The 72,089-nt window shown below is 41.2% G+C and overlaps 2 protein-coding genes across 8 annotated transcripts; one reads left to right on the top strand and one right to left on the bottom strand.

Moving 5' to 3' along the window:
• Positions 1–20,437: 20,437 nt before the first annotated feature.
• LOC143302195 (vacuole membrane protein 1-like) lies at positions 20,438–48,108 on the bottom strand. 7 transcript variants are annotated; one of them, XR_013057906.1, is made up of 13 exons: positions 47,915–48,108; positions 41,698–41,957; positions 39,518–39,608; positions 38,353–38,463; positions 37,216–37,295; positions 36,292–36,373; positions 34,280–34,420; positions 32,740–32,820; positions 31,339–31,455; positions 30,435–30,496; positions 29,350–29,455; positions 22,538–26,563; positions 20,438–22,304 (listed from the first exon to the last, which is right to left on the bottom strand). XR_013057906.1 is itself a non-coding variant. In XM_076616753.1 (13 exons), exons 3-13 carry the CDS (start codon positions 41,922–41,924, stop codon positions 26,381–26,383), a joined length of 1,281 nt encoding a protein of 426 aa, XP_076472868.1. In that variant the 5' UTR covers positions 41,925–41,957; positions 44,392–44,440; positions 47,915–48,000; the 3' UTR covers positions 20,438–26,380. The 7 variants fall into 7 exon arrangements, 2 of the variants coding, with proteins under 2 accessions (XP_076472868.1, XP_076472867.1); XR_013057905.1 differs by having other exon boundaries at positions 20,438–23,806; positions 23,898–26,563; XR_013057908.1 differs by having other exon boundaries at positions 20,438–23,761; positions 23,898–26,563.
• Positions 48,109–50,019: 1,911 nt separating this feature from the next.
• LOC143274683 (uncharacterized) lies at positions 50,020–70,072 on the top strand. Its single transcript, XM_076578566.1, has 8 exons — positions 50,020–51,461; positions 54,186–54,437; positions 56,271–57,929; positions 60,524–60,649; positions 61,092–61,290; positions 64,813–64,958; positions 66,503–66,712; positions 68,977–70,072. Exons 2-7 carry the CDS (start codon positions 54,213–54,215, stop codon positions 66,644–66,646), a joined length of 2,499 nt encoding a protein of 832 aa, XP_076434681.1. The 5' UTR covers positions 50,020–51,461; positions 54,186–54,212; the 3' UTR covers positions 66,647–66,712; positions 68,977–70,072.
• Positions 70,073–72,089: the final 2,017 nt, after the last annotated feature.

Genomic DNA, 72,089 nt, shown 5'->3' with positions numbered 1-72,089 from the left:
GTTGATTATAAGGCTACCTGCCATGCCCTGTTAAACTCTTTCATAAGTCCACAAAGATGTGGTATACATCTTGTGTCAGAGGTACTTCAGAAAGAGTATCTGGAGATTGAAAACTGCGTCCTGTTTTGAAGCCTGCCTGTTCCTCAGCAATGGTCGTTTCTGTTCGTGGCTTCGGTCTGTATAGCATGATCTTTAGTATGACCTCACTGAATCGGAGATTAAACTGATCATACAGTATGCAGAGTTGTAAGTTTCCTTTCTTGAAGATGGTGATAACCAGTTACTGTGACCATGGTGCGGATCATTCCGTTGTCTGTCAGACCTTTTTGCAGATCATTATCATGGCTTCTCCTTCTCGGGGATAGAGCTAGTTCTGCTATGGTATTCCCTACACCCACTGTCTTTTCCTTTTCATTGATTTCACTGCTGCTTCCACCTCGTCTCACAGGATTGGATAGTTTGTCACTGGAGGAACATTCAGCACTTCTGGATTCCTTGTAGCTCCATGGTTGTACAGATCTGAGTGACATTGTCCACCCCATTAGAATTTCCTGGTCCTCTATCAGGCAGTTTCCATATATGGCCTGGTTTGTGTTGGTCAGGTCTTCCACCAGCTGGTATAGAGAATAAAGAATGATATGTTATTATCTCCATAGAGAAATTACTTTGTGGTGTAGAACACATAAACAATCAACGAAAATCAAAGTTATAACAGCTTGAATGTATACTAAAAGTAAATCCAACATGGAAAGACCAAAGTCACATACATGCAATAATCACTGTAGAAATGCAAAATAATAAAATGCTAACTAAGAGTAAACTACACATATGGATGCTTGCCCTTCTTGATGATTTCTTCAATACACTGGCACTTCTTTTCAAAACAGGTCTTTTTTGTCTCTCCTTTTGTTTTAATTCCCTGGTTGACTGTCTTATTCTGTGTTGCCCCTTCTGCCTCGTTCTTCGACTGATTCAACACTCTTCGTTTGTTGCATGGATGAAGGATGCCAGCTGTGACACAAGGCTTCTTGACTGGACGGTGTTGGTCAAGGATCCCACTGGCTGTTTCGGTGATTGCTTTGTTCAGGTTTGTCAGTCAGCGTGTCCCTTTCTGTGTCGTTCACGTCGAGCATGGTAAGTGGTGCAAATTTCCATCTATCTTTTTTAAAAAAAATTTTATATACGCTTCTGATACCTTAGGGTCCTTCAACTTGTCAAGAACCAATATGATCCTCATGTGGCCTTGTTTCTTGACCTCCCTCAGATGCACCTGGAAGGCCATCATCAGCAACTCATGGTCGCTTCCAGTGTTGGTTCCTGGAAATCTTCGTGCTTTGGTTCTGTTCACACTGGTCCAGAAGCACCTCTTTACCATGATGTAGTCATGTTGGTTGTGGCGTGCATCCTCTGGGGATGCTTTGTGTGGGCTAAGCTCCAGCTTTTGTCTTTAAATTGCAGTAGTGCCCATACGCTCCTTCCCATTTTTTGCAATGTTGTTTTTCTATCATGGTGTTCCAATAGTCCTGTGCAACCAAGATTTCTTTCTTTTGTTTAATCAAGGACTTATTGCAGTTGGTCGTAGAAGTCTTTTATGTCGTCATCATCGTAGTTCATAGTTGGGGAGTATGCCCACATCTGGACAAGAGTGATGATGAAAGGTGTTGCTCTTGGACATATGGTGATAAGCTGGCTGGATACTGGCCGGCAGCCCATGACAATGTTCACTACGTTCCTGTGAACAAGTCACCCAATGTTTTGAACATGTCTGTCCTCCTTGATACTGAAATACAGCTTGTGGCCTTCGCGGGTACACATTTCTCCGATGTTAACCCATCTTATTTCAGAGTTCTAGGATGCCCTAGTGGTCTCTGTTCATTTCGTGTCCTAGTTCTTCCAGGTCCCCAACCTGCATCCTGGGTATTTCGCGCACAAATTCTGTGAGCAGAAAGACTTTTTGCGCATCATGGGCGCTCAGCGACAGGCCACTGCAGCATCCCTCCAGGCCAGGAGAGCAAGGAGGAGGCAGAGACTTGCTTTGGATGAGCAGCGGGAGGAAGCAGAGGGTTTTCCCTACCAGGAAGGGGGCCACTGAGGAGATATGGGGTACGATTGCTTTACCTGTGCCTTATTTGAGCTCTCAAATCTGCCAAAAATAGTTTTCGATTTTTTGTCGAAAATTGCGGTACGCTGTTCATTTTTTGGTCATAACTTCCACATTTTCAAGCAATCATCACCAAAATTTGTGTACTGACTTTTAACATTATTTCTTTTGGTATGATCTATCAAAATTGACCTGACTATCACAGTTTTTGAATTATCATTTTGTAATTGATGGAAAATACTCACTTAAAATTGATGATTTTTGGAGCGCGATAAGTAGTGAACGCCAAAGAATACAAAACTTGTGGTAGAACACACCATAGGGACACCTTTCAAAAAGGTTTTGTACAAATATAAACTGATTCTAACAATTTGGTGTGAAGATATGGTTTAAAAAATGCACCTGTGTTTCCGTATTGGAAAATTTCCTGTCTGTTACTAAAAATAGATTTGTGACCTACATATTCGTAATTGAACAAAATCAATCACAGTTTATAAAACTATGATGTGTTTAAAAGGCTCTGACAAAATTTAAGCAAATTTCATTGATATTTACTTAGTAGGTGCTAATGGTGATGTTTCTGACACGGATCCTGCAGCTTAGAACACCAGTCACATACACAGACACTGTCGATCTCTGCCGTGGTGTACTGCAGAAGACATAGTTCATGGTGACCCGGGAGATGACTGATTTGGTATGAGTCGAGAAATGCCTGTGATCACTGTGTGGTATGTCAAGGGCAGACGAAGCCTGGCGGAGCCCATCTCTCTCCAGGCTTGAACACAGCCAACGTTCTCCAGCTGGGTTGTTCGGTTTGGTCATGAACTCATAGCTGTTTAAGTTCATCTGGGAACCGTTCCACCCTGGTCGGTGACTCGCCACAGGAAGGTCCTTCACCCAGTGGTGCCGTGTTAACGTCACCTCCTCACGTGGTTTAGTCCGCCAGCTGAAGCAGTGTACCGGGGCGCAGTCATCATGTGAGAGATTTAGGAGATGGGTCAGGAGTTAAACTATTGCATCACTTATTAGGTAGCACGTCCGCCTGGGAAGCGAAAGAATCTGAGCGTGCTGGTTCGAATCACGGCTCAGCCGCCGATATTTTCTCCCCCTCAACTAGACCTTGAGTGGTGGTCTGGACGCTTGTTATTCGAATGAGACGATAAACCGTGGTCCCGCGTGCAGCATGCACTTAGCGCACGCAAAAGAGCCCACGGCAACAAAAGTCTTGTTCCTGACAAAATTCTGTCGAAAAATCCACTTCGATGTGAAAAACAAATAAAACTGCATTCAAGAAACAAAAAGGTGCCGCTGTAGTGTAGCGACACGCTCTCCCTAAGAAGAGCAGCCCGAATTTCACACGGAGAAATCTAAAAAGAAATACAAATACAAATATTGTAGCACACACACACACACGCACACACACACACACACAAGCACCCACGCAACAAAAACGTTCTACCAGCTGACCAGTTCATACCAAGCAGTACACAGTCATTCTTCCTTGTGACTTCAGCAGTGCAGGGTTCACGTGGGACAGCGGTGAAATCACTGGTGTCAGTCCGCTGTGATGTCCTGCTGTGCTGGTCGGAACACTGTCTGTAAAGGCCATCGGCAAAGTCAATCCGGGTCTGTTCCTTTTATGTTACCATGGTTGCTGCTCTCTTTGTGAGGTCTACGCTGAGGCATGACTAATATTTCAGTGAATTGGTAAGCTTGTGTCAGATGTGTGTGTGTGTGTGTGTGTGTGTGTGTGTGTGTGTGTGTGTGTGTGTGTGTGTGTGTGTGTGTGTGTGTGTGTGTGTATGTGTGTGTGTGTGTGTGTGTGTGACAACAAATATGATAACTACATCTGGTCTCCTTTTCGCGCTCCATGAACGAGGGTATAGCATTGTCAGGATACCTCACGTCAGAAGTAAGACCTATGGACACAGATCGTTTTCTTTTCAATCGCCAAAGACGTGGAACAAGCTCCCTGATAACCTCCGTCATTCTGATTCCCTCGCATCTTTTAAATCTCGTCTCAAAACTCACATTTTCCCTCAGCAATAAGTTCAATTGTGGCAGGTCCACTTCCTTTGGGTTAGCTGTGCTTGACTATGTGTGTATACATATGTATGCGTACATAACTACATGCATGTATATGAATGCGTATTATGTGTGCGTGTGTTTATGTAAGTTTGTGCCTTCCTATGTGTGTGTATGTGTTAGGGTAGCTGTTAGATACACATGTATGTTAAAATGTATGTATGCAGTGTGTGTGTGTGTGTGTGTGTGTGTGTGTGTGTGTAGTCACATTTTGGTGTGTGTATGTAACATAGATGTAATGTTTTATGTCAACAAAAGCGTTTTTGTAAAGCACCTAGAGCAGATTTCTGGATAGTGTGCTATATAAGTATCCATTATCATTATGAAGCACCTGTTTAGGTCACAAATTTGTAGAACGTTGAATCATTTCGATGTTATTCCCAACATCCCCCGGGAAAGATACTGGCCAAGCATTTGTACGAGTATATATTATATTGTATTGTATTTGTATTCTATTTCTCTCCTTTTTTTCACAACTGATTTCTCTGTGTGAAATTCGGGTTGTTCTCCCCAGGGAGAGCGTGTCACTACACTGAGAGGGCCACCCATTTTGGGGTTGTTTTTTTCATGCGTGGAGTTTCATTTGTTTTTCCTATCGATGTGAATTTTTGTACAGAATGTTGCCAGGGACAACCATTTTGTTGCTGTGGTTTCTTTTACGTGCGCTAAGTACATGCTGCACACGGGACCTCGGTTTATCGTCTAATCCGAATGACTAGCATCCAGACTACTACTGAAGGTCTAGTAGAGGGGGAGAAAATATTGGCGACTGTACCGTGATTCGAACCAGTGCGCTCAGATTCTTTCGCTTCCTAGGCGGACGCGTTACCTCTAGGCCATCACTGTTTGGGTCGGACACAATGCCTTAATTTTGATGTTTTCTATCGATTCTGTATTGATTGTCAGGTTGGTGTATGTGAAATACAATAAACAAATGTCAGTTCCAGTGCCATCACTGTCGACGTCTTCGTTAACGCCATTACCGTTATCATGACCGACATTGTTGTCCAACCTGTCTTTCTCTCTTGTCTCTCATTTTCGTCTAAGACTGGTGTTGAGAAAAGACAACAAACCAGCCCCGATGACAAAGAAAATGTCTCGTTGTTATTTTCTTTAATGATAAAACAATGGGGGCTTCCCACGCTTTCTGATACACTGGGAGAAGGCTCAGGGGTGCCCCCCCCCCTCCCGCCCCCCAACTCCCCCCGCCGCCCCCCCCCCCCCTCCCACACACACACAAAGTCTGTGGCCTTTCATGCCTTGCTTTCATGGTGACCTCAGTTACGATGCACCCCCACCCCAACCCCCACTTCTTTGCTCGGGACGAGTCCTGTCGGCAGATTCATGGGGGGCTGTTGTTTGAGGGACGTGGTGACGGTTTCCACTCTGGGAGGGACGCTCACTCAGTCTGGCTCCGCGACTAAGTCATTATTGTCGTTAGTAGGGGGCTTAGTAGGTGGTGTCCTAAGTACGTTGAATCAGAACAGGCACCACCGAACACCACCGAAGTGACTCAGCAGCAGTGCAGGGTCTCCTCTGATGTGTGGCCTCCTGGCGACCTAACATCGATAGTTCCCTGCGGACTGACGACGATAGAACTGTGACGGATGAACCCGGGTGTGGTCGTGTATGGGGGAATCTAAATGAGCGGCGTGGGAGTAATGCCGCTGAAATGGCGCAGATAATGGGGCAGCAAAAAAAAAAGAAAGAAAAAAAAAAAAAAAGCTCCGTTGACACACTGAAAACAGCAGGATTTTCAAAAAAACAGTATGACACTGAAACCAGTGACTATCTGTCATGGCATTTAAATACTGTTTGGAATGCAAATTTGATCTTATAAATCACATGGCTGGCGTAAACTTTCAACAAAGACAACACAAAACTATTTGCATTGTGCTCGCACAATTCATTTATTTTGCTACTGGTTTCCAGGATTCAAGATCAAATCGCGTTATGATCCAATCAGTTCTACAAGAATCTGAAACATTCTTCAGGACTTCGACAAGTGGACTACTCGACCTTACTGCAACTAAATGATTGCTTAATGGTGGCCACTTTAGATATTCTCTGTTGCATGGTAGTTTGTCGGTATGAAACGTCGGTATTGCAGGTTTGAACGTGCGGCTCTGCAGCTTCCAACGCTCTCTCTCTTCCTTGTTACACTTGCTCACATGGCCGTGTTTTGGTGGAGGTTTCTTCTTTGTTTTTGTTTGAGGGTTTCTTTTTTGTTTTGTTTTTTTGTTTTGTTTTTTGTTAGTTTTTGCTCTTGTTGTTGTTTGTTTGTTTTCGCCGTTTTTCACGCTGTTTCATTTCAATAAGATTACTTTCATACCACTCAGTCAGATCCACACATCCCAACGCTCTCCCCTAAACACAGCCAGACCTGAACTCCTTCTGTACCTCCGAAAACGGAGTATGGCTGCCTATATAGCGGGGTAAAAACGGTCATACACGTAAAAGCCCACTCTTGTACATGCAAGTGAACGTGGGAGTTACAGCCCACGAACGAAGAAGAAGAAGAAAAAGAAGAAGAAGAACTCCATCTGTCTCAGTCCCTGTGACACAAGTCCACAAGGCGATTTCACTGCCATGCCATAACTCTTTGGGGTTTGGCTACAGACTGATTTTGCCCAACCAACCTTCAAGGCCAAACGCCCAGGATCGCCCATCCATGTCTCAACTTCCATTGACGAAGACTTATCCACATTTTCGAGGCCGGTTGGGGCGATTCAGGGCGATTGGCCTGCACCATAGAATAGCGCGATGGTCTTATCTGTGGTGGAGTGATATGAAGGAGGACAGCCTTTTCGACACTGGGCGTCAGTTGGTTGCGTCTTAAAACATAGGTCTAATACTGAGCGGCGGCTGTTTGATTGGTATGGAACTAAAATAGTTTAGGCTTTACAGATACTTTGTAAGGCTTGTATATGTGTGTGTGTGGGTGGGTGGGTAGGTGGGTGGGTGCGTGTGTGGGTGTGTGTGTGTGTGTGTTCCACAAGCACTTGGCGTACTGAAAAAGAACCCCTGGCATCGAGTGTTGTCCTGTGGCAAAAATATTCATGCATGCACTCAAGGCCTGGCTAAGCGAGGTGGGTTGTGCTGCTGGTCAGGCATCTGCCTAGTAGATGTGGTATAGCTTATATGGATTTGTCCGAACCCGGTGACACCTCCTTGAGAAACTGTAAACTGAAACTTGAGCTGGTTGTGTGACTTGTCTGTTTATTCAGAGAGAAAAAAATTCTGCCTGAGGTAGGTATCCCTTGACACAAACACCAAATAATAACAGACGACACATGTCCAGCAGGGCACTCCCTCTGAGCTGGAGAACACAGAACATAGAAGCATGGACATCCAGAGGAAAAGCCATCCTCACGTGAGGGTGACAAGCCCCGAACCACAAACAGGCACTACCATCCTCCAAGAATGTCATGGGCGCATAGCCTTCAGAAGTGTCTAAGACAGAACAGAGACTAGAACCTCTGCTCAGCGGTGACAGGAACGCAAAACCTGACTCCACGATTGCATGTGAAGAAAGTACAACCGGGAGCTACACATACAAAAATGACATGCAAGTTGGGGAGAGTAAGTGGGGAAGGGCATGCACAAAACAGAACTTTACACGTGATTGTCATGAGTTGTGATAGTTACATTTGTAAAATATCACAGCATGAAGCTGTGTATTCCTTGCAACAGGTTGTCTCTAAAACTGTCATTTGATGTGACTGTTCTGCATTTGGTTTCTGACATAACCTGTGATCCAAGTGCACTTTTTTGTTTGTTTGTTTTGTTTTGTTTTTTGTTTTTTTATTTTGTGAAGTGTCACCATTTGTTATCAGTTTGATTATATGATACCGTCTGTAACATGTCCTCTTGATGATATGCATGTGATCTGTAACATGTCATGTGATTCCAGTGTTCTCCATGTTGTCAGCAACATCACTTGATCACAGTGTCGTATCGCATTGTATTGTACTACTCTTTCGTCACAACAGATTTCTCTGTGATAGATTAGTTTTGCTCTCCATTGGGAGAGCACATCACTAACCCGGAATGCCACCGGTTTTATTTCTTTCTTCTGCTTGCCAGAGTATTTGGTTTCCTATCATCGTGTACGTTTTCGACAACCCTTTTGTTGCCGTGGGTTCTTTTATGTGTGCTAAAGGAATGCTGTAAACGAAACCTCGGTTTATTGTCTCATGATGATTGAGATATGAATATTTATACAGTGCCTATATTCGGTCAGAGACCAAACGCAAAGCGCTTTGTTCAAATGACTCGCATCCAGACCGCAACTGAAGGTCTAGTGGATGGAGAGCAAATGCAGGCCAGTGTGGGATTCGATCCTATAACCTCAGATTCTCTCGCTTCCTAAGTGGCCACCATTCCACCACGTGGTCAACATGTGTTCTGTAACGTGTGATCCCAATTCTCCGCATGTGGCCTGTAAATCATACAGCCGTGACAGCGCACTAAAGAGGGTCTGTAACATTCCCCGTGATCCCAGTGATCTTCAGTTTGTAAAGGTTCTGTAATTGCACTGTTGCGCATATGGTGTGATACATGTTACATAATGCATCTGATCCACATCTGATCTGCAACTTGTTCAGACAGAGGGGAATTAGGAGATGAGATCTGTAGTGAGCTACAGAGTAATAATCCCGACCCGACTTCAACCTCATTGACCAGGTTCAACTCCTCAACCATTCTGCCTAGACACGAATTCCTTCCTTTGTGGAGGGGAAATGTTCAGTGGACTGAAGAAAACAGCATGACCAATAGAACGTGGACTTTACTAGTGCCTCCTGATCATGGTACTGTGGTACATGTGCAACGAATTTACATGAGAGAGTTATGTTACTTAACACTGAATGGCTTGATACATACCGATGATGATAAAATGAAAATGTGGATCATTCACGTTTGGGGAAAAGATGACGATACTCATCGCATAGTAATAAGTAAGGGCGGGATACGTTTAAATGTCGAAATCCCCCAAAATAAAACGTCTCCAATGTCAGCGTTTAATATCAGTTATACAGTCTATCCAGTGAGCAAACTACCTCAGCGAATCAGAATAAAAAACCAAATTGCACCCAGCAACATGATGTTCAACTGTTCAACAAGCACTCCGGTGCCTGAGGCAATTGCCTGTGATGGTGTGAAGCACTGCATTGACGACGAAGACGAAGAAGAATGTGAATACAGGCAGCAGGGGTGTGGAGACTGGTTCCCTTACCGTGACTGGTGTCTTAAGATACATGTTCTTATATGGTTCAGATTTCTTCCTGGGGTTTCTGAAACCACGTCACATTCAAGTGTGCACAAGACGTGCCAGGACAAATATGACGCAACGCTGCCTGCCCTGCCTGATGAAGAAGGTATCAACCTTGTAGCAAAGATGATCTTCCAGAGTGGGGCTGATTCCATTCCAGTAAATCTCCAAAAGGTTAAACCAGTGTCAAAGAAGCATCAGCAACTCTACCGTTTTATGTGGCAGTGGGGGGCTGAGGGGAGTGCTATTGCATATGAACAGACAGAAATCCAGACAAGTGGAATGATGCTTGACTGTGCAGTCATGCATATCTTCCCAAAGGTTCACATCAGTCCGATCAGATGTCACATTTCAGGTAAGCCTGCACTTCAATATGTCTGCATGCGACCGAAACAAAGGACAGTGGTTACAGACACAAAACAAACTCTTGGTGTTCACCTGGCAGAAACAAACCACAGTGTAATTCAGTTCCCAACCAAACAATGTGAGGACGGATCCGTCGTGCAGATCTTCCATCAGTGTCAGTGGGAGGACAAGGTCCTGTCCACAGAGTGGTCCCCCAACCATTTCCCTCTGTTCCACTGTCGGTATGGACCACCTGTACACTACACCTTGGTCTGTGATGGACTCCGGGACTGTGCTGATGGCAGTGATGAAGCAGGATGTTTGTTCCCACAACGATTGAGCAAAAATAATAACTTTTTTATTTGTAAAAATCATCAGGTGGTCTCAAATGGAAGTAGGTGTGACGGAAAAATACAGTGTCTTGATGATACAGACGAACAGTTCTGCACCAGTTGTAGCGACATTATGTGTTCTGGAGTAGGATGTCTTCCAAATAGTTACTATTGTTACTTTCAGGGGTGCAGTTTGATGAGATCATATCGTTTTCAAATGCCCATGTATTATCATCCACTTTATCATGTTTTAGCTGTTCTCCTGGATGGTTATGGCATGTCTGACATTGCTCCCATCAACAAGTTATTTGCCATATCAAAAGGTCATTTCCGATGCAGTAATGGAGTATATATTCCTTCCTTTTTGATACGCAATGGAGAACTGGACTGTCCTCGAGGTGAAGATGAGAATATTCTACAGGAAAATTTCACTTGCCCTGGGTATTACAGGTGTCAATACGATGGTAACTGTGTACATCCCGATTATGTATGTGATGGTATACCTCACTGCCCCAACAAGGATGACGAGAAATACTGCAGTGTGTCTCACCCCTCCAACTGCACCTGTGAAGGCTTTGTTTGTTCATGCCACGCCCTGCCTTGGCCCCTGTCTGATTTCTGGTATCTGAGGTATTTGGATCTCAGTGGTGTGGACAAGCCAGTGGTTGATGAATTTGTTGAACTTGAATTTCTGCAATTTCTGAACATATCATTTTGTCAGCTGTACAACGCAACTCTTGTGGGTATGCCACAACTCAAAATTTTGGATATGAGTTACAATGCATTGCGAGGACTTAAATCTATAGTGATGAAAAACTTGAAAGGTCTGACACATCTGAACCTTTCTGGCAACCCGTTGGTCAGCAAGATGGAATCTTCGTTCTCGTATTTCATTAAACAATCTGAATTGATTCACATACAGCATCTGGTTATGGTTAACACACACATTGATGAAATTGAGGACAGTGCCCTTTCTGTTTTGCTTCACATGCAGAGTCTTGACATAAGGAACAACAAGCTGGTAAATTATGAAGAGACTGTGTTTAGGGGCTTGGATTCTCTAAAACTCTTGCAAACTGATGATTCAAGATTGTGCTGCCCATATTTCTTACCCCAAATTGCGGAATGCCATGCACCCATTAATGAGCTTTCTTCTTGTGATGACCTACTAAAGCTTGATGTATTCAGAATTTTTCTCTGGTTGTTTTCCATACTAACAACGATTGGAAACACTGGCGTGTTTGTTTACAAATCAGTTACCAGAAAACGAAAGACTGTCACATCCTTTCACATACTGGTTAGCCATTTGTGTATTGCAGACCTGCTGATGGGTATCAATATGATAATAATTGGCGGCGCTGACATATACTTCAGAGGTCGTTATGTAGCAAACGAACGATCATGGAGGCGAAGTTATGTGTGCATTGTAGCAGGTTTTTCCGCTTTTTTATCCAGTGAAGTTTCAGCATTTATTATCACTTTAATCACGTTAGATCGTGTGCTGGTGCTTTGCTTTCCGTTCAATTCTCACCTGCACCTGAGTGCCAGATCCACCATGACGCTGTGCTGTGTGGTATGGGGACTGGGTCTGTTCCTGGCTGCTGTGCCTTTCATTGGTCAGCTTGAATTCTATGGCGAGAGTAGTGTTTGTCTCCCTTTACCTATTACCCGTCATGACTTCTCAGGACAGATGTATGCATTCGTTATTTTCATCGTCATGAACTTTGTTCTCTTCTTATTCATTGGAACAGGACAGCTTGCCATCTACTGGGCAGTACGCAGGGCAAAGAAAGCTGTAAAAACCAAAGAGCAAGAAGAGCAAAGCACTATTGCTCAGCGTCTGTTCCTGGTTGCCTTCACTGACTTCTGCTGCTGGTTTCCTGTTGGGCTGATGGGCATCCTGGCTTCTTGTGGTGTCCCCATCCATGGAAGCGTCAGTGTCTGGGTTGCAGTTTTTGTTTTACCCCTCAACTCAGTGTTAAACCCCTTCCTTTACACACTTAATAGTTTGAAGGAGAGGTGGAATATTAATAAAATGAATCAGAAGTCAAAACGAATCTTGTGCAACCTCAAGGGAGAAATTCCTAAGCTTTCGCCACACATTGTGGAGGAAATAATAATGATATATCTACGCTCCAATAAAGCTGTTAAGTTAAGGAAGGTTTTGGAACTAATGCACTGTAAACAGGAAAAAGAAAGTGATATAGAAGAAGGTGTAAACATATTGGCGATGACCGAGGAACCATAGATACAGTGAATCGTAATGAAGGCAAGACATAAATACAAGTAGAATGGTTGAAATACATCTTTACTCTTTCTATAGCATTTTTCATCATAGATAAATAAATATTTAAAATAATAAATTGTTGTCTTATTTATTTTTTATTTTTTCCATCATTTTATTAGTATTACTATTATTATTACTACTACCTTTTTCTATATTATAATTATTATTCATTTATTTATTTATTTATGTAAGCTTATCTATTATTTATTCCCCCGGTTTTTTTTTTTTTTTTTGTTGTTGTTTTTTGTTTTTTTGTTTTTTGTTTTTGTTTTTTTTGTTTTTTCTCAAGGCCTGACTAAGCGCGTTGGGCTACGCTGCTGGTCATGCATCTGCTTGGCAGATGTGGTGTAGCGTATATGGTTTGTCCGAACGCAGTGACGCCTCCTTGAGCAACTGAAACTGAAACTCATCATAGAGATTAATATGTTACATCATAGACTATCTTATTCAAAGTCGCTGGCACTTTTTTGAATGAGCAATTGCTCAGTTTGAGTGAGGTTGGTTTTTTATTGTTTGGTTGGGGTTTTTTGTTTATTTATTTATTTTTTTTTTTTTTGGTTGGTTTTTTTGTTTTGTTTTTTTTTCCTTTGGTCCAATTGTAAGAAATGGATCACTGTACTGAACAATTTCTTTTTTCATGAAAGGTTGTTTGGTTTTAAGTATTTCGTTTCTATTCCCCTTTCTGTACAGAACTTCTGCACATTTATCTTCCATTTCATCACGTTAATTAACAGCAGTGACTTTAACTTTTTATTTAAAAGAGAAACTGTTCCTGCTTAGTATGCATTTCTCCCTCCTCGTCTCTGGAGGATCCAACAGAATCGCAGTGGCCAGAACCATTTTGTACCAGCCACACTCAGTAGATTCCAGATGATTGCTAAGTCAAATTGCTATGTCAAATTGAAACTGCATTGGGGAATCCGGCTGCAGATTTCTACTCCGGGCTAACTCACATAGCCTCTCTTATGAGTCGACATAGCACAAGACAGTTGTAGCTTTTAGGTTAGAGTTTGTGTTTTCTTGGGTGAACTGTGGACCAAGACTAACGAGCCCAACCTACGCGAGTTAAGCATCTAGTTTTCTTCTCCTGTCAGTGACAGTCTTCTCCTGTCAGTGAAAACGGCTCTGCCGCTGTTAGAAGCAAAGCTGCACCAGAACGCTCGGAGTTGGACTGTGAGACTGTCAGTTGTCAGAGGCTGTTTGAGACGCAAGCCACTGAGACATTTTATAGGCAGTGGCAGCTTGTCCCAGCAAGCCCCAGGTAGTAACCTTTGAAAACCTCTCGCACATCTTGCACACAAGCTTACATAAACTTGGAAATAAAACAAAATCAAAATCAAAAACAAAAACCATAAACACAAGTTAGAACAATCAATAATACAGCAATGGAAATAACAATCAAGAGCATTAAGATGTAGCAATTTCACGATATCTGAAGCCCATATATAAATACAAAGACAGATTTCACACATTAATCAGTACTTGATAACAGTAAAGGCAACTTGAAGAGGCAAGGCTGACGATAATATCTGGGTCGAAAAAAATGCTTCTCTAATTTCTTCGCAACCCAGAACAAAATGCACTTCATCTTCTTTAGAAAGTGTACACACTGAGCATATCACTTCGGAGTGTTTTTCCTTTTTGTATTCAAACCAGTGTGCAGTCAAATCAGAAATCCCTAGGCCAAACCATGTTGTGGTGTGTTTTATATGTTTATCCAGATTCAGAAGCAAATATGGTTTCACAACATGCAAGATACAAAATATTCAATATGAATCGAAACTTTTGCCGGTAGAAATTTGTTGGTTCCTTTCCTGTCATCTACAATCTTTCAAAAGTTGTCGAAAGGTATTTACAAAATAATAATAATAATAATAATAATAATAATAATAATAATAATAATAATAATAATAATAATAATAATAATAATAATAATAATAATAATAATAATAATAATAATAATAATAATAATAATAATAATAAACTCACAGCCTACACCTTGACTTTGCCACACATGTCCAAAATCATATTTAAACAAGCATAGGCGTACATTGCATGCCCAGTTATTTCAATCCCTACTATCCATATCGTAAACCACAGAGGAGGAAGACAATTACAACAAACGACTGTCAGAAACTGTGCTCTTGTGCCTAAATTGAATTCATTATTTCTCAGTATCTTTCTCTCTCTTTCTCTCTCATCTTATAATCTTACGCCAAATATTCAAATAATATAATTAAAAAATTCAAGGTGTCCTTGAAGCGCTTGCAGGGTCTTCCAAGTTCACGGTGGCCTTCCTTCAGCTGGCCATACAAAAGCATCTTCGGGATCCTGCTGTCTGTCATGCGGACAACGTGTCCTGTCCAGCATAGCTGGAACTGGATCAGCAGGCTTTCGATATTAGGCAGGCCGCTCCTCTCTAGGACCTGGAGGTTAGAGACCCTGTCTTGCTACTTTATGCCGAGGATCTTTCGTAGGCATTTCTGGTGAAACCGCTCAAGGTGTTGAATGTGACGGCGATACGTCGTCCATGTTTCACAGCAGTACAACAAGATGGTCAGCACAACAGCTCTATAGGTTTTGATTTTGGTGCTGAGCCTGATGCCTTTGTTGTTCCACAGCCTGTTGTTGAGTCTGCCAAAGGCGGAGCTGGCCTTGGCGATGCACAGCGTAACTTCTGCATCAAGGGCTCCGTTGCTGCATAGGGTGCTGCCCAGGTAGCAAAACTTGTCGACTGACTTGGTCTCTGTGTCATTGATCTTGATTGCAGGTGGGGTGGAGGCACTGGCGTTCTGTGAGCTAGCTGGTTGGTGCATGACTCGGTTTTGCTGAGACTGATGGTGAGTCCAAAGCGCCCGCAGGAGTTTGAGAACCTGTCCATAATGAACTGCATGTCCTCATGGGTGTGTGCAGCAAGCGCGCAGTCATCAGCGAAGAGGAACTCTCAACATTGTCTTAAACACCCTGGACCTGGCATGGAGTTGCTGCAAGTTGAAAAGTTTGCCATCTGTGCGAACCTAATGTAGATGCCCCGGTCACAGTCTTGGAAGGCGTCAATCAGCATGGCAGAGAAGAGAATGGAGAACAGTGTAGCTGCCAGGACGCAGCCCTGCTTCACTACATTTACCACAGGGAACGGATCTAACATGTCAGTATTTTCCTGTACTCTCGCCTGCATGCCATCGTGGAATGACGCAATCAGCTGGATTAGGCTCTTTGGGCAGCCGAACTTTAGGATGATCTTCCACAGACCACGGCGGTTCACCGTGTGAAAGGCCTTAGCAGGTCTACAAAGACCATGTGGAACTCGTTCTGCTCACGGCACTTCTCTTGCATCTGGCGTACGGCAAACACCATGTCACACACTGTGCTTCAGGGATGACTGTGTTGGAGACATGTTCAACCAGTCCGTTCAGTATGATGCGAGCGAAGATCTTGCCGGTGGTGCAGAGGATAGAGATTCCACGGTGGTTATCGCAGGATGTTTTGTCTCCCTTCCCTTTGTAAATGTGGACAATTGAAGCATCCTTGAAATCCTGGGGGACCTCCCCTCTCTCCCAGATAGACTGGAAGAGGGCGGTCAGCTTGTCTGTCAGCACCTCGCCTCCATACTTGTAGATGTCAGCCTGGATTCCATCCACTCCTGGTGCTTTTCCTGACGTTGTCAGCTTCAGGGCCTTCCGGGTCTCGGCCTTGGTGGGAGGGGCAGCTAGCGAGTCACTGACTGGTAGCTGTGGGAGGGCTGTAATTGCCTCGTCATATATGGACGAGTCTCCTGTTGAGAAGTGCTCTGCCCAGCGGGCAAGGATGTCTGTCTGTCAGGAGGGTGGTCTGGTCCAAGGCTCGGACAGGGGTTGATCCTGTGACTCTCGGCCCATACTCAGCCCGGAAACCATCTTCTCTTTGCCATGTACGTAATGACTTCTCTCTGCCATGTACGTAATGGCTTCTCTCTGCCATATATGTAATGACTTCTCTCTGCCATGTATGTAATGACTCCTCTCTGCCATGTACGTAATGACTTCTGCCATGTACGTAATGACTTCTCTCTGCCATGTATGTAATGACTTCTCTCTGCCATGTATGTAATGACTCCTCTCTGCCATGTACGTAATGACTTCTCTCTGCCATGTACGTAATGACTTCTCTCTGCCTTGTTGCAATGCAGGTATGTGAAAGCTTAACCTGCACTCCTCCGCACACTGACCAAACTCACTAACACACTCACACACAATCACTAGTTTCTTTCAGGTTTATTTTCTTGTTCACTGACTTTTACAATTATACACAGAGAATACACTGTATTCAGGATTCACATTCACATACGAGTTCCAGACCAGATGTATATTTCTTGTAAATATGATATTTACTTCATCCATTCTTGTTACAATTATACTGCCTGTTTTGTCGTACAAGTTCAAGAAAAGAGACTATTATTTTAAATCACTGGCACATTTGAGGATGAGCAATGTCTGTTTCAGTGTTAATGAGATCTTTTGTTGTTGGTTTTGTTTTGTTTTTCTGTCCAGCGCAGTGTTGCCTTCAAAAATAGGACATGGAGCATTGTTCACAGATGCACCAAGGAAGGCGTTTGTCTTTTTTTCAGCATGTGCTGTTTGGATGTTTTGAAGTGTTATATTGACGGGCGCAAAAGTCGAATGGTTAAAGCGTTGGACTTTCAATCAGATGGTACCGGGTTCGAATTTCGGTAACGGCGCCTGGTGGGTAAAGGGTGGAGATTTTTCCCATCTCCCAGGTCAACATATGTGCAGAGCTGCTTAGTGCCTGAACCCTCTTCGTGTGTATACGCAAGCAGAAGATCAAATACGCACGTTACAGATCCTGTAATCCATTTCAGCGTTCGGTGGGTTATGGAAACAAGAACGTACCCAGCATGCACACCCCCGAAAACGGAGTATGGCTGCCTACATGGCGGGGGTAAAAACGGTCATACACGTAAAAAAAACAAACACTCGTGCACATACGAGTGAACGTGGGAGTTGCAGCCCACGAACGCAGAAGAACTGTTATATTTTTTTCATTATATATATATATATTTTTTTTTTTTTTTTTTTTTTTTTCCGATACAGAACCAAGCACTTTCATCTGACGTATCTTCACGTTCACTAATAGTCAGTTTTACGTTTTAGTTGAAATAGAAATTTCTTCTGTTTAGCACGGCAGCTACACTGATACACACTACTGCCAGGAGCAGCAGAATTCTGCCTTGCAGTGAGACAATAACCTGAATTAAAAAAAAACACACACACACACACACAGATATATATATATATATATATATAATTTTTGTATATGCAAAGAGAAGAGATGACTACCGCTGATCGATGTGTCAATATGTCAGATAAAAGTGCAAAGTTTCACACACACACACACACACAACGGGTAATAGAATAAGTACGTTTATTTGTTGCTTTTTTTTTTTAATACTATAAAACATTTTGAAAGAAGTGCTGTCCTTTGACACGACTCCTCCAACGTGACCTTTTTCTCTTCCTATTCTAGAAATGTGATACGTCAGTTTTAAATTTACAGGATGTGAGTGAGGACACCAATGAAAGTCACTGATGGAGGAACACTCATTTAGTTGCCTGTCAGTAAGCGGTTCAGCAGGTGGAGTCCTGCACATGTTAAATCAGAACAGCCGCAACTGAAGACCATCAAAGTAACTCAACAGCACAGCAGCACTGTAGGGTCTTCACTGGTGTGTAGCCTCCTGGTCACCAAACACAAATGGCTCCTTGAGAACTGCCGGCACTGAGACAGTTGTAGCTGAACCAGTGAATGGCTGTGTATGGTGGACTCGAAACGTGCAGTGTCGCAGTAATGCCACTAAAATGGTGCAGATGATGGGGCAAAGGGGAATAATAATTATTAAAAAAAGAAAAAAAAAGTATTTGGTGTTTGTGTCAATACAACAGAAAAGATTTCCTCTCAAGATACAGAAAGTCACATTGCCAGTTTCGCCTCTCTCTCTCTCACACACACACACACACACACACAAAAACAACAACAAAAAACAAAAAAAACCCCAAAACATCCATATATACCAAACTGTTTTATTGCATATATCATCTTAGCAGACACACCTCAGAAACTATTTCTTAAAAAAATAATAATAAAAATAACAAAGAAACGAAAGGAACTTAAATCTTTAGGAAGTCCGTTAAAAAAAAAAAAAAAAAAAAAAAAAAAAAAAAAATCCCATCACGCTAAGAGCATTAAGCCAGCAGGGATAGACAAAAGAGAGAGAGAGACAAGAGACAGGGCAGAGAGACAGAGACAGAGGCAGAGAGACAGAGAAAGAAAGAAGCAAGAGATACAGAGACACTGATGCAGACAAATACAGACAATACGCACGTATATTACATAATACATGAGATCTGTCATCAATACATATTTTTTTATATTTTTTTCAAAACCTCAGAATCATGAATATACGCATTATTTTTGGGACTGTTCTTTTCTGTTGGTGTCTGAAGCCAGGGGGGTGGGGGAGAGCTGGAGGGGTGGGGACAGTGTGTATGTATGTATCTGTACACATGATCCCTGTGTTTATGTACATGCTGCAAGCATGTCTTTTGATATGCTGGCACATCTCAATAGACACTGAACAAAACTGAATACGTAGGTTGACATTTTCCCTCCAATCACTACCCACCCACCATCCCCTTCCCACCCTCCGACACCAAATCCTGTCTAAAAGCCTAAATGAACCAAAACTAACACAATCAAATTTACATTTCCCCCACTTTCTCTAAAATCGTGAACACAAATTCAGAAACAACATGAACCAAAAAGATCAATAATAATTTTGATGTGATAAGACAACATGAACAGTTTGCTGCTGACCAAATTCTTCACATTTTATCAATGACTACAGTTTGCAAGTAATGCAAAACACAACTCACCATCACACCTGGCATGATACACACCAGTTACAAGTTACTCAAACACACTGACACACACAAAAACACACTCACAGACAAAAATATAATAATCATAATAAATAACACACACACAAAAAAGTATAGACCAAATAGCAATAAAACAACCTTAAACCCACAATCAAACAATAACATTGCCAACAGGAAGGGTGCATTGGTTTGAGTCAGACATGATTGTGTCAAAACATTGTACAAGGTCTGTATCTGACAGAAAACATACAGATCTATCTGCTACACATACCCACATAGCTAGACTAAACACACACACACACATTCTTTAACAATTAAAACACGTTAAAAAAAACAACTCACATTCAAACAATTTAAAAAATACTGCATGTGCATACTTTTTTGTATGCGAGTACTATTTTTTTCACAGACTAACAAACTACTGCGACAAGCACTGTATTTTTGAACATCAGTATTCTCTGTCTCTCTCACTCTCTTTCATTTAATTGAAAACACGAACTGACTTTCCAGGAAATCAAAGTCTGCTTTGGATACTCGCTGTTCTGAAAGCAGCTCTGAGTTTTCACCTGCCGCTCTTCAAAGATCCATGTTGGGCGTCCACATATGAACTGATCAGATGCCGCTGATCCAGCTTTGGACGATCATTCAAAAAAACACCAGCATTCAGATTCCCTGACCAACTCTTTTGGTTTCATTACATGTGCACACAAACATACACACACACACACACAAATCAAAATTGCACACAGGACTGTTGATTAGTTAAAATCCAAGGTAACTGGGAATGTATTTTCTACGTCATACCTGATCAAGTGGAATCATAAAGGAAAACATAAAACACATCAACCACGCTCCAACAACAAGGAGAGCTGATGGGACGAGGGTTTTGTGGGGGTATGTGGGTGCAGAATACAGAGAGGGAAGGTGTTGTCACAAACAACATCAATGAGACAGAGAGATAAGGACAGCGGAAGGAAGGAATGGGGGAATGGTGACGGAATAGCATCCTGCGAAAGGGTCCGACTTCCTTTCTTCCTTTTCTTTTCTTTCATCAGAACTGCGCCAGGACCTAATCAGGTGTTATTTTTTTTATACACGTCTAACGCTCCTCACTTGCAGCTCTCTGCCACACATTTTTCACTTTTGTCAGTCACCAGCAACGTCCCAACTCTTTCCAAAATTTGCTGTTGTTTCTGTTCCATAATTCTCAACACTTGTATCTTCTTGCCAGTTTTGAGTGGTGGCTTTGTTGAACAGTTTCAGAGCTCTAAACATCAACAAAAAAAAAGAAAAAAAAAATTAAAAAGCTGTTCCCTTCTTGGTGATTGAAAACACTGCCAAATGTTTACCGTTTCGTTTATCAAAATTATAATCAATTTATCTATAACTTTCTTCCTTGTGACAATGGAGATGGCAATTTCGAGCCATCTGACAAGGCTGATAAACTGCATATTCATAGCTGTGTTTTTGCTGGTTTTGGGTTTTTTTTGGTTTTTTCCTCCTTTTCCCCAGACTATTATCACTGCTACTAGCGTTCTGCTGCGAACTAAGAAAACAGCTTAATTTTTTTCCCTCAATAGGACTAGCACTGTAGAACAGCTTAATATTGTTTTCTTTATCACTTAGCAATGACAAAACCTTCACAAGAGATGGTAAAGCTGCTTCCCATTTTGTACAAAAATGATTTCCACCAACAACTGGAACACACATGTACACCAAAGGCATGCAAGCAAACGTAAACCATAGCTGCCAACCTTCCAGACCCAAAATTAGGAATCTTGTCGGGGAGTGGGTTCCGGAGGGGGGCATGACGTAAATCGATAAATGAAAACTGTTCCTTATACTGTGAAGTAAAGCGCTGATAAACCCTTTATTTCGCTGATTTGCTGCCCAACATGTACACATCATGTACACCAAGGCGTGCATGCAAATGTAATATGTGTCCAATTAAAAGAACCACGCCATTCATACTGACATATAAACGTTTGTTCGAGACAACTAGCTGAATGAATGATGTGAATCGTTTCTCAGCAAATGTGCAAAGGTATGTGTAGAAATTATGTATTGAACCTTGACCCAATTTCTACCAAACAATGTCACCAAACAAGAAAAGAACTATTTAAAAGCTTCAGGCTTGCTTTACCTCTATCCTATTACTACTTCTACTTGCAATGACACATTAACTTTTTTTATTCTTTTTTTTTTTTTAATGGGACAAAGAAACCCAACTAAGTGAAGGAACGAGATGGCCTTTCCATGCGACACCTCATCTCTTTTCTCTCCCATTACTTGTAGACCCAGACTATTTACATACTTGATTCTGAGTGAAAGATGCAGAGTAATCAGGCAGCATATTCTGTCAAGGCATGTAGTGATTTTTGTAATGTTAATAAAAATAACTTCTACTGTGTTTATCAGGGGTTGGTTTTTTTGTTGGTTTTTTTTGTTGTTGTTGTTTTTTCCAATGTGGACTGAAACTGAAAAACAAAACTTTTTTGGAAGAAATCCTCTGCATGTATTTTTTGCCTTTTCCTTATCCTTTAGTTTGAATGGTAGTTCATTAAGTTCAAGCTATCAGTCTTCCTTTGAACAAAAAGGCTGTGCATGATAGATGAACAGGATAGTGTCTGCCACTGACAAAGACTCTGGTTACAATCAACTGATTATAAGTAAAAAGAAAAAAAAAGGGGGGGCCAGGGGAAGAAGAAAAAACAAGAAAAGGAACAGAAATAAATATACATTGTCAACCAGCGTGACTGTAACGGCTTCATATAACGGGGTGTGAAGTTTTACAGAAATCATCCAAAGATGTTTTGAGTTCAACATCCAACCAAAGGTTTCTCACGAAGCAAAACGATCAGTCTGTGATGCTGCTATGAGTATCACTGTTGCTTACAGTCCAGCCAACCACAGGGGACACTGTTGACACCACATTTATCAAACACCACTGGGTACCCTATGTGACACTTTTGATACCACATTTATCACACACCACAGAGGATCCTATGTGACACTGTTGATACCACATTTATCACACACCACAGAGGATCCTATGTGACACTGTTGATACCACATTTATCACACACCACAGAGGATCCTATGTGACACTGTTGATACCACATTTATCACACACCACAGAGGATCTTGTGTGACACTGTTGATACCACATTTATCACACACCAGAGGATCCTATGTGACTGTTGATACCACATTTATCAAACACCACAAAGGATCCTATGTGACTGTTGATACCACATTTATCAAACACCACAAGGTACCCTATGTGACACAGTTGATACCACATTTATCACACACCACAAAGGATCCTATGTGACTGTGGATTCCACATTTATCACACACAACAAAGGAGACTATGTGACTGTGGATACCACATTTATCGCACACAAAGGAGACTATGTGACACTGTTGATACCACACCTATCAAACACCACAGATGACCCAATGTGATACTGTTGATACCACATTTATCAAACACAGGCGTGACAGCAAACGAATGACCCAGACAAGTAAAAAAATAACTCAAAATAGAAAATAACAAAATCGAAACCAATCATTCTGACATTTATCAATAACAGTTAAAAAAAATTAAAAAAAAAAAAAAAGCTGGACAGACATTCTAAGACACTGACAGCGCTCTAGACTGCAAACAAGGCACAGAAGCAATGGACGATTTCATTTATACAGGATAAAAGCAAACATCAAATGCTGAGAAAGCTGAAGAAGAAGAGGGCGATATGATGCAAATGGATAACAGCAAACACCACTTCGAAGTTTCCATTAGAGACTGCACCCTCAGCCAGGTTTTCCCTGAAGCTAGTGATTCATCTTTCAGACAGGATTCTGTAGTTCCATTTTATGATAAATACATGTGTGCCAATGATTGGGCATACTTTGTTGTCCTCAGGTATGCACACATGTAAATGCAATTTCTGGTCGGTTTGTGATGTGGGCAATTATCATGGATCAATGTACGTGGCTGAGTGAATGTGACTGGGGTGATAACTGAATACGTTGATGGTCATTTGGACAAGACAGAGAGAGAGAGAGAGAGAGAGAGAGAGAGAGAATCCAGAAACTGTGAAATCAAGACAACAAGTGAGCATACTTCTGTTACGTGAATGTTTGACTGTGTGCACATGTTTCTGGCACTTTAGAAAGAACATTACACACACACACACACACACATACACTCACACATAGTAACATACACACACGAGAGAAAATGAAACAATCATCTTTCCACTATCTTAGGACCATCATTCCCACAAACACTGATCACACAGCGCACTCATGATAAAACACACTCAACTTACAACTTCCACTGTTTCCCTACCTCACTCACAATGAAGCACACCCATCTAACAACATCCACTGTCTCCCTACCTCACAATGAAACACACCCATCTAACAACTTCACTGTCTCCCTACCTCACAATGAAACACACCCATCTAACAACATCCATGGTCTCCCTACCTCACAATGAAACACACCCATCTAACAACTTCACTGTCTCCCTACCTCACTCACGATAAACACACCCATCTAACAACTTCCCCTGTCTCCCTACCTCACTCACAATGAAACACACCCATCTAACAACTTCCACTGTCTCCCTACCTCACTCACAATGAAGCACACCCATCTAACAACTTCCACTGTCTCCCTACCTCACTCACAATGAAGCACACCCATCTAACAACATCCATGGTCTCCCTACCTCACAATGAAACACACCCATCTAACAACATCCATGGTCTCCCTACCTCACAATGAAACACACCCATCTAACAACATCCACTGTCTCCCTACCTCACAATGAAACACCCCAATCTGACAACTTCCCCTGTCCCCCTACCTCACTCACAATGAAGCACACCCATCTAACAACATCCACGGTCTCCCTACCTCACAATGAAACACACCCATCTAACAACATCCACTGTCTTCCTACCTCACAATGAAACACACCCATCTAACAACATCCACTGTCTCCCTACCTCACAATGAAACACCCCAATCTGACAACTTCCCCTGTCCCCCTACCTCACTCACAATGAAACACACCCATCTAACAACATCCACTGTCTCCCTACCTCACAATGAAACACACCCATCTAACAACTTCCACTGTCTCCCTACCTCACTCACAATGAAGCACACCCATCTAACAACTTCCATGTTCTCATTACCCCCAGCTTCTCTCCATTCCTTTACTCACGCCATACCATACACGCAAAAAACAACCACCTACACTTCATCTTTGAATGCCAACACCTGCTCAGTGCTTTCTTTCAAAAAGTCACAGTTATCACAAACAATAACATTGTGACCACGCAACAGCCAAACCCTATCAAACTGTCTTCATTCAAAACACACACACACACACACACCATCGAAAAATGATCGCCAACACCATTCAAGCTTGAACTGATGATTTAACTTTCAGCCCCTACCCCCCTCTCCCTAGAAGATTATCTTTGTGTCAGAAAAAAAAAAAAAATGTGTGTAAACCATTAACGCCTTCACTGCTGTGAACGTACAGCATACATAGCAAAACACACGGAGCTAATACTGTACTGATCTGATGCATCAAGGAAAGCCAAAGCAATGCAGAAACAGACTTGGTCTTTTTTTTTTTTTTCGACTTTCTGAAAACATCGCATGAAATAACACAGAATTTCATATATAAATCAATCAACATGGATGTTCTGTTGCTGTTTTTTTCCCCTATGGTCCATTTATCAGTTAGTTCACAAATCAAGATAGTGAGAGTCACGTGTGAAATTATGCCTGACTGATTCATCAAGGAATAAAGACAAGCATGTTCGCAGGAAATGTTCTATTTCAGTTGTTTGCACACACACACACACACAAAAAAAACAACAACCCCAAAACAAAACAAAATCCATCAAATGAGTAATGCTTTCATCAAAGCTGCGATCAACACCCTCTCACACTCATAGTAACGCTTACTCATCACACAAATGGCAACACTTGCACATTACACAAATGGTGACACGCATTCTCATTTCCCAAATCAGCAGCAAACGTAATGTTTCACTGGATTCCACCAAGTTTTTTTTTCAGGCATACACAGGAATGATTCTGACTGTTCGTCTTCAATTCCGTTGGTCAAACATGGTATGAGCAATGGAACTGATCCTGGTCACATGCAAGAGCAGCGATTATGATTCTGAATTCAACTGTAATAACCCCCCCCCCCCACCCCCCAAAAAAAATCAACTACACTCAGCCATTGATATTCAATGTTAAGATTCTAGTGACACTTAAAAAAAACAGAATGATTTCAAAACAATTTAGAACCAAATTTCAGTCCAAATAAATAACATCAAGATGTTTGTACTTTCACCTCAATTGAGTCAACCTCTCCATACTCAAACAGTGAAACATTACCCCCCAAAAAAATCATGTGCATCAACAGTTATACACAAAATCCCATATTCATATTACATGTACATTTCAATACGTTGACACTGGATGAGCACATTAAACAAAATCCATATACATATGATGTCTGGTTATGTTTGGAATCAACATATCCAATCCTCAACTAATCACCAAGACAAATCAGTTAATCAAAACCCCATCAATCAAGGAATCAATGAATCATACAGTCATTGAGCCAACCATCATTCCAGATCTGGAAAGTTCACCATCATCACAAGAAATGATTTTATCGTAAGAAATGGACTCTTTTTTTTTTTTTTTTGTCTAAGCCCAATAAAATCAAGTCAACCAAAGAACAAACAATCCTAAAAGAGAAAGAAAGGAATGAAGAAAGAAAAGAAAGGGGAAAAAAAAAAGAAAGAAACAAACAAAAAAAGAGAAACAAAACAAAAAAGAATACAGTTGAACAACAAAAAAATGTATGACATAACTACTTTCACACCCACACACACACACACGCACTCTCTCTCTCCTTTTAACAACCACTGAAGGGAGGGAGCGAGGGGGGGAACGACCACTAAACTCTCCACCACTCAGTCCTTGTTGCTCTTGACGACCCGTGTGTAGTTGACAACGCCAGCCTTCTCCAAGCTGCGCTTCATGCGGCACAGACGCTTGTGGTAGGCCTGTGCCGTGGAGTTGACGATGGACAGCACAAAGTAGACCACCATGACCACCACCACCTTCTCAAACACCCACGACAACACGTTGTCTCCCTGCAGCATGGGAAAAAAAAAACAAACACAATAAAGCATGAGTGAGAAAAAAAAAAGAAAAAAAAGATATGTGGTGATGGACAACACAAAGTAGACCACCATGACCACGACCATCTTCTCAAACACCCACGACAACAATGTTGTCTCCCTGGAGCTGGGGAAAAAAAACAACAACAAAGCATGCGTGAGAGAAAAAACAACAGATGTGCACCATCTTGACCACCACCACCACCACCACCACCACCTCAAACATCTACGACGACACGTTGTCTCCCTGGAGCAGGGGGTAAAAAAACCCACAAAAAAACACACAACAAAGCATCTATGAGAAGAGTGCGGTGAAGGAAAGCACAAAATAACACCATCATCACCACCACCACCACCTTCTCAAACCTTTACCCACCGCAAAACATTTGTCTCCCTGCAAGGGGGGAAGGTTTTGGTTTCAGTTTCAGTCTTTCAAGGAGGCGTCACTGCGTTTGGACAAAGCCATGTATATACTACACCACTTCTGCTAGATAAGATGCCTGACCAGCAGCATAACACAACACCCTTTGTCAGGCCTTGAGTGCATGCATAGAATATTTGTGTTCCTATCAGAGTGGATTTCTTCCACAGAATTTTGCCACAAGTTCTTTTTCAGTAAGCCAAGTGCGTGCTGCTAACAGGGGGCTTCCATTTGTTGTCTCATGTGAATGACAAGGCGCTCAGTCTGATTTTTGCAGTCAAACTTGGGAGAAAGTGTGACGCCGACAACAGGAGTCAAACCCAGACCCCCAGGGACACACTACTAGCAGATAAGCATTTTAACCATTCTGCCACCTTCCTCCTGAATGGGAAGGAAATACAACAAGTGAATGAATGAATCTTTACTTTCCAACAGTGGCGATATTAGCACACTGGCTGACTTACCTATCTGCCCTTGTTTTCAGAGTTACACAGACATATATACACAAGATATCTTTATACTCAGCACATGTGTAAGAATGGCGCAGAGCAACTCTGAGGGAAACAACATCACTCATATGGTCACAAAACAACAACGAGGAACACATGACACCACACAAGAAAGCATGAGTGAGGGGAAAAATAAAGATGTGCAGTGACTGCAGGTATATTACTTTGTTCTGATTTCTCTGTGTATGTGTGTGTGTGTGTGTGTGTGTGTGTGTGTGTGTGTGTGTGTTTGTGTGTGTGTGCAAGCGCTGGCTGACTTACCTATCTGCCCTTGTTTTCAGAGTTACACAGACATATATACACAAGATATCTTTATACTCAGCACATGTGTAAGAATGGCGCAGAGCAAATCTGAGGGAAACAACATCACTCATATGGTCACAAAACAACAACAAGGAACACATGACACCACACAAGAAAGCATGAGTGAGGGGAAAAATAAAGATGTGCAGTGACTGCAGGTATATTACTTTGTTCTGATTTCTCTGTGTATGTGTGTGTGTGTGTGTGTGTGTGTGTGTGTTTGTGTGTGTGTGCAAGCGCTGGCTGACTTACCTATCTGCCCTTGTTTTCAGAGTTACACAGACATATATACACAAGATATCGTTATACTCAGCACATGTATAAGAATGGCACAGAGTAACTCTGAGGGAAACCACATCACTCATATGGTCACAAAACAACAACGAGGAACACATGACACCACACAAGAAAGCATGAGTGAGGAGAAAAACAAAGATGTGCAGTGACTGCAAGTATATTGCTTTGTTCTGATTTCTCTGTGTATATGTGTGTGTGTGTGTGTGTGTGTGTGTGCAAGCGCTCACATATGCACATGTATGTTTGTTGTGTGCAAGCTGGGTTACATAAAGTCATCATTCCCGAAAGCGCTGACGGTAGGAATGCAGCATGACGGTAATATACATCCCCCCAAATCATCTTAACAGTCTGAGAGATTATGACTGAACTAAGATGAAACACATGGCTTTTTTTCTTATACATTTTTTCTGGACATTTGTTCAGCATACAGCACTGCAAAATGTTTAAACAGCAAAAAATGTGTATGTAAAGTACACACAAGAAAAAAACAGGCCATAATCTCTTGCATCTTTTGGAAGACCAGACACACACAAGCAAAGAGAATAAGAGAGCTTTGTTGGAAGGAACCCCTGATGTCTGCAAATCACACAAAATAATCAAACTGGAGAAGACAAACATGGGAAACAGCACAGACACAGTGAGATAGGAACTGTATGCAAGAGCATCTTGTGCCAGGAGCAAGAAGTAGCTGCTTTTGTAAGCCATCAAAATGTGGGGGGTATATAATACACCCTATTAAAGTGCATAAGAATAAGGAATATGTTTGATAGATGAGCCAACATGAACATATATCAAATGATTCATGTACGCTGCTATTAAAATATCTGCATTGTAATTCTGATCTAAACACTCTGTTTCAAGAAACACAACAAAACGCAGCCTTCGATACACAAAGTCTTACAAAAAAAAAAAAAAAAAAAAAAAAAAAAAAAAAAAAGGAGCAAAGACAAGCCCAAGCTTATATCCAGCTCTTCCGTGTGACGCAAACGGTTCACAATTGATAAACGCAACAGCGGAAGATACAATATTTGATTTTCTTCAATTTTGAAGGAATAGAATAGATGTTAAGTGCTGTTAACAAGCCCATATTGTCTTTTTTTTTTTTTTTTTTTTTTTTTTTTTTTTTTTTTTTTTGCTTTTGAAAGAACTATAATATTCTTCGCAAAAAAAACCCAACCCAAAACAAAACAAAATCCCAAAGTGCAGGCCACCCTGCACCCCTCACTCACAGGCTCTGCGGTGCCAATGCCTTGTTTCATGTGGTACTTGGCTTTTTGCCGAGCCAGGTAGTCCCGAAATGGAGCCTGCACCAACGGTCCTACAAAGGGGATAGCTCTGCACACCACACAGACACAAAATTAAATATAATCATAATAATAATCATCATCATCATAACAGTAATACAAATTTTAAAAAATACTACTAATACTACTAACAATAATGTAATAATAATAATACTAATAATAAATAATTATAACAATCATCATCATAATAATTAACACTTATTCAGCACTTTTTCTCAAATAAAATTCAAAGTACAAAAAACAAAAACAAAAAAAACAAACTATAAATGACGAAATCATAAAATAAACCAGTCTACACAAACTTTAAACAGACATCATGACCTGTGGTGGAGGAGTTGACTGTGACACCCTTGCATTTGTTACAAGCATGTGATTCTGAGTGCATAAGAGTCTGATATTGTGTGCCTGTGCGTACTGAGAAAAAAACATTTGTGAAAATTATTAAGTATTTTTTCACCCCTTTCTTAAAAGACCTTTTATGCTGCACAGACAATTAAATGTTGTCATATAAAAAATTTAAAAAAAGAAGTTTTTTTTTAAATCAATGTCCTTTGTTCACTGAAGATGATATGCTTCTCACCCCCCTCCCCACCTCCCACAACCACAATACTGAAAGAGCCATTTGCAATGGATGATCTGGCAATTTCCCTTCTGATTCTGCAATCAGCTAGTTCAGTTAAATGCCACATCATCTTAACAATCAACATTAACGTTTTCTCACTACACAGTCTTTCAAGGTTCAATACAAAGGAACACAAGCCTTTTTTTTTCTGATTTCAGTGCATCTGTACCAAAAGGTATCATCTACAACATTACAAATATATACACTAACAAACACACAAACACATGAGCACATAAAAACTACACAGACACACACCTACAAGCACAAAAAAGCTCATTCAGGCACAAACACAACACATAAACACAGACACACACACAAACACCCAGACAGTCTGTCTCAAACACACAAGCACACCCACACACAGACAAACACACAGATGAAGACTTACCCCATCCACGTTATGACCTTTTCTACATGGTGAACACTGAACAGAAATATGACGGCCACTTTCTGCAACATAGAAAAACACAAACCCCCACTGTTCAACACTCGTATTGTTTTGTATGGTACTGTATTGTATTCTTCCCTCTTTTATGAATGCAAGCATATTTTTTTTCCAATCAAAGTGGATTTTTCTACAGAATTTTGCCACGGAAACCGTTTTGTAGCCTTGGGTTCTTTTATGTGTGTCCCCAAAATTAATAGTGTCAGCCATCAGCATACTTGCATTCAAAAAAGAACCAAAACTGAAATGACTTTCATATTTATCTTTGGTCCTGAAGTCATCATCAACAACAACATTCAGGATAGAACATTTTCCACTGCCCTCATGAAACAGAATTCATTTCATGTATTAACGCACAAACACAAACACTTAAATCATAGTATAAAAAAATGACCACAGGCAGACACTCCTCAGTTATGTGAACTCACACGTCATGCATACACACAGCTTAACTTCATCAAAGATAGAAAAGTTAAACATCCGACAGCCTTTTGTGGCCAATGGGGCAGTAAATTCATATCAAATGTGTCCAGGCCTCGACACAGAGAGGAAGAGCCCTCAAACCCTGATCAGTGGTCAACACTGGATCACAAGTCCAGCACCTAACCAATTCTGCCATGACACATCAATTCACACGCATACACACACACACACACACACACACACACGCACACACACACAAAGCCACAACCACAGGCAGACACTCCCCAGTCACATGAACACACACACGTCAATGTGTGTCAACACACACAGCTCATCTCCATCAAGGTGGAAACCACGAATCCAACACCGTCACAAAACACATACACACACTGCCACACCCATCAGCACACGTCAAAGACCTCACCTGTATGTGCATCTTGATGATGGCTTTGCCAATGAGCGTGGCACCGAAGAACGTCCAGAACGGAATCAGGAAGTGTCCACAGGTGATGCCCGCCAGGTCAAAGAGTGGGTTAGGGATCTGTGCACCAGGCAGATCAATATTTGTCAGTATTTATTTATCAATATACCACCGAGTATTGGTCTCGATTATTGTCTCATTTTGAGTTGATTGTATAATGGACTAAAATATATATAACGATTTACATCTGTCATTGTTAATGTTCACTGTATTCAGATTTTTTTTTTGGTTTTGTTTTCCCCATCTACATGTATTCTGAATTGTCATAATGTAATAATATACAAAATAAAACGGTGGTCGACCCAACAAAGTCTGGGACACACACACACAAAAAAAAAATATATATATGTATATATATATATATGTATATATATATAAATACATCATTTTCCTCAAAGATTATTTTGTCTCAAAGTCCAATTACCTCCCATTAAGATCTTCTCACTGATAATGAAGATTTTTCTTTTCTTTTTTTTTTCTTCTAACAGTCACTAGTGGCTTCAGATCTATCCAAGTACTTTCAACTGTATATAAAAAAAAACGCATCAAACCACACTGAGTCACAGCCTTCTTTCAATATCATTTACTGAGGTGGCAACACTTAATTTCCAGCTTCAGTATCACTACTTAATAAGTCAGAGTAACTTTCTTTCAGTGCACTAGGTCGTACGTAACGTCACAGGGCCAGTGTGATGAACGCACCCACTTGATGTTGGTGGTTGATTTTCTACCTCCTTTTCATTAGTATCACCATTTTCAAGGCATTGTGAGGCTTCGTCAAAAAATGGAGGAAAGATTGACAAGTTGTTTTTTTTTTTCTTTTTCAGTGGCTGAATCTGCTGATTCAGGGTCAAAATCAAAATCATCATCGAGGGAATTTTCATCTAGAACTTGCTTGAAAATGAATCACGCTCATTTTGGCTTATAAAACAATGAAGAAATGCAACAAACTGCTTCAAAATCGTTGTCAAAACTCTGCAAGTCACTAGAAGGGAAGAAGTGATTGAGTAAGCTACCTTCCGTAATGCATATTCATTTTCTTTGAAGTGAAAGTATGTGGGTGTCACTGACCTGAAGTATGTCAACTGAAGGATTGATTTAAGCCTTTGTGTTCAGTAAGAACATTCCAATCATTTAAATACAGACATCCTCAAAAACGATTGTCACTTCATATTGAATGAGAATGTCTGTGTTTTCTTCATCTGTTTTCTTTTTTCTAATAATTATCAGTACTGTCCTTTGTCTTATCAATGGTTGCTCTTATATTATTCATATTGTTCTATATATCTGTGCGCACCTATCTTTACACAAAAATAATGTCAGAGCCCGAAAACAAAGACTTACGGAGGCACAGGCCAGGATACCAAGGAAGCCAACTCTTTGGACCAGGTTGTGGACATACAGCTTGGCTTTCTCCATCATTCCCTGGCATCACCAAACAGACATTGACAGACACACACATACATATACCAAAAACAACACACACACACACAACACACACGTTTACACACAACACACACACAGACACACACAATGTACAACACTCAGGACTTAAGTCTACCAGGATTTCTTTTTAATGTGTAAATCATATCCGAGTCTAAGATTTTAGAGCACATGTGAACTTCATTGTTTTTATCTGTATTTTTAAGAGATACTTTAGCAATATGCAAAGGGGAACAGGGCAAGGATTAAAAAAAAAAAAAAAAAATCAAACTGATTCAAAGTAGTAGATGTTGAATACTTCCCTGAAGATGAAAGCAAAACACTAGTTTTAACAAGAGTTATTTACACACAGTATATACTTTTTCTGATGCCAACACAGCATCAAGCTTTGCTGCAAAGAAAGAAGCCACTGAGGCGCGGAAGCCAGGATATCAATTTTAGAACATTTGGAACCAGGAATGAGGGGTTGTTCAGTGAAGTTTTTCACTAACCTTTTACAAACATCACACACACAGAACACACACACACATACTCGCTTTTAAACTTGTATAAGATCAATATTTCCATACCAAAAATGGGAAAGTTTTAAACAGTTTTACTTTTGTTGCCGCTCAGTGAATGTCTCATCATCTAGGAAGTCACCTCTTGTAGCTTATCGACAAGACAACTTCCAGTCAAGACCACAGTGCTTCCCACCAAATCAACAAAGCTGGATGGACGCGCTTGGACAAATCTATACACTGCTGCACATCTGCTAGGCAGATGCATGACCAGCAGCGTAACCCAAAGCGCTTAATCTGGCTTTGAGTGCATGCATATATATTTGTGTATCTATCAAAGTGGATTTTTTTCTACAGAATTTTGTCACAGGACAACAATTTATGTTGCCATGATTTTTTTCTCAAAGTACCAAGTATGTGCTGCATGTGGGACCAAGCTTAATTAAATGTCTCATACTGACGATCAGTTTGATTTTCCAGTCAAACTTAGGAGAAATGGCAAGACCAGGATTCAAACCCAGACACAACCATCTTTTTTTTCACCAACACACCACACCAACACAGCACAAAAGTCCTCCCCATACATGCACACCCAATGGACTCAAAAGCAGAACCACCATTTTTTTACCATCCCCGCACAAAACGACTTCCCCATTACACTTGCACATCCAATGGACTTACAAGCAGAACCACCATCCCAGCACAAAGCATCTTCCCCATTACACTTGCACATCCAATGGACTTACAAGCAGAACCACCATCCCAGCACAAAACGTCTTTCCCATTACACTTGCACATCCAATGGACTTACAAGCAGAACCACCATCCCAGCACAAAACGTCTTTCCCATTACACTTGCACATCCAATGGACTTACAAGCAGAACCACCATCCCAGCACAAAACGTCTTTCCCACTACACTTGCACATCCGATGGACTCACCAGCTCGTTAGGGTGGTCCTTCTTCTCATGGATCAGCTCCTCGATTTCTTCAAACTCGTCGTCTTCAGGGTCCGCCCCTGACAGCCGAGCCGCCCGGGCCATGAAGTAGGGCGGCAGCTCTCCTATGGCTGTTCCCGCACCCTGCACACACACACACAACAAAACGACGAGGGTCAGCAGGGCTTCCAACAGTTGATTTGTTTAGACAGTCCTCAGGACTCTCAGGCATTTCAGGGAGTCCTAATGAGTCCAATCATTTGCAGGTCAAGAAAGAATTCCTTCTTCCAAACACATCAACACACCACATTGCCTTGACGTCAGTTCACACACACAAACATACACACACAAGCACACACACTGAATGAGTGAGAGACACCCATACACAGACACGCACACACACACACACACACAAACGCACACACACATGTATATTCTTACTCACTGAGAGAGACAGAGAGACATACATACACACACACACACTCACACACAGGGTGAGAGAGAGAGAGAGAGAGAGAGAGAGAGAGAGAGAGAGAGAGAGAGAGAGAACCATAAAAAAACAAAAAGCTGCAATAGAGCGATTAAAAAAAAACTTTATTGGCCCTGTTGCAAACACATTCTTTTCCCATGAGTTGCACGATGACTTGATCGCAAATTTCAAACAAGTTCTGCACTTCATTACATGTGCGTCTTCATCATACAGCAGTCATTTTAATTATTTCTTACTTGAACGTTCCTAAGTGTGGCTTTCCTTTTTCAATGGTTCGTCCCCTTTTGAAGGTGGCTGATAGACGTTGGCTGATTCAGAATAAGCCTTTTCATCTTGTTTGTGTTTTGGTGTACAAAGCCACAATAGCAGAGACAGTCTGATTTCCAGTTATGTCACAGAATAACTGATAAGCCTCATAAGCAGACTGGAAATTGGAAACAGTTTCCGGTAAAGGACAATATGACTAAAGTCATGAAAGTAGCAAGATAACATGCTGACCGAAAACTAGTGAAACAAGAAGTGAGCACTACTGCATGACCCGAGTTTGTTCGCATTTCAATTCAACACTGATTTTAAACCTGATTTTATAGCATGTCCCGTGGACTCCCTGGCCGAAACTGAAGTGCGTCCTCTGTCATTTTAGAGTCAGAAACGCACATGTGCATCAACAGAAGCCCTGGACAGTCATGTGTACACCAAAAGACAATGCAGCTGGTTTCTGGAGTCCATGGATTCTTCACACAGAGAGAGAGAAATGTGGGAGCGCCATGGGAGAATCCGTTAGGCTTTGGACTTCTGATCCAGTGGTTAACAGTGATCAGGGTTTGAGGCCATGTTTCAGTGTGATGTTGTGTCCATGGGAAAGGCACTTTACTTCAGTTTTCCTCACTCTTACCAAGGTGTGAATCGGGCACCTGACTTCATTTCGGGAAGGTTAAAATGAGAAGAAAAAAAAAAGGACTGGGTCTTGCCTTCCTGGGAATACCCTAGTGGGTTTGAATCTACTGCCTTGATGGCCATAAAAGGCTATGGGACCTTTGACCTTTTTTTTTTCATTCAAAAGAGCGGGCACAGGGACAGATGAACAAATAAAGAAGAGGGAATGGGTGGATGGACAGACAGAAGAGAGACAGAATGAGTTTTCATGTTCCAAAGAGGGAGACTGAGAGACAAAAGTGCAGACCGAGTCACACACAAGACAGACAGAATGGCCCAAACCGTCAAAGACAGACACCTAGGTAGACAGTCTTGCGGACACATACACACACCCATACCCATACACACACGAGCGCAAAACAAGAAAGAATGTGGCAATTCTTGCACACATTCACACACACACCATCCCCCCCACCCCCTCCACACACACACACACGAGTGCTATATCAGTATGTGGTGGCAAAACATGAAGGGATGTGGCAAATCCTGCATACACACACACACACACATACACACATGGGTGCTATACAGTGATGGCAAACCCTGAAGGAAAGAGGGGCTGAAGGAGAACTCAGCAGCGCACACTCACCCACATGATAGCCTCCATGCGGACTTTGCTCATGATGGTCCACATGGACACCCCTGGCCCTTCCTCTTCAGGGCACAGCACTCTGCAAACACGTCAACACCACTAATGTACCTCACCTTGCATAATCATTGTACTATACAGTATTTGTATTGTATTGCATTACATTGTAATGTATTGTATGGCATTGTGTTGTATTGAACCTGTATTGTATTGCACTGCATTGTATTGTATTACTCTTTGTCACAAGATGTGTGTGTGTGTGTGAAATCTGGGCTGCTCTCCCAAGGGAGACATGTTCCTACAGTTCAAATCACCAAAATTTCTCTTTTCTTCTCTGCCTTCGAGTGTGTTTGTTTACCAATAAAAGTGGATCTTTCTGCAAAATTTTGCCAGGGACAACCCTTTTGTTGCTGTGGGTTCTTTCATGTGCACTAAGTGCATGCTACACGTGGCACCTGGGTTTATCATCTCATCCGAATGACAAGCGACAAGACCACCACTCAAGGTCTGATGGAGGGGGAGAAAATACCGACAATATTGGTGAATATGAGATTTGAACCAGTGCGCTCTGATTCCCTTGCTTCCAAGGCGGACGCCTTACCACCAGGCCAACAATCCACACAAGCCCTACATAATTAGTTAACTAGAAACACACATGCACACACACACACACACACACAAATTCTTTGTTATTTCTTCTCCCAATTCCTTCCCTCAACCCTTCACAACATCCCCCATTATAACACTATGAAAGAACGCATCCACAACTTCAACACCGAGACAAAAGTGCTTTCCAATACATATTTGCTTAACCATGCCCTCAGAATTCACGGTCACATGTTCAACTTCGTCGGCTAGCAGGAACCGTGCTTCTGCCCCCTTGCCCACACCACCATGGCTTGTAGCACGAACAGCATCACTCACTCATTGGGGTATGGTGGCTCTGGGAAGTCCACAGACTCGCACTCATACGCTGCCATGGTCACTTTGGCAATGTGTGGTCCCTGCAACAATCCCCCTTTTTTATTCTGGTACCATTGACATGTGCACCACAACTACATACTTGTTCTTTCTGGTTTCCATTCACTTCTAAATCTATGGCTGATTGTAATGCATCATTATTCAAGATCTACAGGTTGTGACTTTTTTCCTTCTTAAGACTGAAACCTCCTCAGAAGGCAAGAATGTAACATTTCTCAGATGCAGTGTGCAGAAAATATACAAGGTGCTGTACTGCTGTATCATCTGTTATCTATGCCAAGTATGCATAATTCTAAATAATCAATTCTGCTTCCTCTATCTACACGCTCACTAATGCCAAACACATGCACTGCACAAATATACAGCTTCCACTTATTTCAGATCTTGTTTAATGGAAAGTCCGAAACGCTCTGATGGCTTCATTGATACTGATGTCTTCAGTCTGCTGAGTCACTGCTACTGAACTTTTCATGTGCTGTTCATCTCATTATGCAATGAGGTCATCTTTTTTCTGCTTCATGTCCCACTCCTTGTCAACAGTAATCTCCCCTGCCTTGCTGCTTCATGCTTTAAGAACATAGTGATAACACTGATTAAACATCCGTTCAAACCCTGCACATTACACCCTGACCAAACCTGACCTTACAACAGCGTAATAAAGACGAAGGTCACAGACTGACTGGCTTTGAGTAAAGCTGACACTTTTGCTCTGTCGTATCAACTGGTCTTTCCAGCCGGGTATGCATGTGCAACACAATGTAAACAAAATAACTCAAAATTCTTGACATCAAAGTTTACAGCAACATTAGCATTAAAAAAATTGCCTCCAATAGTGCACTAAAATTTACCAGTTGGCAGGTCTGCACACACGAAAGCATGCATGAACACACACATACACACACACACACACACACAGACCGACAGACACACACACACTCACACACACACAAAGAGATACTAAGATTAAAGATCACACACACACACACACACACACAGAGATACTACGATCAGAGAGCAAAGTTTTGCTCCATTCGTATTGGCTGAGGAAATGCCAGCGTTATTCCGACCCCCAAAACTCACCAGATACAATATAAAGGTGTGCAGGCCAGTGCCCAAGCCCACAGAAGACAGGATGCCCAGGCCTACCCAATACCCCCACCACAACAACTTCTTCTCCACCTCTCCGATCATCTGCAACAGGCGTCACTACATCAATCTCCTCCTCCTCCACACTGTCATCTTCTGCATCATCATCATCATCATCATCATCATCAATAGTCATGAGACAATCGGATCATTCATATTCAACACAAGCAGAGAAAATAAATATCACTGTCAATTATATCCAAGATCTGCTATTTTACTTTTACCATAATTATATCCCATGTCACTGTACTTATTAGGTGCAGTTTCATTAAACCTTAACATTACGGACTCATCTTCAATTACCTTCACTGATGATATGTTACACACTTAATGATATAATAATAATAAATAAATAAATAAAAAGTTGTACTTTTAATACAGAATTACACACAGACATTTTTGTGCATTAATATTTTCAAACATAGTATGCACTATCAAATGCGTACTCCTGTGATGAGGCGCAGGTCAATAACAACAGTACAGCAAAAAAAACAACAACTCAATATCATCCTGAATGATGAATAACTCTGTAGCGTTGAAAATTTTTGATCAGATATAATCACTGGGTAATGGTATCAGTTTTGTCACTACCACTGTTGTCACTGACAGGGAGAGAAAATACCCCCACCTCTTGGGTGGAGTGGTGGCCAAGTAGTAACGTATCTGCCAAGGAAGCGAGGGATTGTGAGCACACAGGATCAAATCCCACACTTGCCAGAATTTTTTTTCTTTTTTGAGTGGTGGTCTGGACACTAGTCATTCGCATAAGGCAAGGTCCCATGTGTAACACTCACTTTGTGCATGTTAATTAAGAACCCATGGCATCAAGGGGATGTCCCTTGCAAATTCTATTTAAAAAAACAAACAAACAAAAAAAAAACCCCAAAAAACCAAAACACTTTGATAAGAAAACAAATACACATGCAGGCAGCAAAAAAAAAAAAAAAAAAAAAAAAAAGTATGGGTGGTGCTGCACTGTAGCAACGTGCTCTCCCTGGGGAGTGCAGCATAAATTTCATACGGAGAAATCTGTTGTGACAAAAGGGGAATACAACACAGTACCACTGTTGGCACTAACATGAGCAGAAACATAACTCACAGCCTGGTGGGGCCCCTCCGTACAATAGAACACTGTGGCCATCACCATCACCACCAAGAACCAAAACACTGCTTTCTTCTGCTGCAGCAACCTGCAATCATTCATCTTTAAAAATAAAATCATTCAATAAATCATCATTTTTATCAAGTACAATACGCACCTAAATGTCTCGTAATTTCTACTCTGACACAATTCATGTTCTATATGAAACAAACAACACAATAACACAGACGCTGTGACACAAAAGCTGTGACTCAGCTATGAGTATGAGCTATCAGAATCAGGCTTCGGAGTGTTTCAAAGAGTGTATGGCAGCAAGTTCCAAACTGCTGATGCAGTGAAACTAAAATCCTGTTCTTGCAGACTAGTGTATGGCAGCAAGTTCCAAATTGTTGATGCAGTGAAACTAAAATCCTGTTCTTGCAGACTAGTGTATGGCAGCAAGTTCCAAATTGTTGATGCAGTGAAACTAAAATCCTGTTCTTGCAGACTAGTGTATGGCAGCAAGTTCCAAATTGTTGATGCAGTGAAACTAAAATCCTGTTCTTGCAGACTAGTGTATGGCAGCAAGTTCCAAATTGTTGATGCAGTGAAACTAAAATCCTGTTCTTGCAGACTAGTGTATGGCAGCAAGTTCCAAATTGTTGATGCAGTGAAACTAAAATCCTGTTCTTGCAGACTAGTGTATGGCAGCAAGTTCCAAATTGTTGATGCAGTGGAACTAAAATCCTGTTCTTGCAGACTAGTGCATGGCAGCAAGTTCCAAATTGTTGATGCAGTGGAACTAAAATCCTGTTCTTGCAGACTAGTGTATGGCAGCAAGTTCCAAATTGTTGATGCAGTGAAACTAAAATCCTGTTCTTGCAGACTAGTGTATGGCAGCAAGTTCCAAATTGTTGATGCAGTGAAACTAAAATCCTGTTCTTGCAGACTAGTGTATGGCAGCAAGTTCCAAATTGTTGATGCAGTGAAACTAAAATCCTGTTCTTGCAGACTAGTGTATGGCAGCAAGTTCCAAATTGTTGATGCAGTGGAACTAAAATCCTGTTCTTGCAGACTAGTGTATGGCAGCAAGTTCCAAATTGTTGATGCAGTGAAACTAAAATCCTGTTCTTGCAGACTCACGTTTTCATTTAACACCATGGAAACCTCCAGCACTTTTCTTAGCAGTGAAACTAAAATCCTGTTCTTGCAGACTCACGTCTTCATTTTAACACCATGGAAACCTCCAGCACTTTTCTTAACAACACAGTGCACAAGAGCAGTGGTAGACAGAGAGTGAAGCAGACAGATGCGGTGTGAGTGACCCAACAAAACTGGTGATACTGATAGGCTCATGCTGTGCCTTGTAGTTGTTGTTACTTTAACTAAGTTCATCATTTTTGTTTAACCTAAAACAAATCTGAATTTTTCCTATACACCCTTTTGTCAAAACAGTAACATATGAAATTCATACATAAATGATAAAAGGTTACAAACTGAAAAAACATACAGTATGTCTTTCATCTATAATCTTCAAAAAGTCAAAACACAGATTAAAAATAAAATATCTGTTATAACATTACTAACAGATAATTTAACATATGAAATAGCAATACACTGTGCTCCAACTAAAAATCTTCTGTACATTTTTTGTTGTTGTTTTTTTTTCTAACTTTTAAGCCTACCTTTTATTTTATGCAAAGTATGACTTTACATCCCAAATAAAATAAAGCCCAGACTAACACAATGTTCCCCGTCTGAACTGAATCAATTCAAAGACAAAACATTATTAGCAGTTCACACTTGTTTTCCAGATCCCAAGCAAAACATCAAGTCCAGCAAACAGGTTTTTTTTGTTTGTTTTTTTCTTCACAGTAAAGTACCATATGTACCCATATATTTATCTCACAACATTGATTAAAAGCAAAAAACCATAGAATCAATGAAACTAAAATACTGCCTTCACTACAGTTCACACTGAACTGATGATCAAATATAACTATTTATAATTATATAATACTAATATCCATTATAACATTAAATAAAATGTAACCTAACAATAAGCTGACAGCATCAACTCCCTAAGTAAAAACAACAGCCCCCAACTGAAACACACCCTATTAAATGATGAATTTAATAATGTCAAGCCCCAGCCCTAACCCCAAGGTAGGACTCCCTTCAATCCCCAAGCGCCATACCTTGCTGCCAGATCCCGTATGATCAGCAGCGCCTCCAGCACAAAGTACTGGACGGTGGTCAACGGGCGGCGCCATAACACCAGCTTTTCCCTCTCCTCCTTCTCCCTCTCCATGTTCTGTTTGTGCTGGTCCCGCTCGGTGCCGTTCGATTCGGTTTTCAGTGGGATGCCGTTGGAATCGGATGACTTGCGCTGGCGAGCTCCTGCTTCTCCAGAATGCTTGGCCATGTTCCACAGCCCGTGCAGTCGCACCCTCTGAATCTGACAGACCAACAAACCCATAGATCTCCACTTACTCTCTTCATCCAGTTATCTTGTTTGATAGCTGTGTCCGTTTTTGACAACCAGAACATCAGTGGAGGTAACTGCTGTCACAACTATCTGGGTCATGTTTTGATTACAGTGGAGAGTGTCTTGCCCAAGTTACATCCCCACTCTCTCAGCCAAGAGGGATTTAGGACAATCGTTGTGAGGATGGTCCCCAAAGGTCAACTAGCCCCCAAGGTTGCAGCACAAAGCCTGAGCAATCTTGCCTCCAAGTTTGAGTCATACTCACTACTCAGTCTTTTGCAAAACACTAAGCCAGCAGTGGAGAAACCATTTATTGTACAGCTCTCACTTTGCTGAAAGCCAAACTGTAAGCTTATGTCAGTCTCTAATTTAAGTTGTGCTACCTCTATCTTGACAGCAAACCCACCGCCACTTACTTTCGACTCGTCACCCCACCTCAACAGGTACATGCAAACCGCCTCTCTGAAATGAAGGTGATGACACACATCATCACATGTCAAGCACTCCACAATGAAAAAAAAAAAAGAAAAAAAAAGTGAAATATCTAATTCCAAGTTACAAACAAGTTTTATTCCCAACAGACAGGTTCTGGAACTCAAAAGGTCACCATGCAAACACAACACCAAGCAACTAAAACTCAAGGAAACTTAAAAGCAGAAGTCACGAGTCTGAATACTTATCTAAAAACAAAGAATTGGAAAAGAAAGGTGTGGGAAAGTGGACAGGAGGAGAGAGAAAGGATTCAGTCTGTGAGCTGTGCAAGTGATATTAATGAACCAGAGATGGAGTCATGGACACACACACACACACACACACACATGCATGCATGTACACATATGCAAACAGACATCACATACATCTTCCTCTCAGTGACACTTAAAAGTTAAACTAAGTATGTCAAACAACACATAAACTGCAACTGATGCAATGTAGTTGTGGTGAAAAAAAACCACACACTGATGTTTACAAAAACTTAAAATCACACACACAAAAACGAAAACAACAACAACAAAACAAAAAAACACAGCCTTACTTACTCACTGCAACACAGTGCACAAGACACATACTACATATGTATGCAAAGAGATGACAAAGACATTACATTTCTTGTTAAACATTGGACTTGTTTTTATCTTGAGCACCACACTAGGACGTTAACAGCTAGCAGGTAAGATGCATGAAAAGACGCTAAAAAAAAAGAGAGTAAAATCTGGGCAAAATCATGACAGATATCACAACCACAAAACCAAGGCAAGCATGTATGCACACAGCCTCATTATAATGACCAGTACATTATTTTAATATAATTTACAAGCTCTCTCCCTCTCTCACACACACACACACACACAAATATGCCCTTCAAACAGAACAAGTTAAGAGATATGAATCTTTAGATTGAAAAATGCACCTAAAAATAAGTAAAATATGGAATGGGCGTAAAGTTCGAGCTTTAATGCAGTGTTAACAAAATTCTAATCAACATTATGTTAAACATTCCAAAAAGAGACTGCAGTACATTTGTATGGTGATAAGACAGAACTTTCGGGTTTTAGTCTGAACTTGTTTAATGTTATTCTATCTCCACTATCAGATTGTTACATATCATTATCATAAAACGGGAAATAATTCACTTTTTTTTTTTTCAATCCGATAAGACAAAAATGTGAAAAATTATATGGCTTAAACTAAGAGCAAAACACTGAACTATTTGGGATTTTTGTGAAAATCTTTTAAGACAATGCTCAAATTCAACACTACCATCAGTGAGAATACCCTGTGGCATTCCTCAAACATTATACTTTTTTTTTAAATTTTCAAAACTTTATATATATATATATATATATATATATATATATATATATATATATATAAATAAAATTAAAAAAAAATTCAAAATTTTGCACAACTGCAAATTTTATAAATCACAGCTTGAAGGGAAAGGTGCGGACAGGGGGGTTGAAGGGTGGGGTGGGTTGGGAACAGGGGGGCTGATGATTGATTGGATTAGAAAAAATGGAGTGAAACTCTGAAAGCTAACATTCCATTCTGTTTCCAGAAGACAAGAGAGAGAATGGGAGACGAGGATTGTAGAGGGCGAAGGTAGGGCAATGAAATGAATCCTAGACTCCCTAACACTTTACACTAACACAACAATCTCAACTGGCCATCAGACACATACAGTGACACACAAAAACAGAAATTTCCCTTTTTATTCCCGATGATGATGATTATCTAGCTATTTCATACAAACACACAATATAAACCATTCAACCGGACATTTCAGAATTGTTATTTTACACACAAAAAAAGAAGAAAAAAAAGATGAACAAACAAATGCTGGTACACAACAGAAAACAAAATAAAACAAAGCCACACTTCAACAAAAGAGGGTGTGCCAACCAACCTGTGTGCTGTTCCCAAGGTGATTTTCTGCTTCACTAGGCAACTACGGGCTGCATGGAAGGAACAGTCAAGAAAGCGAGATGTTAAACAACATTCAAAAACCAAGCTGCATTCTTGTGGTGAAGGCAAACTGCTATGCATTCAAAATAAAATAAAATGAAGTTATCAATGTCCCAGCTTCATGCAAAGTGATTAATGAAAATTGCCATGCTCTTCATTTCACAGAATCGCACCCATGAAAATCCAACCAAAAATGTCACAAAATCTGAAAATGTTAAAACTTAAAATAAATCCTCACCAGAAACAAGGCTAAAAAAAAAAAAAAAAAAAAAAAAAAGTTATAACTTAATGTAACAAAGAAATTAACTGAATGAAAGAAATGAATCAACAAACACAAAACTTAAAACTTTAAAATCATTATTCGCACAATACAAATTACATCCTAAATCCTCATGAGAATGATTCCTCCCCACTTTCGAAATACTCTCCAACACTTTCCGCTCAACAGCACTGAAGACACCTCCATGCTTTCAAAGCAATCTTCCACATACTCCCTTCAACAGCACTGCAGACTGTAAACTGATTTGTAAATACTACAGAAAATGAGATACTAAAATCAGACATCAATGTTCAGCTCTGTACTTATTCAGTCACTGATTCATTTTTTTTGTTTGTTGTCAAATGCCTCAGTCAGTCACACATTTCTGCAAATCCTGTGATGCCAGTTATACTCCTGATATATATGCCATGCAGTTCACCTTGTGTACGCAAAACATCATGAACAACAGTGAAGAAGTGACATACTTTGACTCTGAGGGAAAATACATGAAAAAAACTTAAAGCAAACACGCACATGTGTGGCATGTGCATACACTCAAGTGACAAGTACCAGTTGAAGTAGTAAGTACACACATGAACATAACAAGCGGTACAAAAGAATACCTTGTTGGTTTCAACTGATCAATCAATTAGTCTGACTCACTTATTTACTATACAAAATTCATATATATATATATATATATATATATATATATATATATATATATATATATATATATTTATTTATTTATTTTTATCACATGGATGGTGGCCGGTATGCAGGAAACAAGTTCAGAAGTCAGGCTGTCATACTTTTCCCAGTCAAGTTGGACTTTTTCAGGTCTCACTCTCAGCTGTTTTGTCTTAGTTTATTATACTTTATATGATCAGTACATCTGTCACTAATCATAGTGCTCCTGTAATTTTCAGCATCGTCTGCCCGAGTTGCCAGTAAATTTTTATCACTATGAGTATGACCAGCCAAACATCCAACAAACAGCTGTTTTAAAAGTGTTTTCACAACAGTATCTTCTCTTTGATATTACTAAAATTAGAAATGGTACAGGCCAAAGATCAATATACAGAAACCTTTGCCACTGATCAGGCTCATTATCAGTTACCAAACACTCAAACATTCAAAGATAACTGACCTACTGTGGCACAGTAACAACATATATATCGGGATTTCCTTAATAATTGTTTCAGGGACTGTATGTGTATGCTAGAAACAATATATAAGGTTTTGTTTTACAGTGACTAATTTGCACAGTCTTTTGTCATGTTTTAATGAAAAACATATAATATACATATACATATATATATAGAAAGACCAGCTCCCCCTCACCCTGCCTCTCCAAACACACACACAAACATATATATACACACACACGTGCACACACACTGTATTAAAGCACATATATATATTTTACACATGCAGGGAAACTGTAACACAGGCTAACAGTTTCAAAACATATAATAAATATCTGATTTTAAATAAAGCCAAACAAGTCATTCAAGGTGACAAGTTGCAATGATGGTAAAATGCTGAGAGCCTGACACAAGATAGCACGATTCACATTTTGTAACCATAATGAATACATGTTGAACTGATGCTGTAAATTGACACCTTAACTCAATAACTGGCTTAAGCTGTTAAGGCTTAACTGTTTACAGCACCACTTAAATTAAATGTTGTTTTTTCATTCAAAAAACAACAAATAGATATGACTTGTTTAATTTCAAAAGATGACAACCGAGTTGTCAAAAATAAACTGTTTAAAGTGATAAACTTTTAATCTGAGGATACTGGATTCAGTCCGATACTGATACTGGTAGATTAAGGGTGGAATTTTTTCAGATAGATCTCCCAGGTCAACATAAATCATTTAATATATATATATATATATATATACAATATACTACAGATGGGCTGTTACTACAGTAACTGCCTTCAAGTGTATACATCTACATGTATACAAAAGATCAAATTATTAGATCCTGTTATCCATATCAGTATTTTGTAGATTGTGGTTAAAATAGACATTCTGAGCATGTACGCCCCAAAAACCATCAGTATAGCTGCCTACCAAGTGGGGTAAAAATGGTCAGCCGGAAACATAAAATCACACACATATAGTGACATACATGTTACAAGCAAGCAAGTTCAGCAATCCATATATTGTGTAACAGGTTAACAATGTGACAGTAAGTTTTACTAGTATTTTTTCAACATTTTTCAAATTCTTTGTCAATCACACTAGAAAAGAAATTGCATATATATATATATATATATATATATATATATATATATATATATATACACACACACATATATATATATATATATATATATATATATATATATATATATGTGTGTGTGTGTGTGTGTGTGTGTGTGTTTGTGTGTGTGTGTGTGAGACAATATCAACATTGAAATCAGACTCAAAGACCGAAATCTTAAACTTCTGAGTTATTTTCCCACCATCTTTCCCTGCCCTATACTAACTCATTAACTGCTGACTGCTTTGTCAATTCACTTTTCCATCGATTCAATGGTAAAAGGCAAAAATTTAGCAAGAATGCTGTACACATGCCATGTAAATAATACCCTAAACAAATTTATATATGTTAACACCATACATGATACAATTTCCACTATGCATCAAAAAGTAGATCAATAACCCCTTTCTTTAACAGTCATTGCCAGCATGAGTACAATCAAAACCGAATCCATAAATTACACTTTTTTTTTTCTTTTTAAGTTCAAGTTCAAGTGAAGAATAAAAGTAATGCAGGGAAACAGAAAGGAGAATGCAATGTAAATGACTCGTTTCTGAATAGAATATAGTAGCTTTGTAAATGACAGGTTTCTGACTGATATGTAACAAGATTCATATCCTGTTCTGTCCCACAGGTCTATAAACTTGTGTGAACTGAAATCTAAAATTAAAATAAGTGCGTGGCATAAGTCAACTACTGAGTTCGTCTCTAATCTGCTCTGCAGACACAAAACAACAAATTTTCCACGGAACTGGGGGGTCAAATCGCATTATCCTCTACTCTGATTTTCTGACACCAGAATATGTTGTCAATAAAATACTCGATAATTCATGCGGTATCGCAAAACATGTGTGACTATTGTGCCTTCAGTAACACAACAGGCCTCATGTGCACGATCACGCCACTGCCATCAGTTTTTAGTTTACCAGTTCGGTCTTCCGTCCTTTCGCTGGCAGTCCGTGTGACCTCAAAATAGTTCGTAGTTGTGCAACGGTATGGTTCTTAAGCTCGTGATGCTGATTCATTCTCTTCAATTCCAGAACATAACTAAAATATGTCACAAACAAGCGATGAAAGCTGTGCGTTGAGTCTTCTCAAGTGACACACCAAACCGGATGATCGTTATGGGGGCAAGAAGCAAAGTTAGTTATCAAACGTGCGTGTCATTTGGCCACAGTTTCGCAAATAATGAGACCACAGTACCAATTCAACATTACAAGACATTCATAAAGTCACAATGACGGACGATTCTAAGATCTGTCTGAAAGCTCGCGTGTGAAAAAAAGACGTTAAAGGAAAGGAACAGGAAGCAACACAAAAACACACCTGATCATGCGTGTCGTTTGGACACAGTTTCGCAAATGATGACACCATACACGGTGAGAAGTAAAATTGGTTTACCAGTCAAAAAGAGACACAAGCGAGAAAGAGAGAAACTTGAAGAACACCCACCAACCCAAACACACACACACACACACACACACACACACACACACACACACACACCGTCGCAGAAAAAGAAGGGTACGTGCTATCGTCGAAAATAATTCAGTTTCATTTTGACAGGTCGAGACCCGTGTCAAAGAAAGACCGAAATGATCTCGCAATACCCACTTATTGGCTAAATCACATCTGTTGGGAGAATAAAAATTATATGTAATTAATATTTTATATAATAAGATATACATAATTATTACAATAAAATATTTACAAAAAGAATGAAAAGGCGGCATATACCTAAAACAGATCGACGAAGATCCTGCTGATCACCTAGGCTTGACAGCCTAAACTTAATTTAAGAAATAAAATCTGATGCTGCAGGAATGACAGATCAGTTTCAGTTTCAGTAGCTCAAGGAGACGTCACTGCGTTCGGACAAATCCATATACGCTACACCACATCTGCCAAGCAGATGCCTGACCAGCAGCGTAACCCAACGCGCTTAAGGAATGACAGAGGCAAAAGTTACTCTGCGTTTTCTAAGACAGGTACCTGTTTTACCGTACACACCTCACCATACGTGTCACTAACAAAGAACAAACAAGCAAGCAAAAAACAACTTCATATGGGAATCAAAAACACAATTAAACAATGTGTAATATGTAACAAAATAATACACTAGGCCTATAGGTGGTCCAGTGTGTAATGTGACGGGGACATTTTTTTTTTCTTTTTCCAGTTTTCTTTTATCCGCTGTTCCGTGACGGCCCGCAGGTCAAGGTCGTACGGAGGGAACTGACAACACACCTAGTGTTAACATTGCACTGCAGTGGAGGTGAACATAGTTAATCTGCTATTCGTAAAGGTAAGGCATACCTGTTTATCAGATTGAATAGTATTGTTTTAGAGGAGTTTGATCCAACAATAACAAAAAATCAAATCATTATCGTTATTTGTATTTATGCATGGCTTATTTTGTACATCGCCAGCAGCAGATATAATTAATTAATGCAAGCCAAATATGCATGCTCTTGTCAGTTTGTTGTTCCGAAGGTAGCACCAAGGATCGAGAATCCGCAATATCTAGCCTTCAAATTTTCCCCGCATGACGGAATGAGTAGCGTTCACAACAAGGCGTCAACTGACGTTCACTCCACCATGCATGCCGTCGACAACAGTTCAGTTCAGTCATGCGGTTCAGTTGCTCAAAGAGGTGTCACTGCGTTCGGACACATCCATAGACGCTACACTTCATCTGCTAAGCAGATGCCTGTGATGAGCATGCAGCTGCGGCGTCCGAGTCAAACCAACGCGCTTCGTTAATGTGACCATTTCATCAGTGAGATGGAATTAGTGCATGGGGTTGTTTACTGATGTGAGAATGCACTTTCGGTTCAGGATCAGGATCATGATTTGGGGCGTTGTTTTATACAACTTAGACATTTTTGGCTTTTTATGCCTATTCAAATTTACTCCTTTACATTGTTGGTCAGGTCGTTGACAAGCTCAGTCATTTTATCCATCAAAGTCATATTTCACCTTTGTCAATAACTCGTGTTTATCTATGAGGTTCTTAAAAGTATTTATACTAGGTGCACGTTTGATATTGTTTGTTAATTTGTTCCAATAATTTGTTACTCTGTTACGAAATGTAAACTTTCTGAGATTTGTTCTGGAATACTGTTTAAATATTTTGTCTGCACTGTTTCTTGTAGTGTGTACCTTTGGAGTACAAAAAAAGCATGCTTTGTTTATATCGTCAAACCCATTTAATATTTTGTACGTCTGTATCAAGTCCCCTCTTACTCTTCTTGCTTCAAGTGATGGTAGTTGTAAGTACTTTAATCTTTCTTGATATGAATAATCTTTTATGCTATAGACCAGCTTTGTTGCTCTTCTTTGAGCCCTTTCTATGGCTTGACTGCTTTATTTGCGTTGGGTACAATACAGTGTTTCCATATTCTAGCATAGGTCTAACTAATGTTTTATATAACCGTAAGAAAGTACCTTATCTATAAATGTAAATGCTCTTTTTATTATTCCAATCATTCTGTTTGCTTTGTTTATACTATTTGTTATATGTTTGTCAAATGATAAATTTTTGTCAAATGTGACACCTAAGTCTTTTTCCTCATCACATTTTGATACTTTTATTTCTTTGTCTCCGATTTTCATTATGTATTCTTTCTCTGGGTTTGACTTCCCAATATGAAGTACTTTACATTTTTTAGCATTAAAATATAGATTCCATGTGTCTGACCATTTTACTAATGTTTCAATATCTTTTTGTAAATCCTGATAAAATTTTGTAGAGTTGTATAATTTTGTGTCATCTGCAAAAATTTTACATGTACTCTTTAGTTCGCAAGGGAGATCATTTATGAATAAAGTAAATAGTACAGGTCCTAATATACTACCTTGTGGTATGCCACTTATAACATCAGCTTTACCGGAGAAGGAACTACCAATCCTAACCCTTTGAGTTCTTTTTGTTAGAAAGTCCCTTATCCACCGAAGTATGTTTCCTGTTATTCCATAAGATTCCAGTTTCTTTAGTAGTCTTTCATGTGGTACAGAGTCAAAGCACCCGCGGCCATTTAGCTGTATTTGACATGCGAGTGGTGTTTTAATTAGAAGAAAGCTTTGACGGTTTTCTAAACGAGATAGTAACCGTCCTTTTTAAAAGTCAAGCCAGAACAGCAAAGAGTTTCTGACCCATGCGACACACCATCATAGACAGTTTGTTCCGACGCACCAGCTTTGGCCCATCGACTTGGCAGTATTGATCCACAGTTTTTTCCCTCCCCTCGTCAAGACGGAATAAGTAGTGCTCACAACTAGGCGTGCTGCAGATGTTCACTCCTCCAGTCACACAGAACAGTGGAAAGGAAGAAAGAAAAGTGGATTTCGTGCCCCCCTCCTCCATGCACCCATCCCTCCATATTTGTCCCTCGATCCGTCCGGCTCCTGACCTGTCTTTCACCTTACAAAGGCCCCAGAATAGACGCCGGAGCCTCTACATTACAAACGCTGGTAAGTATGTAATACTTTTTAGAGGGTTGCGGACTGCAGCATGCATACCTTGCATTACGAGAAGTCGGTCAAGAGAGACCATTAAGACACAGAAGAGACACACACAAAATCTTTATTTCCAAGGATGACAGACGAGCCTTTAGTGTGTGTGTGTGTGTGTGTGTGTGTTTCTTCTAAAGTGCCGTCCCTGTATATAAAATCATAGCTTGCATTTGTGTGTGTGTGTGTGTGTGTGTGTGTGTGTGTGTGAGAGAGAGAGAGAGAGAGAGAGAGAGAGAGAGAGTAAATCCAATTTATAGTTCCTTTTCATGTGGAACATGCTCGAATTGCGCTGTTCAATGGAAAAACTGATGATTGAGTAAAACTGTAATTACCCAGTAGGCCTACGCGTCAACTGAAGAGAGAGTCTGTTTTCGTTTAATGAGAATCAACCAATTTAGTGTGGTGCGTCGCCCATGGAGATGCCGGGGGTCTTTCAGTGTATACATAGGATCCCCACCATCTGGAAATTCTGTGATAGAAATTTCCTCTTTTCTGTCACTCTTAGTTTCTGCCGTTTTTCTTTCTTCACTGTTGTCTCCCTTTTCTGCCTTCCCAGTCCATTCCCTTTTCTTTTTTCAAGCAAGCCTTGACACTTAAAAAAAAAAAATCTTTTCCGCAGTCTATGATGTACTATCAGTGCTGTTTTGCTCTGGTGATTATAGGTAGTGATATGTAAACACTGGGATGGGCACTAGCTGCCCATTCTGTGTATCCACAAAAGAGCCGTAAGACTAACCATTGACAAATCTTCAACATTGACAGAAACTGATTACAAACAAATAGGTATCCTTCCACTCAAGGCTAAACTGTTATACAGTAAAGGACTGTTCATGCACATAATCCTTCATGGCAACACTCCATTCTATATGACATATATGTTTACTTCTAATGATTATCGGCATTCACATAAGATAAATCTTCCATTTTCTGCTATCTTTTTATGTAAATCGAGCCTTGCATATTCAGGGGTGGTGGTTATGGAACCATATCCCAGAAACTTTAAAAACGGAATCGATTTTCCAAAAATTAAAATCTAACTTACTAATATACCTAATAAATCTCTCAAACTTGGCACCTCTTTATCCTAAAATGTATGGATTATGTTCCAATGTCATTTTATGAATATTGAAAATGATGTTATAGATTCACCACCCATGTCCCATCTCTGTTAATCTATCTCTGCTCTTTTTTTTTTTTTGTTTGTTTGTTTTGTTAGTTTTTATCTTTTATTAATATTTCTTTTCCCTTAATGATTTGATCTTTTCAATGATAGTCTGTTGTTTCGTGCTTAATTAGGTAATGTACATGCTTTCATTTATGTCTTTTATTTTCATATGAAATTGTGTGTGTGTGTGTTGCCTTTGCCCCCAGCCCCCCCCCCCCCCCTTTTCTTTTTCACTCGCTTTTCTTCTTGCCCTTGAGGGCTGGATGTAAAAAAAAAAAAAAAAAAAAAGCAGCTGTGCTTACTCCACTACCCTTGTAAAATAAAAATTTGTTTCATTTTGTTTCGTTTCGTTTCTGCGGTGTTATTTGCCTATATATGGCCATTTTATATTTTGTTGTTGTTGTTGTTGTTTGGCTTTGAAGTTTGTATGTTTGTTTATTTCCTTTTTTACGATTTTCTTTTTTTTTTTTTTGCTTCTTTTTTGTAATATGGGGATGATAAATTATCCTTCAGACAACAGTATTTTTACAACTAATATTTTTTTTTTACACACTAAGTTGGTAAATGTGTTGCTTTACAGAAACCATGAAAAGGGCATAATTGTGTTCTTCCTCCACTGTCTTCTGAATCATGTGGTGCTTCAGCAGAGCAACCAGCAGCGTCTTCAGCTTCCATCAAAAAAAAAAGAAAGCAAAAAGTAGACTGGAATACTTGCATTGTCTGTCAAGAGAGGAGTGGGGGGAAAGCTCGGTCATTCAACCAAAGGCAAACATGCAGGGTCTGGATATCAATACGTGGGTGAAACACTTCAGTTTCATGACCTGGGGTGCTGTATTCTTCAGGCATCCACTTCTCAGCATTGGATAAACTATAAAGGATCAGGTATCGTGGAAGCATTTCAAAAGCACGGTGCTGTGTGACATAAAGCACACGGAGACAGAAATCAATAGCCGTGTGTTGCAAAGAGCTAAACGGTAACCACAGAGTGAAGATGCTCCCACAAGACCCACAAAGACAAGAAAAAGAACTATGCAGCACAAACCTGACAGTGTTATTTTTTTAGTTATTAGTAGTTGTTGTTTTTTCTGTGGAGGGTCTTCTGGTGTAGGCTCATCTCTACATAATTTTTTCACGATTGAATTAGACGAGAAAATCAGATAGAAAGCCACATACCTAAGAGATCACACTCTTTTGAATAAGCTAGCAGCTGGGGACATGATACCATCGATTCGTTCTACCGTAGTACATGTCTGCAAACATTCTACAAACGAGCTTCAAAGAATGAAATTTTGCAAAGCATTGTCTGTGCTGAGCTTGTCCCCCCCAAAATTATAAAATACAGTGTTCACGTTGATGGGGCAATCACACAAGTGTTCCATGTGACGAGTCTTCCGAGTTGTACAAGTTTTGCCTGCATGCACTGTGCCATAATAATTATGTATAATTATCCATGACACTCATCATCCCCCACACTCTCCCTCCACTCACACGCCGCTCTGTCTCTCTCTCCCTCCCAGCCCAGCCCTGCGCCGTTAGCCGACGCCATGGAACTTGCTGGGACCATCCAGGATGAGTTCCTGACATGCAACATCTGCTTCGAGGCCTACACGCGGCCCAAGCAGCTGCCCTGCCTGCACACCTTCTGCCTGGACTGCCTTTCGCGCTACATCACCCAGACGGTGGGTCACTCCGGCGTGCTGTCCGTGCCCTGCCCCATCTGCCGCAGGCCCTGCAAGCCCCCGGACCCTGACCCCAGGAAACTGAACCAGGTGAGTCACAACTTTCTTTGGGGACAGAACACTGAACACTGAAATGTTTAATGTCATGAGCTGTAAAGCTCTAGTGACATAGTAGGTACAAATGAGAACAAAAATGGTGCAAAACAAATAAAATGGAACAGAAAGGAAAAAAACATAACCAAAGTAAACTAAACACACACACACACACACACACACAGATCACAACAATGTAACCTCATATTTGATTTATCTCACTCCCACAGTCCCACTATAAACAACCACCACCATCTCCACGTCCATCCCCATGTTCACTCTGCTCCTTTCAGGCATCTCCATGTCACCCATACACATACCCACCTCACACATGATTATTATGTGTATTTTTCCATCCAGTCCTTGCCCTGAACATGGTACACACAACACAACATTAAACAATACAAGGCATTAGTATGACTTTTATATTTAGAGAAGAGAAGTACACACATCAAAATTAGAAATTTTGTTGAACTGCAACACACACACAGACACACACACACAAACACACACACAAACACACGCACACACATGCACACACATGCACACACATGCACACAGAATGAGAGATAGGGAGAGAGACTTTTACTGTCATCACTTTAAAAGCTTGCACGGCCTGGCAAGCATGTTGATAGTATTTATGTAATGCTGAATCTTGTGCAGAGACAAATCTAAGCGCTTTCACACCAGTCATTCACACGCATGCATAACTCTAAAACTGAAGAAACTGAAGATAAGGAAGAGGCAGGGGAGGGAGGCTATCTTATGAAGAAGTGGGTTTTAAAGCCAGACTTGAAAGAGCTGACGAAGCGAAAGATCGGGAGTTCATTTCAAATGCAAGGTCCAGAGACAGAGAAAGAATGGCGTCCAACAGTGGTGTTTTTGAATCTGGGTATGTGTAAACAGAGTGGATCCGAAGCCGATCATTGAGAGCGAGATGGGAGTGTAGAGGTGGCAGTGTTGCATTATGCTGCTGTTGAGCATGTGGTGTTGCGTTAATGGATTTGTCCCAACGCAGTTGACGCCTTCATGATAATTCAAATTGAAACTTAACAGCTCATGTGTGTGTGTGTGTGTGTATGTTGGGGGTGGGGGGGTGGGGTCAGGGGGAGAATACAGTGTGTGTGTGTGTATGTAGGGTGGGGGGTGGGGGGGTGTCAGGGGGAGAATACAGTGTCCTTTTTCCAGTCAAAGAGTTTTGACGTGTTATGTCATTATGTGCGCATCATTTTGATGTTTGGTGGGAGAGGGAGAGTGGAGCTCAAAGCAAAATAATAGAATGAATAAGAATTTGTCACCTACTTCTCTTTTCGTTGTGTCTCGATGCACATTTCGAGGACAGGAAAAGACAAGTGCTACAACTGAGTAACCAACGATCATGGTAAGTGGATAAATATTCATTAGGCCTGTACTGTATTGTATACCAATAGTAATTTGGTGTTGTTTGGACTGATGTGCAAGAAATATGGGGATAAAAGAGAAAACAGGAATGCTGTGACTTAAAAAAAAAAAAAAAAAAAAAAGGTAGTTCCAGCATGCTTTCATGTTACTGTCAACGGTATGATTGATGTTTTTGAGAGCATTGAAATCTTTTTTTTTTTTTTTTTTCAGTTTACTTGGGTAAATAGACGATTGTATTTTTGTCAGTTGGTCAGTGGTGACTGTGGAAAAAAGAGAGAAATAATGAATCCAAGAAGTAGTAACAAAACAAAACAACAAAACAAACAAACAAACAAATATGTGCAAACCAGAATAGAGACCTGCTTGTGTCTAATGCGGTAAACGTTCCGATCCCTAAAGTACTAACTGGTTGTTTGTATGTGATGGCAGTGGGCAGACCAGTTCCCAGACAACTTTTTTGTGGCCAGTTTAAGAGAGACCCTAGAGACTCGCATAGCTGTGCAAGGAGAAGACAAACCAGGGGAGGCTACCGACTCACCCTCCGACAGCAAGCAGACTGTCAGGTATTTCATGGGGGAAGTCCAGACCTGCTCCACGCACCCGGCCCACCGCTTGACTCACTACTGCCTGTCCGCGAAAGGAGGCGTTTGTGAGCTGTGCCTCGCCGAAGCCCCTCACAGCGACTGCGGGGAAGACACCCACCTGGACGCTGACCAGGCACAGAACAGCGCCACGGACCTGCTGAACAGGTACCGCCAGGAAATGGGGCAGGTGCAGCAGGAGGCGGAGGACGTCAAACAGGTGTTCAACAGAAAGCCGCGACAGCTGCAGGTGAGGAAAGAAGAGACCGAGATCAGTGTCAGAGATTACTTCTCTGTCTTGAGGTCGTCCTGCGCCAGGTTCTTGCTGTCCAAGGAGAAGGAAGTGATTGAAGCCTTGAGCAACGTGATAGAGGAGGAATGCCAGAGAACAAGCGCCGCACAAGGGACGTGCGATCAGTTGATGACGTCCATGGACAACACAGTGTCTTTGTTGGACACACTGATGTACAGAGGACCTTTCAAGGCGATGAACGTGCTTGTCCGAGTGGAAGAGCAGATTGCCAACATCAGTCGGCTCATCACGAAGATGAACCAGGAGTCCAAAACTGACAGTGTGAGATTCTGTCCTCCCTCCCAGAGCCTCGAGGATCTCTTGTCCGGATACAGCATGGGAGAGATTGTTGCAGACTTTGGCTCAGGAGATACAGCTGTCTCTGATTTCAGCGAAGGTGGACTCGGAACTACAGCAGTTGATGATGGTTCATCAGCGACAAGTACTCGCGGACAAACTGAAGACCATGACTCAGCCCCTGATGCACAGGCCTCGGCACCAGATGGACCATTGGGGAATCTTGAAAATCAAATGTCAGAACTGACATTGACCAGTGCTTCTCCTGCAGCTGACTTGGTGGAAAGACTTGGAGACAGAAACATGTGCACAAGTGCTCCCTGTCCCACAGCTCCACCGTTAGATGAATCGGCCCCTCCTCCTTACGAGGATGTCAGCAGAAGCAACTCCGATCGATCCGTTGCATCCTGTGGAGTTCCCACTGTCCCGGGCTGTAGATCCAGCCCTGCAGAGAGCGGGGTGGCCAGCGCGGCTTGGGTCAACAGATATAGTTCAGGTAGCAGTTATTCCTCCACTCCCACAGTGCCCCCGAGTGGAACCATCCCATCACCTTACTCTGATGCCACCGGAGATCACTATACGTTTCAGCCTTCAGCTCCTCCCTTGTCAGAACTGCCCCCTCCTGCTGCGGACTGGGCTGGAAGGTCTGGTTCTCCTGCCCTTAAGGAAGCCTTTCAGCGCTCCATCCACAAGGACTTCAGCTGCAGCCCCCTGATGGTCTTCTCTGGGAACATGCCCAAGGAGCATAGGACAGGGGGTATCTGCGGGGCAGCCATGGTGGGCGAGGTCAACAGAGCAGCCTTCGTGGATCGCTACAACCACTCTGTTAAAATCGTCGACCTCCGCTTTGCACAGGTCATCGGTTTTCTTCACTTGGGGGACCTAGAACCCTGGGATATCACCTTCATGGCAGCACGTGTAAGAATGCTTCACTTTTCTCTCTGTCATATTCATGACAGTACTGTAAGAGTTCATCACTTTTCTGTCTATCACCTTTATGACAGCACATGTAAGAGTTCCTCGCTTTTCTTTCCATCACCATGACGCCACGTTTAAGGCTTCATCACTTTTCATCACCATGATGACAGCACATGTAAGAGTTCCTCACTTTTCTGTCCCCATGACAGCATGTGTAAGAGTTCCTCACTTTTCTGTCACTTTCATGACAGCACATGTAAGAGTTCCTCACTTTTCTATCACTTTCATGACAGCGTGTGTAAGAGTTCCTCACTTTTCTGTGTTCTTCATGACAGCATGTGTAAGAGTTCCTCACTTTTCTGTGTTCTTCATGACAGCATGTGTAAGAGTTCCTCACTTTTCTATGTTCTTCATGACAGCATGTGTAAGAGTTCCTCACTTTTCTATCACTTTCATGACAGCACGTGTAAGAGTTCCTCACTTTTCTATGTTCTTCATGACAGCATGTGTAAGAGTTCCTCACTTTTCTATGTTCTTCATGACAGCATGTGTAAGAGTTCCTCACTTTTCTGTGTTCTTCATGACAGCATGTGTAAGAGTTCCTCACTTTTCTGTCACTTTCATGACAGCACATGTAAGAGTTCCTCACTTTTCTATCACTTTCATGACAGCATGTGTAAGAGTTCCTCACTTTTCTGTGTTCTTCATGACAGCACATGTAAGAGTTCCTCACTTTTCTATCACTTTCATGACAGCACGTGTAAGAGTTCCTCACTTTTCTATGTTCTTCATGACAGCATGTGTAAGAGTTCCTCACTTTTCTATCACTTTCGTGACAGCACGTGTAAGAGTTCCTCACTTTTCTATGTTCTTCATGACAGCACGTGTAAGAGTTCCTCACTTTTCTATGTTCTTCATGACAGCATGTGTAAGAGTTCCTCACTTTTCTATGTTCTTCATGACAGCATGTGTAAGAGTTCCTCACTTTTCTATCACTTTCGTGACAGCACGTGTAAGAGTTCCTCACTTTTCTATGTTCTTCATGACAGCATGTGTAAGAGTTCCTCACTTTTCTATGTTCTTCATGACAGCATGTGTAAGAGTTCCTCACTTTTCTATCACTTTCGTGACAGCACGTGTAAGAGTTCCTCACTTTTCTATGTTCTTCATGACAGCATGTGTAAGAGTTACTCACTTTTCTATGTTCTTCATGACAGCATGTGTAAGAGTTCCTCACTTTTCCATCACTTTCATGACAGTACGTGTAAGAGTTCCTCACTTTTCTATCACTTTCATGACAGCATGTGTAAGAGTTCCTCACTTTTCTATGTTCTTCATGACAGCATGTGTAAGAGTTACTCACTTTTCTATGTTCTTCATGACAGCATGTGTAAGAGTTCCTCACTTTTCTATCACTTTCATGACAGCATGTGTAAGACTAAGAGTTCCTCACTTTTCTATGTTCTTCATGACAGCATGTGTAAGAGTTCCTCACTTTTCTATCACTTTCATGACAGCTTGTGTAAGAGTTCCTCACTTTTTGTATCACCATGACAGCATGTGTAAGAGTTCCTCACTTTTCTATCACCATGACAGCATGTGTAAGAGTTCCTCACTTTTCTATCACCATGACAGCATGTGTAAGAGTTCCTCACTTTTCTATGATCTTCATGACAGCATGTGTAAGAGTTCCTCACTTTTCTATCACCATGACAGCATGTGTAAGAGTTCCTCACTTTTCTTTCTATCACCTTCATGACAGCATGTGTAAGAGTTCCTCACTTTTCTTTCTATCACCTTCATGACAGCATGTGTAAGAGTTCCTCACTTTTCTTTCTATCACCTTCATGACAGCATGTGTAAGAGTTCCTCACTTTTCTTTCTGTCACCTTCATCAAGTTCATGACAGCATGGTTATGAAGTACTCACTTTTCTAACACCTTCATGATAGCACATGTAAGAATTACTCACTTTTCTCTCCCTGTTGTGTAACTGCACTGTGATACAAGCTAATTGTTTGCAAGGAAAGGTTTGTTCATAGCTTCACAGTCACTGACAGTCATGATCATCCATTGTGAATGTTTGTTAAGAACATTCTTTCTTTTTTTTTTATCTTTAAAAAAAAAATTCAGGATCATTATATATAGTGCGATTTGATATTAATTTTGTCATCGATAATGGCTTCTTGGGTGTCTGTCTTTATTGCTGTGTGCATTATTTATGAGTTAGCACTATTTCTTTAAAACTCCTTTTGTATGAACAGTGGTGTTGTTTGTTTTAATAGTCATTTCAATATTAATTCATTGTGGATATTTTCTTACATAAAAAAAAAGTGCATTGTACCTCAAATGATGAAACTATTTCATCTGAATGTACTTAGTTTTTAATGAGGAGAAAGCATTAACACGAGATCGAAATCTTAGCCCGATTTCAATGGAGTTTATAATTTATGTAATATTTATAAATGCAGTGGTTGATGGCTTATGAAAGAGTAGACATGTATGTAATTATGCGGTGTGTCCATGCTTGGGTGTGCACATGAAATGATCGATTTATTTATTGATGTAGATCTGTGAAGTGATGATGAATTTCAGATGGAACTGGCAGTGACATGTCCAGGAACACGTTGTTTGGTGTTTGTTCCAACCCAGTCGCGCAGCCTGGAGATAGCCTACCACATTTACTCTTCCGTCGGCTACTGCTGCATTGCCCATCTGAAGGTGAACTCAGACGTTGGGCAGTTAAAAGTGTTATCATTCTGTTGTAGGATCGTTTTTGTTATGATATTATTAATTATTGTTGTGCTTTGATATTATTCATGATATTGTTATACTTATGGTGTTTAGACTTGACTTCCGCTTTTGTTTTTACTATATTTTATGGGCACATCATTCTAGATTCAGGACGGCTGAAAAGTACAGTGACCATTATTAAGTATTGCATTAATTGTTGTTGTTCTTACTTTCTTTTGTTTATTCTTTTATTTTATTGAGGGGGCAGGGACATTTTATTTGCACTGCTTTCCCTTCTGTTGCCTTGATTAAAACACATAACACAGGTGTGAAAAATGGATTTGTGTGCAGATTTGGACATTTTCGTTTTGTTCATGGTAAATACACACACCAAATAAACAAAATTTTCCAATGCTTGATTTTTGTCCAGGATGACCTGTTTTCAGGGGGGGTCTGTGCTCCGTTTGGGCAGCCTGCAGTGCATGTTTTTAACCTGAAGGGCGCCGTTTTGCGCGAGATCCAGCCAGGGTACTTCAGCTACCCCAGAACCATTTTTGCTGACTCCTCCGGCTCCTACATTGTGGTGTCAGACTGGATGTCCAACGTGGTCATACTGGTCACCTCAGAAGGTGAGATGGAGTGCTGGTGTTTGTACTTGTTGGGACCTGCACAATCAGTGGCTTCTCCACTGCAATAGGAATTCATTTACAGTGTGGTCTTTTGTGAAGGACTATGACTCTTAGCCTATCCGGAATGACAGCAACATCACGCCCAGACTGATGCGCTCTCTTGTCAATTCAATATTTCTATATGCCTGCAAGACATGGACCTTTACAACTGAACAACAGAACAAGATACAGGCCTTAGAGATGAGATGCTTCTGGACGATGCTTGGCATCACATACTGGCACCACCTCAAAAATGATGAAGCGCATAGAAGAGTCGAGCAAGCTATTGGGCCACATGACGATCTACTGACCTCTGTGAAGAAAAGGAAATTGAAGCGGTATGGCCACGTCTCAAGTTCATCAGGACTGGCCAAGACCTTCCTGCAGGGAACAGTGCAGGGAGCAAGGAGAAGAGGCAGGCAGAGGAAGAGATGGGAGGACAACATCTCAGAGTGGACAGGTCTAACCCTGAGTGAGACAGTCAGAAAGACAGACAACCGTGAGGGACTGAGGAGGCTGGTTGCCAAATGTGTGGTACCCCCACGGTCTGTGAGACTAAGGGATAGATAGATAGATAGATAGATAGATAGATAACTTAAACTCGGAGACAAGATTGCACTGGCTCTTAGTGCTGCAGCCTTGGTGGCTTGTTGGCCTTTTAGGAACCATCCCAATGCCAACTGTCCTAAAACCCTTGTGGCCAAGAGAGTGGGGATGTGACGTGGGCAAGACACTCTCCACTACAGTCAAATTCTAGCCCAGATGATTGGGACAGCAGTTGCCTCCTCTGCGGTTCTGATGGTCATAGTCAGACACAACACGCTGGGGCCATTGTAAGCAGGGTATGGGCTGTATTTATCGATAGTAGGCCTATACATTGCAAAGTGTGGTGTCTTCTGCTGCTGAAAATCTTTGAATGTGCATAAAATGCACATGTTAAGCCACCAGCGCCGTCTACCTCAACAATAGCATCGGGGACTGGTTCAGAACCACAGTTGGAGTGAGACAAGGCTGTCTACTCTCCCCAACACTCTTCAACATCTTCTTAGAAAGAATAATGGCTGACGCACTGGAAGAGCATGTAGGAACAGTCAGCATAGGCGGCAGAACAATCACAAACCTACGTTTTGCCGACGACATTGATGGACTGGCTGGAAAAGAAGAAGAACTGGCAAGCCTGGTCAAACATCTAGACAAAGCCTCCACATCGTATGGAATGCAAATCAGTGCGGAGAAAACCAAACTGATGACTAACAACACCAACGGCATCAGCATTGACATCAAAGTCAACGACGAAAAGCTTAAAACAGTCCACAGCTTCAAATATCTGGGAGCAATCGTGTCAGATGAAGGATCTAAACCAGAAGTACTCTCGAGAATTGCCCAAACAACAATGGCACTCAACAAGCTGAACACCATCTGGAACAACAAAAACATCGCTCTCAGCTCAAAAATCAGACTGATGCGTTCCCTGGTTATTTCAATATTGCTCTACGCCTGCGAGACTTGGACCCTGACTGCGGACATCGAGAGAAGAATCCAAGCTGTCGAGATGAGATGCTTTCGTAGACTACTTGGCATCTCCTACAGAGACCACATCACTAACACGGAAGTGAAGAACAGAATCAAGCAAAGTATTGGACCCTACGAAGACCTTCTGTCCATAGTGAAAAAACGCAAACTTAGGTGGTATGGACACATCTCCCGATCATCTGGTCTTGCCAAAACGTTCCTGCAAGGCACCGTACAAGGAGGCAGAAGGAGAGGACGGCAGAGGAAGAGATGGGAAGACAACATCCGGGGTTGGACAGGCTTGACGCTCGGTGACGCCCTGAGGAAATCAGAAAACCGTGAAGAGTGGAGAGGGGTGGTGGCCAGGTCAGCAGCGGTGCCCCAACGGTCTGAACCCAGACTACGGGAGAGGTGAAAATGCTGTTAAAATGAATTTTGTAAGCATGTGAATGATATGTTTGTGGACGGGAGAATCCCATGAACAATCAAAACTTCATGCTCAGAACCTCACATTTCCATTCATCTCTCACCAATCAAGATTTTAAGTGCACGGGTGCTTTTAGATTTTCTTTCAGTGCGAATCCTGGCCAGTCAGAAACTGGCACTTGTTTGTTTGCACCTGGCCTCAGCGTCCTTATGCACTCATTTAGAACTATGAATGCCCATTGTGAGTTTGTTATATTTTTTGTTATGTATGTACAATCAATGTAAAGAGCAATACACATTTTAAGAGATATTTTCTGCTCAGTGAATGTTGTGACTGGTATGTGAACTGGTGTGCCGCTATCTAAGTGAATATTGTGACTGGTAGGTGAACTGGTGTGCCCCTATCTAAGTGAATGTTGTGACTGGTAGGTGAACTGGTGTGCCCCTATCTAAGTGAATGTTGTGACTGGTAGGTGAACTGGTGTGCCCCTATCTATGTGAATGCTGTGACTGGTAGGTGAACTGGCGTGCCCCTAACCGACTGTTAGGACTGGTAGGCGAACTGGCGTGCCCCTAACCGACTGTTAGGACTGGTAGGCGAACTGGCGTGCCCCTAACCGACTGTTAGGACTGGTAGGCGAACTGGTGTGCCCCTGAGTGGATGTTGTGACTGGCAGGTGAACTGGTGTGCCGCTATCTAAGTGAATGCTGTGACTGGTAGGCGAACTGGTGTGCCCCTAACCGACTGTTAGGACTGGTAGGTGAACTGGTGTGCCCCTGAGTGGATGTTGTGACTGGTAGGTGAACTGGTGTGCCGCTATCTAAGTGAATGCTGTGACTGGTAGGTGAACTGGTGTGCCCCTATCTAAGTGAATGCTGTGACTGGTAGGTGAACTGGTGTGCCCCTATCTAAGTGAATGCTGTGACTGGTAGGCGAACTGGTGTGCCCCTAACCGACTGCTAGGACTGGTAGGCAAACTGGTGTGCCCCTAACCGACTGTTAGAACTGGTAGGCAAACTGGTGTGCCCCTGAGTGGATGTTGTGACTGGTAGCTATCTAAGTGACTGTTGTGACTGGTAGGAGAATTGGTGCACCGCTATCTAAGTGAATCTTATGACTGGTAGGTGAACTGGTGTGCCGCTTTCTAAGTGAATGCTGTGACTGGTAGGTGAACTGGTGTGCCCCTATCTAAGTGAATGCTGTGACTGGTAGGCGAACTGGTGTGCCGCTATCTAAGTGACTGTTGTGACTGGTAGGCGAACTGGTGTGCCCCTATCTAAGTGAATGCTGTGACTGGTAGGCGAACTGGTGTGCCCCTATCTAAGTGAATGCTGTGACTGGTAGGCGAACTGGTGTGCCCCTGAGTGGATGTTGTGACTGGTAGCTATCTAAGTGACTGTTGTGACTGGTAGGTGAATTGGTGCACCGCTATCTAAGTGAATCTTATGACTGGTAGGTGAAATGGTGTGCCGCTGTCTAAGTGAATGTTGTGACTGGTAGGCGAACTGGTGTGCCGCTGTCTAAGTGACTGTTGTGACTGGTAGGCGAACTGGTGTGCCGCTATCGGGACGCCCCCGCCCCCAAGGGTGTTGCCTTCAGTGATCTGACGGGCCTGATGTACGTTCTGGATGGCAAGTGGAGCCGCCTTCATTTGCTGGACACCACTGGGCAGTGCTTGGGGACCGGAAAGGTCAGTGAATGAATGAATGAATGAAAGAACGGATAGATGAATGGGTGAGTGAATGGATGGATGAATGAATGAATGGATGGATGAATTAATGAATGGATGGATGGATGGATGAATGAATGGGTAAATGGATGGATGGATGAATGAATGGATGGATGGATGAAAGAATGAATGGATGGATGGATGAATGAATGAATGAATGGATGGATGAGTGAATGGGTTGATGGATGAATGAATTGATGAATGGATGAATGAATGAATGATTGAAGCTTTATTTTCCAATGGAAAGGATCTATATTAGCACATTAGCCAACTTACTTACCTGCCATTGTTTAAAGAGACACACAGACATATATACACCAATACTCAATAATTATATGTTTTAGAATTACACAGAGTGAGTCTTGGGAAAAGGGAAGGAAGGGAGGGAGAGTGAGTGTGATTTCTAAATATTGTGATTTGAGCTGTGCATTGTTTGATGTGTGTGGTTGTTTTCAAGCATTCAGATTATATTTTGATTTTAAATATTGTTTTTTTTTTTTTGTTTTTAAAAAGTATTGTTATGTTGGTGTTGTGATTATAGACTTCATCATTCAGGTATTGTTTTCTTTGATATGTATGTTGAGTGTGGTTCGTAATGTGGGTTTGAGTGTGTACATACATAAATTACTGCTAGTCTTTGAATGGATGTTCATGCACAAGGTTGTGTTTGTAAGTTGTCTTCTTAGTGTTTAAATGCATGTTTATCTCATCAACGTTTATCGCACCATGTATGGCGCAGCTGGCCATGTTTTTACAAGGAAAGGTGCTGTTTAGATTAAACTAGATTGAATTAAATCAGATGAAATTACATTAATTTATTATTGATATGATTATGATTGTTGTTGTTGTTGTCAGTGTTATTAGCATCATTGTTGTCATTATTAATAGTAGCAGTATCATCATCATCATCATCATCATCACATTCTTCTTCTTCTTCTCATTATTATTACTATTACTATTTTTATCATTTTTATTATTTTGATGATGATGATGATGATGATGATGATGATGATGATGATGATTAGTAGTAGTAGTAGTAGTAGTAGTAGTAGTAGCATCATCGTCATTATTATTATAATTCTTCTTCTTCTTCTTCTTCTTCTTCTTCTTCTTCTTCTTATTATTATCTTTATTTGTTATTATCACCATCATTATTATTATCATTTCATATCCTTCTGCTTATAATCATCACCACCACCATCATCACTGTTATCACCACGTTCATGTGGAGGGGTGCCAAGACCCCGGCATGGTGGTGCTTATCATTATTGTCATCATCATCATCATGATCATTATTGTCATTCTTCTTCTTATCATCATCATCATCATCATCATCATCATCATCATCACCACCATCATCACTGTTATCACCATGTTCAGGTGGAGGGGTTTCAGGATCCATGCATGGTGGTGCTTATCATTATTGTTATCATCATCATCATTATCATCATCATCATCATCATCATCATCACCACCACCATCATCACTGTTATCACCATGTTCAGGTGGAGGGATGCCAAGACCCCCGCATGGTGGTTCAGGTGCCGGTATCCCTCATCAACCAGTTCCCGGACGTGGAGGTGACGGTGATCGCCAACGGCAAGAATGCCCTGCATGTCATGAGGGTGTCCACGGAGACGACCCTGTAGAGCGCAAGGTGTCGGCCTCACGTCGCCTACTCCCACGGCTACATGCATGTGCAGCTAACCTCTTCCCTGGTGAGGCTGCGTAGAACCGGCATTGCTGTTCTATCTGGTGAGGCTGCATGGAACCGGCATTGTTGTTCTATCGTGTGAGGCTGCATGGATGGAACTGGCATTGTTGTTCTTTTGGTGAGGTTGCGTGGAGCCGGCATTGTTGTTCTCTCTGGTGAGGCTGCATGGAACCGCCATTGTTGTTCTGTCTGGTGAGGCTGTATAGAACTGGCATTGTTGTTCTTCTGGTGAGGCTGCATGGAACCGGCATTGTTGTTCTGTCTGGTGAGGCTGCGTGGAACTGGCATTGTTGTTTTATCTGGTGAGGCTGCATGGAACCGGCATTGTTGTTCTCTCTGGTGAGGCTGCATGGAACTGGCATTGTTCTATCTGGTGAAGCTGTTTGGAACCGGCATTGTTCTCTGGTGAGGTTGCATGGAATGTCTATTCTTTAAACTCTCTCAGCACTGAGAGGATGGCAGCATATGCAACCGTCCACCATCTGGGAGGTTTTATCAGCAGTTTTTTTTTTTAGAGGATTTCAACAGTGTACAACAGAATGATTGTTGGCGCTTATGACTGACACACATTGCCTTCCCTGTCAATGTTCACAAGAAACAAGAATCATTGTATGTAATAATATCATCATTGTAAGCATCATAAAGAACTGTGTACATCACCCATCAGTTTGTTCTATACTGTGCAAGAAGTGGAGCATGACTTTCTTGCGAAGATCACAAACAAAACTGGCAAAAAAAAAAGAAAAAAAGAAAAAAAAGAGTGCTTAAAAATGCTCAGACTGTGCCCAAAACTTTGAGATTTTCCTATGTCTGGAATAGTTTACATTTATTTATATTTGAAAAAAAGAAAAAAAAAAGTTTGATGAATCAGGATTCGACATTTGAGCGTAGGGTGGTATGCGTTAAAGTGTCTATAATACTTCCCCTTTCAGTTAAAAAAATAAAATAAAATAAAAAGAGTGCTTGAAAATGCTCTTCTTCTTCTTCTGCGTTCACTCGTATGCACATGAGTGGGCTTTTACGTGTATGACCGTTTTCACCCCGCCATGTAGGCAGCCATACTCCGTTTTCGGGGGTGTGCATGCTGGGTATGTTCTTGTTTCCATAACCCACCGAATGTTGACATGGATTACAGGATCTTTAACATGCGTATTTGATCTTCTGCTTGCATATACACACGAAGGGGGTTCAGGCACTAGCAAGTCTGCACATATGTTGACCTGGGAGATCGTAAAAATCTCCACCCTTTACCCACCAGGCGCCGTCACCGTGATTCGAACCCGAGACCCTCAGATTGACAGTCCAACGCTTTAACCACTCGGCTATTGCGCCCGTCATGAAAATGCTCAAACTGTGCCCAAAACTTTGAAATTTTCCTTTGTCTGGAATAGTTTACACTTATTTATATTTGAAAAAAACAACAAAAAAACAAACAAAAAAAAAACAGTTTGATGAATCCGGATTCGACATTTGAGCGTAGGGTGGAATGCATTAAAGTGTCTATAATACTTCCCCTTTCAGTTAAAAAAAAAAAAAGAAAAAAAAAAAAGAGTATCCTCACCTTCCTCAATTTCACCTGCATTTTTTTCATGGATGTATGTGCATGTGTGTGTGTGTATGTGCGTGTGTGTGTGTGTGTGTGTGTATATGTGTGTGTGTGCTTGCTTGTGTGTGTGTGTGTGAATGTGCGTGTGTGTGTGTGTGTGTGTGTGTGTGCGTGCTTGTGGGTGCGCTTGTGTGGATCATGTCCGACTGATGTGTTACATTAATAAGTGCTGAGAGATATCCATAAGTGCTACATGAATTAAAGTGCCATGGCAGAAGGAGGCGCCCCTGAAGATTCAGGCGTTGGTACTTCAGTGTTCACAGGTGATCGGGGTTCGAGGCCCTGTTTCGGCACGGTGTTGTGTCCTTTGGGGAAAGGCACCTTTCTCCTCTTCTTCTGCGTTCACTCGTATGCACACGAGTGGGCTTTTACGTGTATGACCGTTTTTACCCCGCCATGTAGGCAGCCATACTCTGTTTTCGGGGGTGTGCATGCTGGGTATGTTCTTGTTTCCATAACCCACCGAACGCTGACATGGATTACAGGATCTTTAATGTGTGTATTTGATCTTCTGCTTGCATATACACACAAAGGGGGTTCAGGCACTAGCAGGTCTGCACATATGTTGACCTGGGAGATCGTAAAAATCTCCACCCTTTACCCACCAGGCGCCGTCACCGTGATTCGAACCCAGGACCCTCAGATTGAAAGTCCAACCCTTCAACCATTCGGCTATTGCGCCCGTCAGGCACCTTTCTCTGATTGTTCTCACTCCACCCAGGTGTGAACCGGGTACCCGACTTCAAGTGGGAAGGGTGGAACGGCAGGGCGAGGATTGGGCCCCGCCTTCCTGTGCCATGCCCCCAGACACAGTGGGCATGAATTCACTGCCACGTTGGCCAAAAAAATAGCTGTGGTACTTTGAACCTTTGACATAAATGTACTTTTTTTTTCCAAGGATGATTATATTTATACATGGAGCCAATCTCTTGTCCCTTTCAAACCTTATTTCTGTGCAACTTCCCCCCCCCCCACCCCCTCCCCTATCAAGAAATGCTGGTGAGACTTGAAAGAGTGATAGACATTGACTGTGCTGACTCTCAATCAACCTTGGTCATGGGACCATAGGGTTAAGTCATGAGAAAGGAACTGAAGTGGTGCGTGTGAGTGTGTGGGTGGGGGTTTTGGGGGGGAGGGGGAGGAATTGTATTGTGCTTGTGATTACAATCTTTTCAACGTTGACATGGTTTTGTTGTTTTTCTTTGTCTTTTTTTTTTTTTGTCTTTTTTTTTTTTTTTTTTGCTTGAGGGGGGAGGGTGGGAGGTAGAGGATGTGTGAGGATAGTGGGGTCTGTGGACTCAGGGTGTGGATGTGGGGGGTTGGGAGACTTTTTTTGGGGGGGGGGAGTTTGAGCTTGGGGTGGGGGGTGACCATGATCAGTAATGTACGTATTAAAATTCATGTTGAAATGGGATTCTTCACTTGTTATTGTTGTTATCATTATTGTTATTTGGTGGCAGTGGTGAGTCAAATATCACCGCTGTTGATGCATATTCTTGCCTTTTTTTTTATGGCCACTGTCTTCTTGCAGTCACAGTTGTTGTTGTTGTTGTTGTTGAGAATAAGAACTCTTGTTAATTTTGGAGTGGTTCTTACTGTCAGGTAAAGCCGCAAACATGGAAAAGATATCATTGTCCACTGTTGTGTTTATTGTCTGTTGTTACAAGTTGTTGGGTTTAGTATTTCTGCTGTACTTTGTGATTCCAGATTGTGGCATTAAGAGGACACTGTTTAAATCCCCCAACCCCACTCCCCCGCGCCCCCCCCCCCCCTCCCCCCAATTCTGTGTTTATTTTCAGAATTAAAAAGGAATGCATTTGTTAGTTACAGTATATTACATGGTTAATGTTTATGAATGTGTTTATGAATGTTACGGGTTCAAATATTATGTTTCAAGTATTTTACCTGCAGTATGCAATATATCATTATGTGTGCTGATGATACAGGACTGTCTTGACAGTGCTAAATCAAAATGTATTTTGTACTTGCCCCCCAAAAAACCAGTTTCAAGAATTGTTTGCAAGATCTTCTGTTCTGAACGAATAGCAGTCAGCTCACGTTGAACTCGGACAATACTTGAGGTGGTGTCAGCTGGTTCAGCTTCATGTCTTAACCCTTTGAGCCCTGACCACCGCTTTACCGGTGGTAGAGAAAAATGACATAATGCCTAGCCACCGGTTGAGCGGTGCGTAAACACTTGTGTCGTTTTTGCTATTGGTTGACTTATATTGAAGAGTCAGTCAGAAAAACCGTAATATTCTGACGTCAGCGAACGTAGTACCAACATGGCCGCGCCTTTTCACTGTGTTTTGTGCATGTGCTTTGGATAAAAAATGATTGATTTCAATATAAGTCAACCAATAGCAAAACACGACACAAGTGTTTACGCACCGCTCAACCGGTGGCTAGGCATTATGTCGTTTTTCTCGACCACCGGTAAAGCGGTGGTCAGGGCACTCTTTTCACATCTGCCGTGACACATTGAATACCAATTATTTGCAAATTTTGGCTCAGGAACTCAGGCAGAAGGGTTAAAATTGCTCAGGAACTCAGGGCTCAAAGGGTTAAGTGAGACTGGCAGCGACTGAGAATAAATCGAGATTGGTGTGGTGGCTGGATGCATGGTCAGTGCTGGGTTCTCAGCTGAGTTTCCTGAGTTGGGTCCTCTGTTTCGGCACACCTGGTAGATTAAGGGTGGAGATTTTTCTGATCTCCCAGGTAAACATAGTGCCTGAACTCCCTTCATGTATACGCATGCAAAAGATCAAATGCGCACGTAAAAGATCCTGTGATCCACATCAGCGTTCAGTGGGTTGTGGAAACAAGAACATACCCAGCATGCACATCCCCCAAAATGGAGTATACCTGCCTTCATGGCAAGGTAAAAATGGTCATACACATCAAGGCCTGATCGTTCATATGATGATTTCAGCAACAAAAAGTTACTTATGTAAAAAAAAACAACAACAAAAAAACCAAACAAAACCGATGCCGTTTCTCCTTAATGTAATACTCCCTCTTTTTTCATCAATTTGTTTGAAGATACATAGTGTGTGTGTGTGTGTGTGTGTGTATTGCAAGGTAAGGATATCAGTTGTCAGGAATGTGCTAATTTGTGTAAATCTAAATGACAGATATTGCATTTGTATGCATAATTATGTATGTAAAATTTGCTTGATACTTACACGTTTTATCATTTAATGCACATTTCAACTATTGTGGTCATATTGTACAGCTGAGCCTTAAAAGTATGCGGTAAAGAAAGCAAAATTACTTGCAAGCATCCATTTCTGGTAGCTACGTGATATATTAACCCTTTTGATTGCTGATATCAAGTACATGCTCTTCAATGAAAGGCTGTTGCCTCACTGAGATAAGACTGAGATTAAAAGTCAGCATGTGGGTCACTTTTTTTTAATGTTATTATTATTATTTTTTTTTTTTATTATAAAGTTAAATCAGACATTTTTTTTGTCATGAGGGATGACTGGACAATACAGGTTTCATCCTTATTTTGTGATGTCTGTAGTGTATCCTGTATGTGGTTGTGTCCATTCCTGTCAGTGATTCTGTGCTGACTGCTATTGTATGTGTGTATGTTTTGTTCAGGTGGGTTATCTCCTCCTATTTTCTGTCATCGTTTCTTGTCCTTCGAGTTCCTTGCCTATCTTCTGACTTCCTCTGATGCAGCTTGTTTGTTGCTGTCTTGGGCTTATTCTTCCATCCTGCTGATACATTTCATCTTCTTCCTTGTGTTCTTCGACTGGTTGTT

The sequence above is a fragment of the Babylonia areolata genome, chromosome 29, assembly GCF_041734735.1.
Source record: "Babylonia areolata isolate BAREFJ2019XMU chromosome 29, ASM4173473v1, whole genome shotgun sequence".
Classification (NCBI taxonomy): Eukaryota; Metazoa; Mollusca; class Gastropoda; order Neogastropoda; family Buccinidae; genus Babylonia; species Babylonia areolata.
The sequence above is the reverse complement of the archived record's forward strand: the minus strand, read 5'-3'. Positions and strand labels throughout refer to the sequence as shown.

Excerpts from the sequence above, each read along its gene's own strand:
- LOC143302195 (XM_076616752.1), bottom strand. The coding sequence starts at position 48,013 with ATGAATCAGCATCACGAGCTTAAGAACCATACCGTTGCACAACTACGA. Across the intron at positions 36,374-37,215 it reads GAGCCACCATACCCCAATGA|AGTGCTGTGCCCTGAAGAGG; the intron begins GTGAGTGATGCT and ends ACGTGTTTGCAG. Across the intron at positions 32,821-34,279 it reads AGGACCACCCTAACGAGCTG|GGAATGATGGAGAAAGCCAA; the intron begins GTGAGTCCATCG and ends TGGTGATGCCAG.
- LOC143274683 (XM_076578566.1), top strand. The coding sequence starts at position 54,213 with ATGGAACTTGCTGGGACCATCCAGGATGAGTTCCTGACATGCAACATC. Across the intron at positions 57,930-60,523 it reads TCACCTTCATGGCAGCACGT|ATGGAACTGGCAGTGACATG; the intron begins GTAAGAATGCTT and ends GATGAATTTCAG. Across the intron at positions 60,650-61,091 it reads GCTGCATTGCCCATCTGAAG|GATGACCTGTTTTCAGGGGG; the intron begins GTGAACTCAGAC and ends ATTTTTGTCCAG.